The 68654-nt window shown below is 35.4% G+C and overlaps 4 protein-coding genes across 11 annotated transcripts; 3 read left to right on the top strand and 1 right to left on the bottom strand.

Moving 5' to 3' along the window:
- The first annotated feature begins 16391 nt into the window (after positions 1 to 16391).
- On the top strand, positions 16392 to 29868 carry LOC127150313 (uncharacterized). The gene is made up of 2 exons (XM_051087729.1): positions 16392 to 19429; positions 29778 to 29868. The coding sequence occupies exons 1-2, from the start codon at positions 16938 to 16940 to the stop codon at positions 29866 to 29868; spliced, it is 2583 nt and encodes an 860-aa protein (XP_050943686.1). The 5' UTR covers positions 16392 to 16937.
- On the top strand, positions 29449 to 37615 carry LOC103487645 (translation initiation factor IF-2, chloroplastic). 2 transcript variants are annotated; one of them, XM_008446048.3, is made up of 13 exons: positions 29449 to 29641; positions 29778 to 31444; positions 31860 to 31892; positions 32222 to 32335; positions 32565 to 32714; positions 32884 to 32982; positions 33065 to 33127; positions 33907 to 34062; positions 34238 to 34303; positions 34678 to 34914; positions 35605 to 35880; positions 36336 to 36524; positions 37086 to 37615. In XM_008446048.3, exons 2-13 carry the CDS (start codon positions 29915 to 29917, stop codon positions 37245 to 37247), a joined length of 3075 nt encoding a protein of 1024 aa, XP_008444270.2. In that variant the 5' UTR covers positions 29449 to 29641; positions 29778 to 29914; the 3' UTR covers positions 37248 to 37615. The 2 variants fall into 2 exon arrangements, with proteins under 2 accessions (XP_008444270.2, XP_008444271.2); XM_008446049.3 differs by having other exon boundaries at positions 29514 to 29684.
- A 1001-nt stretch (positions 37616 to 38616) lies between these two features.
- LOC103487646 (uncharacterized) lies at positions 38617 to 41531 on the top strand. The gene is made up of 3 exons (XM_008446050.3): positions 38617 to 39340; positions 40195 to 40440; positions 41217 to 41531. The coding sequence occupies exons 1-3, from the start codon at positions 38642 to 38644 to the stop codon at positions 41355 to 41357; spliced, it is 1086 nt and encodes a 361-aa protein (XP_008444272.2). The 5' UTR covers positions 38617 to 38641; the 3' UTR covers positions 41358 to 41531.
- A 1278-nt stretch (positions 41532 to 42809) lies between these two features.
- Positions 42810 to 48257, bottom strand: LOC103487647 (DNA repair protein recA homolog 1, chloroplastic). 7 transcript variants are annotated; one of them, XR_001762409.2, is made up of 14 exons: positions 47982 to 48257; positions 47493 to 47584; positions 47220 to 47295; positions 46336 to 46398; positions 46078 to 46207; positions 45880 to 45965; positions 45674 to 45799; positions 45242 to 45346; positions 45022 to 45078; positions 44239 to 44301; positions 44063 to 44139; positions 43776 to 43848; positions 43160 to 43554; positions 42810 to 43029 (listed from the first exon to the last, which is right to left on the bottom strand). XR_001762409.2 is itself a non-coding variant. In XM_008446051.3 (13 exons), exons 1-13 carry the CDS (start codon positions 48186 to 48188, stop codon positions 43456 to 43458), a joined length of 1254 nt encoding a protein of 417 aa, XP_008444273.1. In that variant the 5' UTR covers positions 48189 to 48257; the 3' UTR covers positions 42999 to 43455. The 7 variants fall into 7 exon arrangements, 6 of the variants coding, with proteins under 6 accessions (XP_008444273.1, XP_050944003.1, XP_008444274.1 ...); XM_008446051.3 differs by having other exon boundaries at positions 42999 to 43554; XM_051088046.1 differs by having other exon boundaries at positions 42999 to 43554; positions 44251 to 44301.
- Between the last annotated feature and the right edge of the window lie 20397 nt (positions 48258 to 68654).

Genomic DNA, 68654 nt, shown 5'->3' with positions numbered 1-68654 from the left:
AAACAGCTAGATGGCTCGACTAGAAGACTGGGTGGCTCGGCTAGATGGCAGAAACAGTTTGAGTGTGGCTCACGTTGAGGATGGCTCGACTTCTAGCAAACGTACGACGCACGGCTCACTCAGACGGCTCGACAACACGCTTGACGCAGACGGTTGGCTTGGGTGCGAGACAGTCCGAACGAGTGTGAAACTGACAACCCGCGACCAGTGAACCTCGTTGATGATTGCTGGACAGAGCGACGTGGCGAACGACAAAGGAGACACGGAGGAGAGCGCGACTGAAAGGTGGCTATCGGCTTGGTTCACGCGAACGAACGACGAGACACGATGGAGACGCTGACGACGGATGGCTTGGCTACGGATGACTTGCGACGGTGATGTTGACGGGGATGGAAACACCTAGAACAAATGGCTTGTGAAGGAGGAGTCGGTCGACGATGATTGTTTGACGGAGGAAATGTGAAGACGCGTGGCAGAGGTGAGCGGCGGCGCAAAGAGGGTGGCTAGGGTTTTTAAGATTTGTGAAAATAGGGTTTTGTGAGGGAGATGATGAATAGTTCCACACATCCCAATGCCCCATTTAATAGTAATAACTCATTTTACATTTCTTTTTCCTTTTTCTCTTCCCCAAAAATCTTCACACTCTCTGTTTTCATCTAAAACCCACCAAACCAATCACCTTTATCTTTCAAAAAATAAATATCATTACCTAATTATATTATCCACATAATATAATTATTTTAACTTCAAAATCAATTAATTATACAATCAAATATATAATTAATCAAATTTTCTCAAATACAAACAATTAAATAATATCTAATAAGTTCCAATTTCTACCAATAAAATATTTCAACAATTAAATAACACCCGAAAATCAAAATTTAACTTAAGATAATTACAACTAAATTACCTTAAATTTGGGTTGTTACAAAGACGATAAATTTTGAAATTTGAGGAGGGATCAATAAGTTATTGAAAAAAAAATCTCGCCAAGTAGAATTGCTTTATCAATGATTCGATGAATCTATCAACCATGTTCTGAGAAATATTTACCATTAGAAAAGAGGAAAAAACGAAGTCTTTTGTCTAAAGAAATGCCTAAAAAAAGGGCAGATGTATGAACCTTTTAACGAGATAGTGCTTTTTCAATTATCTCAAAATGGAATCTATTCCAAATATATATGTCATGGTTCCTTACTTCGACAAGGTACAAATATCTAAATTTGCTATTTTTAGATGCATTTTCAAACCAATTGCCAATACTAAGTAGCAGAAAAAATTTGTATCCATTTTTCATGATATTATGCATGGATCATATATATCATGGCGAATTCTTCAGAGAAAATTGATGTCTTCTACAATGGAATCTAATAAGTGAGATTTCAAGTAAGTGGTTACCTAATCTTCTTCTGTCCGTAGAAATGATTCATTGAAATAATGAGTCATTATCAATATTGACAAATCCAAGATCGCCAAATGTTCGAGAGTTCCTTTATTCAATCATTTTCCTCTGTTCAATCCTTTTCCAAATGTTAGAGTATGAAAGTTTCATCTATTTATTTCAACTAGTACTACAAGAAATTCACCTTTTGTCGATGACAAAAATCGTCGGCATATCTTCAAAAAACAGTCTACTTTTCTTTTGCCAACGATTTTCAGCTGTTGGCACAAACCGTCGGTGTAGGTCCGTTGGAAGAACCTACGCCAACGCAAAAAAAGAGATCGTCGGCAAATACTGGAATCGCCGACGAAATGGAACCAACGGGGCTATTCCGACACTAGAAATTAACCGTCGGCGAAAGGGGTATTCACCAACGGAAAAATATTTCGTCGGCATTTATTACGCCGACAGTGTAAGAATGTCATCGACATATCCTTGTATTGCCGACAACATTTATAGCCGACGGTGTCGATTTATTATGCCGATAGTTATAATTTTCGTCGGTAAATCCATGAAATGCCGACGGTTTAAAATAATGTCATGGGTAGAAGTTTTTTTTTTTTAATATATATTTTACATTTGTATTGGTTTTCCACAATTCTTTTGGTTTGTACCTAAACACAATTCAAACTATAGAAATATAAAATACTAAAATTCATTTAATGTTTCAACAAAAGTGACAATTGTTTCTTACACAATTAATATAAGCCAAAACAGTAAATTCGTCCAAAACAACAAAAATTACAACAATACATAAACTTCTAATTTGCTTGAAGTGATCCCCATTAAAAGGTGAACATGAAAAACAAATAAAAAGAAAACAATAGAAACATATTTAATAACTAAATATAATTTACACTTTACATATATATATATATATATATATATATATATATATATATATATATATATGTATATACAAAAACTTTACATACTTTAATTTCTTGAAAAACAAACTTAGAATAACAAGCTACATACTTTTCTCTACAACTAAAACAATAACAATTACATACTAATTAATAATCAAACTTTACATAACCAAAACAATAACAAAAACAACAATAACTTACAAAAAGAAAACTACATTTCATCCCACATCCAAAAAAACAAATATAAACTTCAAATCTAAACCTATGTTCATGAACCTTTCTCTACAACCAAAACATAACTACTTCATACTAAATAATCAAACTTTATGTAACCAAAACAATAACAAAAACAACCATCCTACATTTTCTCATCCCACATTCAAGAAAACAAATCTACATTTACATTTCACTACATTTTAGGCAAAATTGCATAATAAATCAGAACATCTCTTCTAAAAACATCTCAATTGCTACCATAACTGCAGGATAGCAACAAATTCAAAGAATGGTAAATCTAAGCAATCCCTAAAATGTTAATGTAGTTTCTACCATAACTGCAGGATAGCAACAAATGCTCAAACAAAGGTCATATGAATAAAATAATAGTGCATACCTATTTTGAAGTTCCTTCTTGTGACGCCATGAATTGCTTGATTAATTCTTTCAAACCGTCAACCTCTGCCTTCGTTGCCATAAGCTCTTCCACAAAATAATTAATAACCATAGTTGAATATAAAATTATAAAAAAAGCTAATAACAATTCATTCCAAACAATACATTATAACAAACTGTATCTTGAGGCATTTAAGCATTCATAGACATGATTTGGTCGAACAAATGAACCAAGAAACCACTATACATTTTAGGCTATAAGTATCAAAATTTCTCAAGATCTTAAATTTCGATGCAATTTTATTACAAGAAAATTCACTTTATACCACACATGCTTATTATATCCAAGTAGAAAAGTAACTAAAACATGATGATCATCAACTAGATTCAACAGTACTTAACCTTTTATGCAATATCTTTAAGAGCAAAAATCATTAATTTTGTATGTTGATTATGAGTAGTAATTATGTGAACTTATTTGCTAAATAAAATCATAATTCATTGGTTCTAAAATGTTTGCCCTAAAAATTAAAACAAAAATTTATAAATTCCATTTACACTAATCAATCCAAACAAAACCCTAAGTTGAAATTGAAACAATAACAGACCTAGGAAATACAGAATAATGAAAATGGATGATAAATTGACAAGAAAGTAAGAATGAAAAAGAAGGGAATTAAATTTGAACTTACGAAGAAGAATTGGAGAAAGAAGAAAAAAAGGAGGGCACTCCGATGACAGCGGCTAATGGAGATTTGCGACGGTTGGCGGCCGATTGAATCAGAATTGGGAAGAAGAAGCAGCGGCCGATGGAGGGTTTTGGTGGCAGAGAAGTCATCTACAGATGTTCTCGGCTGCGTCGGCGTATTTTGGGAGAAGAAAGACAGAATCGGGAAGAAAAGAAAAAACCCTACTTTTGTTTTAAAAGAATTGCCGACGGTAATTTTAATTCTGTCGTCGTTTGTCCATCTAAGTCAACGATCATAGTCCACCATCGGCATATGTCTACAAATGCCGACGGTAAAAAATATGTCGTCGGCAAAAACATATCTACGCCAACGCTATAATTTTTGCCGTCGGCGATTCCACTTATTGCCGACGTTAACACAATCCGTCGGCGTATACCACTTCTACCGACGAACTTTAAGGGCGTCGGCATGTTTGTCGTCGGCAAAGGTAAAATTTCTTGTAGTGTAGAAAATATTAACATGCATTGCACGTGTAAAGATTATGTTATTAACTTTTTATATTTAAATATTACTAAACAAAATAATATGTTACAAAATATATGTTACTAAGTAATTCGAATTACAAATTTTATAGGTACTAATACATTTTCATGATAAATGAGTTATGTTCCTTTTCACCACTAACAATAATTTAAAATAAGACTAAACAAAGTACTGCAATTTTAATTTAGAAGTAACATTAATATATAGAGAGATAAGTTACCTCTATAATCATAGGTCGCAAAGCATCTACTTATTCTTCATGTTCTTGATACAATGTAACAATTTTCTATGAATGTCGGAAAAAATCTTGACAAAATATAGTTTTAAATGTGATCTAAAAATAAGTTTTATAAAAATGACTTCACAAATTTAAAACAATAAAACAAACAATTCAAATCTTAAAATAAAATGTAACAAAGAGGAATAAGAAAATCCACCAAAAAAATGAAGAAGAAAGAAAAACCGTTATATAATTTCTTTCCAACTACGTAGAAATATTTATTAGAAAGACAAAACTATATAATAATAAATCATTTGAAAAGTTACCTTTTTACGATACACACATACACATATATTAAGAGTTTTCTCATTATTAAAAAAATTAAATGAATAAGTTTTTTGCACATCTCTTTTAACAACAACAACAATATTAACATTGTGTCATTTTTGTATTCTCTTACGTGTATATCTTCACGTCTTTCTCTCAAATCATAAGTATTAACATATTGTAACATACAAAATATATTGCAACACAAAAGTAAGACCAAAAACGATTGATGAGAGTTTGATTGATCATCATTATATAAATAATATTAGAAATTATTATAAGAAAAAAAAGACATGCCTTTGCCATAAAAGGGAAAACACATGCGGTAAGTAAATTATAATAGGGAAATCGATCCAACTAAAAAATATGAAAATCAATCCAAGTAGGGAGAAATTCAAATGTTCGTAAAAAAATAGTTGATGAGATGCCATTATATATTGTTGGAGAAAATAAAGTGTAACAACCCATAAATTTAGGGTATTACATTAAGTGGACTTCGAAGTTAAGAAATGTATTTGATTGTTTTGTGTTGGATTAATTAAATATACATACATGGGTGTATATATTTAATTAAAGATTATGGAGTTTGGTAGAAATTCTTATTAATTAAGACATGAGAGCCAAGTATCCCAAGTTGTTCAAAGATTAGAACTTTCGAGGACGAAAGTTTATTAAAGGAGAGAAGATTGTAACGCCCCAAAAATTAAGATAATTTTGGAGTTAATTTTGTTTAATTAGCTTTAATTTATTGGGCGTTATTTTGAATTCATTTAATGAAAATTATTTGATTTGTGTGGGAATTGAAATATTGATTAAATGGTAGGTTAAGAGGATTAAGTAAAGTTGTGGATTTTTAGTGTTGTTGAAGTTGAATTTAATTAAATAATTATGAATGTTATTTAATTAGATTATAGAGTGGAAAGTTTGTTGGAGATTTGATAATTATATGTATATGTGGAAATATATATATATATATATATATATATATATAATTATTATGTTAAAGAAAAAGATAATTATATTTGTTGAAATATAATTATTTAAGGAAAAGATAAATAATAATGAGTTATTGTAGAAGATAATTAATTATTTTGGAGAAAGATAAATAATAATTAATTATTGTGGAAGATAATTAATTATTTTTGGAGAAAGATAAATAATAATTAATTATTGTGGAAGATAATTAATTATTTTTTGAGAAAGATAAATAATAATTAATTATTGTGGAAGATAATTAATTATTTTTGGAGAAAGATAAATAACAATTAATTATTGTGGAAGATAATTAATTATTTTTTGAGAAAGATAAATAATAATTAATTATTGTGGAAGATAATTAATTATTTTAGATAAAGATAAATAATAATTAATTATTGTGGAAGATATGGTTGGGTTAAGATAATTCATGTTGGAAGTTATAAGTGATTTATTGAAAAAGATTTGATTGATTAAATTAATTGAGGATTTAAGTTAATTTGAGATTTTGGAGGGAAAAGTTGGTTTTGGTGGAATTAAATTTAATTGAGTATATATATATTTATTTAATATTTTGGAAAAGTGAAGTTAATTATATGATGAAATATAATTATGTTTGTTTGGAAAAGAAGATAATCCATTAGGAGAGAGATGGTTGATTTGATTGGACAAGAAGAAATATATATTTATAATGGTTTAAATAAATATATGTTTATTGTAGATTTTGGTGAGAGAAAAATAATATTATTATTATTATTATTAATGGTTATAAATGTCTAAGATTTTGTGCATTTAAGACATTTATTTAGGAAAAATAATGGAAATAAAGATATATATATATATATATATATATATATATATATATATATATATATATCCTAAAAGGAAAAGGAAATAATAATAATAAATATTATTGTTATTATTTGGGTCTATAAATACTATTGCAATGCTTAAGTTAGAAAGTAAAGGAAAAAGAAAAAGGCTCTTCATATTCTTCTATAAGATAACTCTCTGCTGTTGTCGTCTCACCAGTTGTAATTAAGATTGGTTTCTTTGGAAAGCTTGAATTTTTCCATCAAGGATAAGAGTATTTTTCAACCTCCATCTGAGTAACCTTGGTAAGCTAATAAAATAAAATTAATATTTTAATAATTTAATTTTGGATCTATTTGAGGTTTCTTTAAAAGTTCAATTGTTTAATTTTTTTTAAGATTTAAATCTTGGATTTTTTCCCAATCAAGGTTGAATTAGTTTCAACCTAATTTCATTAATTAAGATACTGAGTTTTCCTTTTATGATTAGAATCAAGTTAATTGGAGAATTTTTACTGTCTCCTATAGAGTACTTTGTTTGACTAAAATCTCAAGATAAGAGATTCTCCTATTAGACCTTCGAACTAAATTTAAGAGATCGCATGTAATTATGATTATGCATTGATGATAGCTAAAATGCATAACTTGATGCTATTGATAATGACTGTCATTGTATTGATGATTGATGTTGATGACTGATGTTATGTTAATGACTGGTAGTATGTTGTTGACGACTGTTGATGTTTATGTTTATGCATAATATATCAATCACATGATTAATGTAACGCCCCAAATTTCGAGGTAAGTTTTAACATTTTTATGTTAATTTTCGGGAATATAAAATTTTGGGTTCTAAATTTTGTTTGGTTTAGAAGAGAAAAGAAAAAGAAAATGAAGGGTATAAATTTTAATAATATGAAAGGATATAATATAATAATAATAATATGATATAAATTATATTGTATTATATTATTATTATTTAATATATATATATATATATATTTAAAAAAAAAAACCCTAGCAATACCCGCGCGCGCCACCCCCACCCCCCGACTTCTTCTTCACCTCCTTCACCCGGCGAGCATAGCCGCCCTCCACCCGACCTTCTCCTTCATCCGACCGGCCGTTTCTGTACGTCCCCGTCCTCATCCCGCGAACAGTCACCCGTCGACGAGCCCTCAAAACCCACCACCCGATCGTTCGCAAGAACCCCCCATCTCCGACTCTCTCCCTCTCCTTTTCGCTCGTTTCGTCGACCGTCGGCTATCTCTGCCCTCAGTTGATCGTCATCGACCGCCCCGACCTCGTCCGACCGCGTACGTCCAATCACCGCCGTCGCCGAGCCTTCTCCTTCCACCTTCAACTCGCTTCGCGCTGCACACCATACCCGAGCCAACCAAGTTGACCCGACCCGAGCCATCCTCTCTTTCTATCTGACCCGTGAACCGAGCCATAAACCGAGCTACAAACCAAACTGTTGAGTTGAGCCAAGTCGCAAGCCGCGAGCCGAGGACTGAGCCGAGCTGCGAGTTGAGAGCTGAGCTGAGCCGAGGACAGAGTCGAGCCGTAAGCCAAGGACTGAGTCGAGTCGAGTTGAGTCGTTTTTCCAAGCCAATCTTCCGGTTCACCGAGCCACCTAAGTTGTTCTATCAGTGCTGAGTCCTTGTGAGTTTTGGTAAGGACATTGTGAGGAATTTCTAACGTTTTCAATAGTCAATGTGAGTTTAAATGTCGGATTAAAATGTTGAACCAATTGGTGGGTTAACTGTTGATCCCCTGAAGGTGTTAGCAAGGTGACGCTCAGGTTCTGGGGTGTTACGACAAGTGTAGTTGGAACCAACTCTCCTCTATTTGGGTAAGCCGGTAGATGTTGTTTTGGAACGTTTTATAATGTGGATTTTTGGTGATGTCATTGTTAAACCCTTATGTTTGCGTTTAGGTGGATTCGTTGGACGTTGACTCGATCAAGGAGTATAGCCAAATTTCAGTTAAGGGATTTCTTACTACTAGACCTTCGATCGAAACTGGAAATGTAGCAACCTACATGGGAATTATACGATAGTAGCTGTATTGGATTGATTGATGCATATGTGCCTATGAAACATCCCTATTATGCACGCTTGACTGATTAAAGGTGACGTGATCGTTAGTTGTAGCCTATGTACTTATATACACTAATGAGTTGTTTCTACGGATAGGCATCGATGCCCAGATGTTCTGTGTATTGTAGTTATGTTGATAGACTATGTTGTTAACTGGAATAGTAATGTCGATAGATTTTTTTGAAAATCTTAATGTTATGTAAAGTTAAGGTCTGTTGTCGGGTTACTGGTCATGGAGTTATGTCATGGAGGGACTAAGAGTTCGGAAACCTCTTGTGTAAGTTGTGTATACGCCGCTGATTTGTGCTGTGGCTTGAATGTGACTGTTATGCATAATATGGATGTTATGCATAACATAGATTACCTGTAGATGCGCTAGGGTTTGAACTGAGACGAAGTATCGTCAGGTGATTTTACAAAGTGATGATTTGACTAGTTGACTGGATTTAAAGAAATGTCACGATGACGTGTGAATTAGATATTCATATAGCGACTGAGGAGACAGTTGTTTAAACCTAAACTGTCTGACTTGCTAAGCTTATAACTAAACCGTTAACTTGAACGTTATTGTGATGTGACTGTTGTAGATGGTTTAGTATAGACTGTGGGGTAACGATTAGCTTTATCTATGGGGTAGCGTACCTTACAGGCATGGTGTCCTTCGGGATTCCTCGACTGATATGTGTATCCTTCGGGATCACGAAACTGATATGTGCATCCTTCGGGATCACTAGACTGATATGTGTATCCTTTGGGATCACGAGACTGATATGTGCATCCTTCGGGATCACTAGATTGATATGTGCATCCTTCGAGATCACGAGACTGATATGTGCATCCGATGGGATCACTAGACTGATTGATGTGTGCGTTCTACGGAACCACTAAACTGTTTATGTAGGGTACCCCTTAATAGGAAGCTAACTGTTATTACCTTAACAGGCCTAGTAGTGGGTCCCTTACTGGGTATATTCTTATACTCACCCTTTTCTATTTAACTTTTCAGGTAAGGGTTTGGCGAGGGGCAAGAAGGATGTGTGAAGGCCATATGGACGCGTCTAGTTTCTTTATGCTTCCGGTGACGTATTTGGAAATTTCTATTTCTTTTGAGAATTTAATGGAGTCATGGTTAGTACATTTGATTGGTGGTTTTGTCTTGATGATTTTGTGAACTATATTTTGGAACTCTTGAGAACGTGATTTAAAGGAGGGCCTGAAACTGCTTTTGTGATATTTAAAATGTTTTTAATGAATTGTAACCGGTTTTTTTTTTAGCTTGTGTGTTTTGCTGTCGAGTCTTAGCAGTACGTGGTGACCTCAGCTTAGTCCGGAAGGTTGGATCGTTACAAGTAAGGACTTTAAGATTAATACTCATATTATGTTATGATGTTATGTTATGATATATGCTATGGATAGGGTATTCTGTTAACCTTATCTATTAGAGTTGTACCTACATGGGTGTACTTCGGGATCACCACCTTTTTAGGACTGCGTAGTCCGACGGGACCGCCAGTCTGGCATTGACATAGACATGATTTGAGTGATTCGACGGGATCGTTCGCAGCCCGATTGTCTTAGTGTTTCCTCCGGGTACACTACAAACCAGTTTGTCGTAGTTGTTCCTTTGGGATCACCGAAGACTAGTTATGTTCCTCCGGGATCACATGTTGCACGTGTTCGGGAACGTGCCAGTTCTGGGGTACCACTTTTCAGGACTCTAATAGGAAGTTAACAGACACCTAGCGTGACTAGTAGTAGGTCCCTTACTGAGTATATGTTTATACTCACTCTTTCTATGTTTAATATTTCAAGTAAAGGTAAAGGTAGAGGAAAGCTGGCGAGCGACAGAAAAGGATCCGGGACATGCCATATAGGGACTCAGTTTTGCTTCCGCGTCTTTGTATCAGTGTTTCAGCATTCCGTTTTTAATGAAAATTTAGTTTTCCCTCTTTTCACGAACGTGTCTATTGTTATTGTTTTTTGAGTAATGACCTCAGCTTAGTATAAAGAGTTTGGTCGTTACATAAATGTTACAAAGTCTTTTAGATCTCATAATGAATTAATATAAATTCATAAGTTTTAAAAATTAAACCATTGAAATAAATAGATAAAAACCTTTGGTAGGAAAAATTTTGAAAAGATAATGAATAGTTAATATTGATTTTATTCCTTATATTAATAAATAATAAATAAATTATGAAATAATATAGGTAATAAATGAAATTTACAAAATTCATTGAACATAAATGACTTCTTGTTTTTTTTTTTTTTAATTTAAACAATAACTAATATTTGTTTTAAAATATACGACAACGTTATAAATTTAAAATTTGACAAGGGGTATAAAATCGTTAAAAAATAATTCTCCTTTCGATCACTTTTAATATAGTAATGATTATGATAATGATAATTTAATTTATATTTATAATGATGAAATATTTGAAAAAACTTTGTAACCTTTTATCCCTCTCCTTCAATTATATATAAATATCTATCTTCTAACCATTTTTTTTTTAACAAACATTTGAATCTCTCTCAACTTCAACTATTTTCTTTACAAAACATTTGAATCTCTCTCAACTTATTAGGTTGTTTTTCTTCTTTGTTACTCATTAGATGTGTTTTCTCTTCTTCTTCTATTTTTTTTTTTTTTTTTTGGGGATAAAGAAGTAATTGTTTACTTATTTGTTTTTACACACAATGGCAAATCATGGATATTTAGGCATTTGTAAGTCTTCCCCATTTGTAAGGTCAACTTTTAAATATTTTAAAGTAGGCTCAGAATAAGTAGATTGTAAAATAGAATTTTGCTTTCGCAAGAATGCAAACGGTGAATCAATGTAGTATTTCACCTGACTTTTTAAATCATGGATCTCTTCCATTAGCACTTCCCTCTCACCTAAGTCATAGAAATTCCTGTAACTTTGCAATTCATCTAGAACTTTTTTAGCCTCCAACAAGTTATTATCCCCAGAAAAATATTAAGAAAGAAGATGGCTGATCACTTGACAACCAGAGAAAAATAAGAAAAATAGGGACCAACTCTACTCAATAACTAATTCTTTAGGACTTCATAAGCCAATTCCAGAATGGGAAAGCATCAAGAAAGAATATTAGGCTCGGACAATTACCTTGCTCATGCGGATGTAGTCCAAAGTGTAGTCTGTCAAGAGAGGAGAAAAATAAGATTCATTAGATTTAAAATAAAAAATAAATAAATTCAAAAAGCGCTTGAAGCACATGTTTCTCAAAGTAAACCACGGGAAGCAGAGATAGAAAAACAACCATCAAACTGCAAAAACAAAATGTCAATTACTACCATCATAATAAATACCAAAAGCAACTTGAACAACCAGTAAATTTTTGCATAAGCCCAACTAAGAATAATCCAAAGACCACAAATATTGACGTAGAGACCACTTCTAATCATAAATTTTGGAACATCTTTAGATTAGTAACCCATTATTGAAAGGTTGTATTTTGGAATTTTTTTAAAATAATGTCAAAAAATAAGGTAGAATGCAAACTATTAATAAAATATGCTAATTTGGGCGAAGTTGTGTATGGGGTACACGACTTTGCTTCAAAATCGTGTATCGACTTTGCTTGGAAGTCGTGTACGGAGTCTACGACTTCAATGCGTGGACCCCATATTTCTTTTTTTAAGGTATTTAATATATATATTAAATAAGAATTGTTACATATTAAATAAGCAACACTACACTTTCTTTTTTCTATCCAATATTATTAAAAAATACATTATTTATAAATTTCTTGTGCAATGCACATGTTATTAACTAGTTTAATGAAATGCATGTAAAAATATCTTTTTTTTTTCTTCTGGAAAAAAAATTAAGCACTTGCGTCTTAAAATAATAATAATATTCTCAATTTAATATCAATAACAACACACCTCATTGGCCTATTATTTTAAAGATTTCATTTCATCGATTTAATTAAAAATCAAACTTTAGAAGTCATAGAATTGAAAATGTTTTGTTACTCCCACGCATCTACCGTTGTAAAAGGACTATTGTTGATTACCATTCTTTACCAATATCTAACGCTTTATTCTTTCTTTTTTTCTTTTTTTTTTTTTTGTGTATTTTAATGTTTTGTTCTCATTAGCCAATTTTTAATGTTCAATGCTTCTCGAAGATCGATGATGGTACATTCAAGTTGTAAAGCATGCACATAACGTTATACGTAATATCTCAATTTTAACTTTGATAAAGTTGAATAGGAATTTTATCAAATGCAGCTCAACTCTACAGTTGTTTGTGGTGGCTTCCAGAAATTTATTATAAATTATTTTTCTTTCTTCAAGATCATATAGTCTTTTGTGTTTTGTATAAATTAAGATATGTCATTTTTGTTTAACCATTCAATCTTGTTTCTTTAAATAATAAACTATTTATTTTTGTAATATAATGTTTTAAATTTTTAAAAAAATAAAAATATAACCTAATGCAATAGTAGTTACTGAATGTTTTCTTTTGTGATGAATAAGTTACTTTATATATTTAATGATTAATAATGGCATTTCTTTTTAATTTATAATAATTTTAATGATTTTATATTTAGTTAAAATTAATAATATAATTTTTTTATGTTTTCAAAACCTAAAAATTTTCATAATTTATATAAATCTCTCCCAGAACATATATAAACACTCATTCTTGCATTTGTTTTTTCTTCTAATTTGTTTTTCTTAATCTATTAGTTTCTAAGTTGTTAGATTTAGAAGATTGCATCTCATGTTGGTAACACTACATTATGAATATTGTAAAGTCCTATAGTTTATAATTGAATGTTAATATATCTTGAAGGATATTTTAAGCATAAAAAGTAAACATTGATATTTTTATTAAAAAAAAAACTTCATGAATATTTGTTAAGTATTAATAAAAGAAAATAAAAACATTTATCCGACTTTTACTTTTCTTTTATAAAATAAATCGAAAACATCGATATAATTGGAATTAATTTTTAATGAATCTGATAGAAAAATAACAATTTTTTTTACTTTTCCAAAAGAAAAAAATAATTTATTGGAGTTATTAATTTTGTGCATCTATCAACTTATCAACAAACAATTATAAAAAAATTTGTGCATTTATCTACAAACAATTATATTAAACAATCTTACTCAAATTGTTTAAAATTATTAAACATGAGTGCATTTAAATACTAGTAGTAATCAAGTAAATATTGTACCATATAAAAAATTAAAGATTTATTTAGCACGAAAAGTAAAAACATTAAAAAAATTATTAAACTCATTTAAATTTTAAAATTTTATTATAGATGAAAATAAAAATTTGCTTGCTTAAATAATTTAAATTGGATATATTTTGTTAGTTTTAATGACAACATTTGGCAAACTAATAACAATAAGAAGAAGGAAAATTGTTTTAGATAAAAAAATTGAAAATATTTACAAATATAGTAAAATTTTACTTTGAGTGATAGATTGCGATTGTAATGCTTAATTTTGGAGTTAATTATTTTAGTTTTGTTTAATTAAATTTAATTTATTAGGTGTTGTTTTGAATTTATTTAATAATAATTATTTGATTTTGTGGGATTGAAATTAATTAAATATTTTTTGGATGAATATTTAATCAATTTAGAGGTTTTGGCTTGTGGTGTTGTTGAGATTAAATTAAATAATTATGGATGTTATTTAATTAATTTGTAAGGTAGAAACTTTGTTAGAGATTTGATAATTACATGTACACGTGAATATATATATATAATTATTATGGGAAAAGAAAAGATGATTATATTTGTTGAAACATAATTATTTAAGAAAAATGTAACGCCCAACATTTTTCGGTTTCCTTTGTTATTTTGGACCACTAATAATATTAATATTAAGTGTGGTTATGGGAATTTTAAACTTCTTGGAAGAACCTTGTCTTTTTAATTCTCGAGTAATTAAGGTTGAAAATCTTCATTTGGTTTATGATAATAAGTATTTTTTGGAAATAATTGGGGAAGTTTTATAAAACTAAGGTTGGTTGGTTAAGGGAGAAATGTGGGGACCAGTTGGGGGTTAATTGGTAAGTTCCAAAAGATTTGGAGATATGGTAGGTGGTTATTTCTAATTAATTAAAGGAATTGGAAAAAGAAAAAAAAAGATAAATTCTCTCTTTAAAGCAGCCTCGGGACGCGCATAAGAAAATCAAAAAAAAAAAAAAAAAAAAAAAAAGAAAAGAAGAAAGAAAGCATTTAAGCCGCCGCCGCCGCCGAAACCCTAGCCGCCTACCCACGCCACACGCCCAGCCGCGCCGGAGACATCAAACCAAGTCAAGCCACCGCACGCCGAGGATCAGCTACGCACGCCAGTCGTGTTTGCAGCCGGAACCAGCCGCGCCGCGTCGATCCGAGGAAGGGCAGTCAGCCGCGTCGCGACGCCCCGATCCAACGCTGAGGAGCCGCAGCCGATTCCTCAGCCAAGCCGTGTCCGCAACGCCGTCGTTCACACGCCCAGCCACGCCGCGCCGCTTAGATCCGACGCAGCGCAGCCGGAACGTTCGCCAGCCAGCCGTCGCGCCGACTGAAATCCAGCAGCTAAGCCTCGCGCGCCTCCAGCCGCCGAACCCGAACCCGGAACCGCCCCGCGCCCGCTCGCCCGAACCCGAAACCGAACCCGCGCCCGTGCCCACACGTGCCTAGCTCTCCCCGCGTGCAAGCCGCGCCGCGCCGCCTGCACTGCAAGCCGAGCCGCGCCTCCTTGCTGACGCGAGCCGAGCCGCATCCCCTCCCTGTTGCAAGCCGAGCCGCCCGCGTAGCTTCCTGTACCGAGCCGAGCCGGTCCTGTCTTCTTCCAGCCGAGCCGCCAGGACTAAATTGGCTCCATCCACCTAAATTTTGGTAATCCATTTAATTATTGTGGTTTTTCCGGTAAGACTCCATGCTCGGACGTTAGTTAAATTAAATTGGGTCTAAATTCAATTATTTTTCTCAAGGGACGTCTTGGACCAGGAAATTACTGTAGCGCGGGATTTCTTCAGTAGGGGCTCGAGCACTGCAACCTCCTTCTAGGGTAAGTTAAATTCAATTGAGTCTCGAACCGTTGGTCGTTGGCGACCTATTTACGAATTTTGACTTATTAAACAGTTAGGACTTCGTCGCTTGGAAAACGTACTGCCTCGCGGTTAGGACTCGACAAGTAGATCTCCAGGTAAGAGATTCTACTACTAGTTTCATGTTTGAAGTATGAGACTGCGTATGCCCTATGTTGCATATTGAGAATTTGACAGTATGATGCCTGAAATAAATGTTAGTATGATGCAAATGACGATATAGTTGTGCTATAGCCTGTTGTGCGTGGCAAGATTTATTATGGTTACGACGAATGTCGGGACGGAGAGTGTAGAAATGATTTATGTGACATGTTATATGCTGATGCCATGTGTATGTATACTGCAATTAGGGTACCTGTTAGCTTGATTCTGTTAGAGTCGTACCTGCATGGGTGTCCTTCGGGATCACCACCTATTGAGGACTGTGTGGTCCGACGGGACGCCAGTCTAGCATGATATAGACATGACTCGAGTGACTCGACGGGGTCCTCGCATCCCGACTGTCCTAGGTGTCCCCCGGGCACCGAAGACCAGAGTTACGTTCCTACGGGAGCGCATGATTGCACGTGTTCGGGAACGTGCCAGAGATTGGGTACCAGTTATCAGGACTCTAACAGGAAGTTAACAGGCACCTAGTGGGACTAGTAGTGGGTCCCTTACTGAGTATCTTTATACTCATTCTCTCCATTTCATGTTTTCAGGTAGAGGACGAGGCAAGGGCAAGGGCAAGCTGGCGAGCGACCCGAAGTGAGACCGAGGAGGGCCATAGGGACTACCGCTTCCGCTTATTTCTTATTTCAGATTTTAGCATTTGAGTTTGAGTACTTTTTATTTTTCACTATCTTTTATGTAGATAGGGCCCGAGTAGGATTTCAGAACGTTTTTACATTTTTGCATGACTACCTTGTTTATGTTTTTATAAATGAATTTCTTGAACCGTATGCTTTTAATAAAATTTTTAGACTTAAACCACTTGTTCTATATTTAGTAATGACTTCGATTCAGCATAAGGAGTTGGGTCGTTACAGTTGGTATCAGAGCACAGTGTTTTAGGTTCTGTAGACTGACCTACGATGTAAGTCATTTTTGTTTGGTTTTACTTCACCCTATGGCTATACGGTCCTTCGGCACTCGCCAGGTATGTCTAAAGCCTTGCTAATGTTAAGATTACAATTTTGCCTGAATAGTCTAAGACCTAGATATAGGGTGTTAAGTTCTTGTGGTGAAAAGTTTGTTGGTGAATTTTAGGGAGAATGCCGCCACGTAGAGGTACACGCCGAGGAGGTGGTAGGGGAGGCAGAGGAGCCGGTCGTGGCCAGCCGGAGGCGCCACCTGTTGCACCGGCAGTCGACCCAAACGCACCGGTCACCCAGGCGGATCTCGCCGCAATGGAGCAGCGTTATCAGGACATGCTGCAAGCTGCTTTGGCGCCTTTCCTTGCCGCCCAGCAGAACCAGGCCGCCCCTGTTCAGGCCGAGGCCGCCCCTGCTCAGGCCCAGGCCGCCCCTGTTCAGGCTCAGGCCGTCGCTCCTCCAGCCCCTGAGGAAGCTCAACCAGTACCAGTTCAACTGTCGGCCGAGGCGAAACACTTACGGGATTTCAGGAAGTATAATCCCAAGACCTTTGACGGATCCATGGACAACCCCACAAAGGCCCAAATGTGGTTGACGTCCATAGAGACCATTTTCCGGTACATGAAGTGCCCAGAAGACCAGAAGGTGCAGTGTGCAGTCTTCTTCTTGGAGGACAGGGGCACCGCCTGGTGGGAGACCGCGGAGAGAATGCTAGGGGGCGATGTAAGCAAAATAACATGGGAGCAGTTCAAGGAGAACTTCTATGCTAAGTTTTTCTCCGCCAATGTGAAGCACGCCAAGCTGCAAGAGTTCCTAAACTTGGAGCAAGGCGACATGACGGTGGAGCAGTACGACGCCGAGTTCGATATGCTGTCCCGCTTTGCTCCCGATATGGTAAGAGATGAGGCTGCCAGGACGGAGAAATTTGTTAGAGGACTCAGGCTAGACCTTCAGGGCATTGTCAGAGCCCTCCGCCCAGCCACGCATGCTGATGCACTACGTATAGCACTGGATTTGAGCCTGCCTGAGAGAGCCGATGCGTCTAAGGCTGCCGGCAGAGGGTCAGCCTTGGGACAGAAGAGAAAGGTTGAGACGCAGCCTGACGTAGCACCGCAGCGAACACTGAGGTCAGGAGGTGTCTTCCAGAGACACCGACGGGAGCTTGCAGCAGCCGGGAGGACTCTGAGAGAGCTACCCGCTTGTACTACCTGCGGGAGAGTCCACGGAGGTCGTTGCTTGGCTGGAAGTGGAGTCTGCTTTAGGTGCAGACAGCCGGGGCACACTGCTGATATGTGTCCTCGGAAACCCTTTGAGACGACACCGCCCCAGCCTTCTGCGGCCCAGCAGGGGAGAGTTTTCGCCACTACCCGGCAGGAGGCCGAGCGAGCTGGCACTGTGGTGACAGGTACGCTCCCAATTTTGGGGCACTATGCTTTTGTGCTATTTGACTCTGGGTCATCCCACTCGTTTATATCCTCCGTTTTCGTTCAGCATGTGGGTTTAGAGGTAGAGCCTTTGGGTAGTGTTTTGTCGGTTTCTACTCCATCTGGGGAGGTCCTGTTATCCAAAGAACAAATAAAGGCATGTCGGGTAGAGATAGCGAATCGTATGTTAGACGTGACCTTGCTAGTGTTAGACATGCAGGATTTTGATGTGATACTAGGCATGGATTGGCTATCAGCCAACCATGCAAATATAGACTGTTATGGCAAGGAAGTTGTCTTCAACCCTCCCTCCGAGGCTAGCTTCAAATTCAGGGGGGCAGGCATGGTATGTATACCCAAGGTCATCTCAGCCATGAAGGCTAGTAAACTACTCAGCCAGGGTACTTGGGGTATTTTGGCAAGCGTAGTGGATGTGAGAGAGCCGGAAGTTTCCCTATCTTCCGAACCAGTGGTAAGAGAGTACCCCGATGTTTTTCCAGACGAACTTCCAGGACTTCCGCCTCCCAGAGAAGTAGACTTCGCTATCGAGTTAGAGCCGGGCACTGCCCCAATCTCGAGGGCCCCTTACAGAATGGCTCCAGCCGAACTAAAGGAGTTGAAGGTCCAGTTACAGGAGTTGCTGGACAAAGGCTTCATCCGGCCCAGTGTGTCGCCTTGGGGAGCCCCAGTATTGTTCGTGAAGAAGAAGGATGGGTCAATGCGCCTTTGTATTGACTACCGAGAGCTGAACAAGGTGACAGTCAAAAACCGCTACCCCTTGCCCAGGATTGATGACCTGTTCGATCAGTTGCAGGGAGCCACCGTCTTCTCCAAGATCGACCTGCGATCAGGCTATCACCAGTTGAGGATTAGGGACGGTGACATCCCCAAGACGGCCTTTCGATCGAGGTACGGACATTACGAATTCGTTGTGATGTCTTTCGGCTTGACTAACGCTCCTGCAGTATTCATGGATCTGATGAACAGGGTGTTTAAGGAGTTTCTAGACTCGTTCGTCATAGTCTTCATTGACGACATCCTCATTTACTCAAAAACTGAGGCTGAGCACGAGGAGCACTTACACCAAGTTTTGGAGACCCTTCGAGCCAACAAGTTGTATGCCAAGTTCTCCAAGTGTGAATTCTGGTTAAGGAAGGTGACGTTTCTTGGCCACGTGGTTTCCAGTGAGGGAGTTTCAGTAGATCCCGCAAAGATTGAAGCGGTGACCAACTGGACCCGACCGTCCACGGTTAGTGAAATTCGAAGTTTTCTGGGCTTGGCAGGTTACTACAGGAGGTTCGTGGAAGACTTCTCACGTATAGCCAGCCCGTTGACCCAGTTGACCAAGAAGGGAACCCCTTTTGTCTGGAGCCCAGCTTGCGAGAGGAGCTTTCAGGAGCTCAAACAGAAGCTAGTGACTGCACCGGTCCTGACAGTGCCCGATGGTTCGGGAAACTTTGTAATCTATAGTGACGCCTCCAAGAAGGGACTAGGTTGTGTCCTGATGCAGCAGGGTAAGGTAGTTGCTTATGCCTCCCGCCAGTTGAAGATCCATGAGCAGAACTACCCTACCCATGACTTGGAGTTGGCAGCTGTAGTCTTTGCACTGAAGATATGGAGGCACTATCTGTACGGTGAGAAGATTCAGATTTACACCGATCATAAGAGCCTGAAGTACTTCTTCACCCAGAAGGAGTTGAACATGAGGCAGAGGAGGTGGCTTGAGTTGGTGAAAGACTACGACTGCGAGATCCTATACCACCCAGGTAAAGCGAATGTAGTGGCTGATGCGCTAAGTAGGAAAGTTGCACATTCAGCAGCGCTAATCACCAAGCAGACCCCCTTACTCAGGGACTTTGAGAGGGCAGAGATTGCAGTCTCAGTAGGTGAGGTTACCGCACAGTTGGCTCAGTTGACAGTTCAGCCAACCTTGAGGCAAAAGATCATTGCTGCTCAGCTGAATGACCCTTACTTGGCAGAGAAGCGTCGTGTGGTAGAGACAGAGCAAGGTGAAGACTTCTCCATATCCTCTGACGATGGCCTTATGTTTGAAGGACGCCTCTGTGTGCCGGAAGACAGCGCAGTTAAGACGGAGCTTTTGACTGAGGCTCACAGTTCCCCGTTTACCATGCACCCTGGGAGTACGAAGATGTACCAGGACTTAAGGAGTGTCTATTGGTGGAGGGGCATGAAGAGGGATGTGGCAGACTTTGTCAGTAGATGCTTGGTGTGCCAGCAGGTGAAGGCACCTAGGCAGCATCCAGCAGGGTTGTTGCAACCCTTGAGTGTGCCAGGGTGGAAGTGGGAGAGTGTGTCGATGGATTTTATTACGGGACTGCCCAAGACCCTAAGGGGCTACACGGTGATCTGGGTCGTGGTCGACAGACTCACGAAGTCGGTCCATTTCGTGCCAGGGAAATCCACTTACACTGCCAGTAAGTGGGGGCAGCTATATATGACAGAGATTGTGAGACTACATGGAGTACCCGTATCCATCATTTCAGACAGAGACGCCCGTTTCACATCGAAGTTCTGGAAAGGACTTCAACTTGCATTAGGTACAAGGTTGGACTTCAGCACGGCATTCCACCCTCAGACTGATGGTCAGACAGAGAGATTGAACCAGATTTTAGAAGACATGCTGCGAGCCTGCGTACTAGAATTTTCAGGAAGTTGGGACTCCCATCTGCATCTGATGGAGTTTGCCTATAACAACAGCTACCAGGCTACTATCGGTATGGCACCGTTCGAGGCTCTGTATGGCAAGTGCTGTAGATCCCCTGTCTGCTGGGGCGAGGTTGGAGAGCAGAGGATGCTAGGCCCCGAGTTAGTGCAGACGACCAACGCAGCCATACAGAAGATCCGAGCTCGTATGCTGACAGCCCAGAGCAGACAGAAGAGTTACGCTGATGTACGACGTAAGGACCTCGAGTTTAAAGTGGGAGATATGGTCTTTCTGAAGGTAGTGCCTATGAAGGGTGTTCTGAGGTTCGCGAAGAAGGGGAAGCTGAGCCCACGCTTCGTAGGGCCGTTCGAGATATTGGAGCGGATTGGCCCCGTGGCTTACCGCTTGGCGCTACCCCCATCGTTTGCTGCAGTGCACGACGTATTCCATATCTCCATGCTGAGGAAATATGTCGCAGACCCAACACATGTGGTGGACTTCGAGCCACTGCAGGTTAGCGAGAATCTGAGCTACGAGGAGCAGCCTGTCGAGGTCCTGGCAAGGGAGGTCAAGAAGCTTCGCAGTCGAGAAATCCCACTGGTCAAAATCCTTTGGCAAAACCATGGAGTGGAAGAGGCAACGTGGGAGAAAGAAGAGGACATGAGAGCCCAGCACCCCGAGCTGTTCGAGGATTAGAACTTTCGAGGACGAAAGTTTTTTTTTAGGAGGGAAGATTGTAACGCCCAACATTTTTCGGTTTCCTTTGTTATTTTGGACCACTAATAATATTAATATTAAGTGTGGTTATGGGAATTTTAAACTTCTTGGAAGAACCTTGTCTTTTTAATTCTCGAGTAATTAAGGTTGAAAATCTTCATTTGGTTTATGATAATAAGTATTTTTTGGAAATAATTGGGGAAGTTTTATAAAACTAAGGTTGGTTGGTTAAGGGAGAAATGTGGGGACCAGTTGGGGGTTAATTGGTAAGTTCCAAAAGATTTGGAGATATGGTAGGTGGTTATTTCTAATTAATTAAAGGAATTGGAAAAAGAAAAAAAAAGATAAATTCTCTCTTTAAAGCAGCCTCGGGACGCGCATAAGAAAATCAAAAAAAAAAAAAAAAAAAAAAAGAAAAGAAGAAAGAAAGCATTTAAGCCGCCGCCGCCGCCGAAACCCTAGCCGCCTACCCACGCCACACGCCCAGCCGCGCCGGAGACATCAAACCAAGTCAAGCCACCGCACGCCGAGGATCAGCTACGCACGCCAGTCGTGTTTGCAGCCGGAACCAGCCGCGCCGCGTCGATCCGAGGAAGGGCAGTCAGCCGCGTCGCGACGCCCCGATCCAACGCTGAGGAGCCGCAGCCGATTCCTCAGCCAAGCCGTGTCCGCAACGCCGTCGTTCACACGCCCAGCCACGCCGCGCCGCTTAGATCCGACGCAGCGCAGCCGGAACGTTCGCCAGCCAGCCGTCGCGCCGACTGAAATCCAGCAGCTAAGCCTCGCGCGCCTCCAGCCGCCGAACCCGAACCCGGAACCGCCCCGCGCCCCGCTCGCCCGAACCCGAAACCGAACCCGCGCCCGTGCCCACACGTGCCTAGCTCTCCCCGCGTGCAAGCCGCGCCGCGCCGCCTGCACTGCAAGCCGAGCCGCGCCTCCTTGCTGACGCGAGCCGAGCCGCATCCCCTCCCTGTTGCAAGCCGAGCCGCCCGCGTAGCTTCCTGTACCGAGCCGAGCCGGTCCTGTCTTCTTCCAGCCGAGCCGCCAGGACTAAATTGGCTCCATCCACCTAAATTTTGGTAATCCATTTAATTATTGTGGTTTTTCCGGTAAGACTCCATGCTCGGACGTTAGTTAAATTAAATTGGGTCTAAATTCAATTATTTTTCTCAAGGGACGTCTTGGACCAGGAAATTACTGTAGCGCGGGATTTCTTCAGTAGGGGCTCGAGCACTGCAACCTCCTTCTAGGGTAAGTTAAATTCAATTGAGTCTCGAACCGTTGGTCGTTGGCGACCTATTTACGAATTTTGACTTATTAAACAGTTAGGACTTCGTCGCTTGGAAAACGTACTGCCTCGCGGTTAGGACTCGACAAGTAGATCTCCAGGTAAGAGATTCTACTACTAGTTTCATGTTTGAAGTATGAGACTGCGTATGCCCTATGTTGCATATTGAGAATTTGACAGTATGATGCCTGAAATAAATGTTAGTATGATGCAAATGACGATATAGTTGTGCTATAGCCTGTTGTGCGTGGCAAGATTTATTATGGTTACGACGAATGTCGGGACGGAGAGTGTAGAAATGATTTATGTGACATGTTATATGCTGATGCCATGTGTATGTATACTGCAATTAGGGTACCTGTTAGCTTGATTCTGTTAGAGTCGTACCTGCATGGGTGTCCTTCGGGATCACCACCTATTGAGGACTGTGTGGTCCGACGGGACGCCAGTCTAGCATGATATAGACATGACTCGAGTGACTCGACGGGGTCCTCGCATCCCGACTGTCCTAGGTGTCCCCCGGGCACCGAAGACCAGAGTTACGTTCCTACGGGAGCGCATGATTGCACGTGTTCGGGAACGTGCCAGAGATTGGGTACCAGTTATCAGGACTCTAACAGGAAGTTAACAGGCACCTAGTGGGACTAGTAGTGGGTCCCTTACTGAGTATCTTTATACTCATTCTCTCCATTTCATGTTTTCAGGTAGAGGACGAGGCAAGGGCAAGGGCAAGCTGGCGAGCGACCCGAAGTGAGACCGAGGAGGGCCATAGGGACTACCGCTTCCGCTTATTTCTTATTTCAGATTTTAGCATTTGAGTTTGAGTACTTTTTATTTTTCACTATCTTTTATGTAGATAGGGCCCGAGTAGGATTTCAGAACGTTTTTACATTTTTGCATGACTACCTTGTTTATGTTTTTATAAATGAATTTCTTGAACCGTATGCTTTTAATAAAATTTTTAGACTTAAACCACTTGTTCTATATTTAGTAATGACTTCGATTCAGCATAAGGAGTTGGGTCGTTACAAAAAAGATAATTTGTATTTTAGATAAAAGATATTTATTTAGGGAGAAAAAGGAATATAAAAATATAATTATTTATAAAAAGATATTTATTTTTTAGAAAGATAAATAATAATTAATTATTGTGGAAGATAATTAATTATTTTGAAGAAAGATAAATAGTAATTAATTATTGAGGAAGATAATAAATTATTTTGAAGAAAATAAATAATAATTAATTATTGTGGAAGATAACTAATTATTTTGAAGAAATATAAATAATAATTAATTATTGTGGAAGATAATTAATTATTTTGGAGAAAGATAAATAATTATTGTTGGAATTTATGTCCTAAAACTCGTAGTTTGTAGTTTAAAACTATATTTTACTCAATAAAGTGGTTATTAAAGACTTATTAGTGAAAATAGAATATTATAATCTTAAAACCAATAAACTAAGGTCCAGAGATTATGTAGTGTAGACTTGAACTTTATATAGAGACTTAAATTTGGATCAAGTTCAAGTATATAACCCAGACGGTCTATAGTGAATGAAGAAGGTTGGACACCTTATTCTGGAATCGCTATGGATGCAACTCACTTTGTAGTTAGTACAAACGAAGTGATCTTAAATCGTTCACGTAGACACATGGAAGTGAGGGCATCCTATGTAAAGAGTTTACATAAGACTGGAACCATGAAATAGTCACTTTTAAGTTACAACACGGTTGACTATATAAATTGTTTATTTCAATTATGATGACCTAGGTAACTTAATCTTAATCTTGAGCTAACTATGAACTTCTGTTCAACCGGTATTATCCTTAGATCTGCATAGGTGAGGACAGCTCAATGATGCCGGCCCAATAAGCCTATCATTTCAGGGGTAAGACCGGATGGATGGCTAGAAACATAAGGTGTAAGATGGAATCCACACCTACCCGCTTTAGGGTTAGTAGATAGGTTGTTCTCTTAAGGACTGAATCCAAGTCTTGAATAAGGAATCCAACCCTCTCATTGGCCCGAGAGAGACTCGGTTTATAAGTTGGACCTTAAACTAAATGTTTAATAGTGGGTCAGTGGGACTTAAGGAATAAGATGTAGTCTCGAGAGTTAAACGGTATTCTAATCTAGTCGAGGTTACGAAACCTGTGAAGGATTAACTTACTGATCATGGTTATATCAAATGGACATAAATATATATATGGTGAGGGGAGTGCAGCTACGAGACGTTAGTGGAATGACTCGTTAGTTAACGAATGTTGATTAGCTTGGTCTAAAAGGGTTTAGCCAGTTAATCTCGGATCGTTGGAGCTCATGATCTATAGGTCCATTAGGTTCCCCTGCTAGCTCATATGGAATTAATTTAGAACAACTTGTTGAAATAATTTGCATTGTTAGAAGTAAGTAGAGAGAGAAAAATCGACGAATATACATGATATAGTCGTTGGTTATAGAGTTTTATAATTTAAATGTGATTTAAATATTAAAAATGTAAATATGAATTCATATTTGGAAGCTCATAATTGATGGAAAAGATCAAAGTTGTAAAAAGTAAAAGTGTTGACTTTTGACTTTGAAAGTCAAACTTTGACCGACTTTATATTCAAATATAATTTGAATTTCAGAAAAATGAATGCGGATTCATGCTCGGAAGGTCGAATTTAGTCAAGACGGACAAAATGGTAAAAAGTCAAAAAGTTGACTTTTGACTTTAAAAAGTCAAAGTTTGACTTTGATGGTCAAATGACCATTTTACCCATTGACCAAAGTTTGTTAGATAATCCCACTAACTCTTAGTGAGTTATGTGGAAGCATATGGTGATGACACCAAACCCACTAAGAGATAATGGAGTGGTGATTAATTCCACTAATTATTAGTGGAATGCTAGTTGTTGAGTTTTAATAAACAAATTACATACAATTTTGTAGGGGTGTAATTGGGTCGGGTTTTCTTCAAAATCGATTCAACCCGACCCGACCGGTCGGGTCTTTTTTTTTTTTTTTCCTCCTCCTCCTCCTCCTTATTGATGAAGCATAAAATAAAATAAATATGGGTATAATTTACATGAATGAAAAATTTATTTAGAAACCACTTCAATGAAAATAAATATGGGTCCAACATTATACACCAAAATAAACAATTAGCTCCTTGAAACAATTAGACACATAACTTTGTCCTAAACAAAGTTTATGGGCAAAATGCTTATTGAAGTCCACTTATTGATGAAGCATCTTTATCTCTTTTAGAAGAAGAAAAATAGAAGCACCCAATAAAGTGAAGGAATATCGAATTAAATATATAAATTCTCACAGTTCACACTAAAAATGAAAATGGAAACCATGAGAATAAATAATCAAAGGCAACGATAATGGTGACAACACAAGCTTGTCCATCTCCCAAATGATAATCAAAAGCTAAATAAAGTATAGTTAGTTCTTTAATTTATACCTAGGAGAGAAAAACATATATCTGCACTTGGATAAAAAGTAAAAATTGCACATAAAGTATATTACTTAAAAATGGAAAACAGAAAACAAAGGAAAATAAACTAAGAATCTTCTGAGGACACACATAGCGGGATTAAAGAGTTGATAGTAGAGAAGCTACTGGCCCTTCAAATCCTTACGCAAACAACAGAGTTTACAATTGTGAAGGTATGAATTAATGAACATCTTCACGAGACCACCTTGTTCGTATAACTCAAAGTGCTTCCATCACTGAGCTTCAAGACTTTAAAAAAACAAGATTCGATATTTAACAAGTTAACAATTTTAAAAAAATGTAAATAAAGATTTGAGAGTAGGGATTTAAACCATAGAGTCATTATTCAAATTCTCAAATGCAGCTTCCATTTCCTTTCCTATGTTTATAAATTCTAGATCAAAATGACAAAAAGTTAGCTTATATGGGATAATTGAAAATTTTAAATGCGTACTTCAAAAAGAATATTACCTTCATCAATTTCTTCAGCCCCGTCAATTTCTTCAGTCATGTCATCCAAAGGTTTAGACTGAATCCAATTCTGAGCACAAATGAGTGCCTCTGCAGTTTGAGGAGTTAGAACTTCAAAAAGAATCTAACACCCGTCCTCCATTGCTAAAGGCGGATTCAGAAGGCACAGTTGATATAGGAATATTGTAGATGTCCCTAGCTACTTGGCTAATGATCTTAAATCGAGAGGAATTCACCTTCCACCAAGTTAGCAAATCTAAATATTCATCGCCCATACAATCTATACAAGTCTCATCCAGATAACGAGTCACATCTGTTTTAGCATCATCTAGACATGTTTTGTTAATTTGTTTAAATCTATCATGAACAGTAGCACGTGCCTTATAAGATCCACTAGATGAGATAGAAGGTATTTCATTTTGACTTTGAAAGCCAAATCCTTCGATAGGTGTACATGATTGTGTTTGTGAATATTTTCCTTTTGACATTCTCATATAATAGTCATCACACAATCGACGAAATGCTTCTTCAACCTTATTCGTCCATATTTTTGCACAATCTTCCTCCAAAAATTCATTAAAACAATAATTCACATAAGCTAGCTTGTACGGTCAAGAACTACAGAAACATACAATATGCAAATTTCATATAAAACTTCTCATTACCGAATGAGAAGAATATGAGGTTTTCTCTAAAAAACACCTAAATGATTCACTCCCGATCTCTCTCTAAAAATTCTCTTTGCATAACCGAGTCCCACAACTTTGTTCTTGGTCCTGAGCATAGTAGATCAGCTTGGTGGTTGTCCTTGTTCGTGATATTTAGGCAAAGAAACGTTGGATTAAAGAAGAAGTTCAGAACTACAAAGGTAAGAACATCGTTTACCTTTTGGCTTTTTGTTTAAGTCCATCGCATAGTAGAGGCTTGTTAACTTCTAAATCGTTTAAATGCATATAGAGTAAAACATGATCCTTTAAATTCCGCTGCTGCATGTCTTTAGTGCTTTGTTGTTTTTCCCATCAACACGATCATGTAGGTAGTATTGACACAATGTGTAGCTTTTTCTAACGATGGAAAAAATGCTTCAAATTTAAATAATCGTGTTGATTATGATAAGCGATCATTTATATCAAATCTAAACGATCGTGTAGTTCTTTTTGAACAATAGGAAAATGGGTTTAAATCTAAACGATCGTGTTGACAATGCTAAATAATCGTGTTGACTATGATAAGTGATCGTTTAAATCATATCCACACGATTCTATAGTTCTTTGTAAATGATGGAAAAATAACTTTAAATCTAAACGATCGTGTTGACTATGATAAGCGATCATTTAAATCATATCCACACGATTATATAGTTCTTTTTAAACGATGTGAAAAGGACTTCAAATTTAAATAATTGTGTTGACAATATGCTAAACAGTTGTGTTGATCATGTCGACTAAGTAAGCAATCGTTTACATCATATCAAAGTGATATTTAAACGATCTTGATATTCTATAATACGAGTAAGAATAAAGAAATATAAGATGAAGAAAGAAAGAAAAATAAGATGAATAAAAATAGAATAAGGAAAATCTAAAAGAGAAACTGAATAAATCTAGAAAAGAAGATGAATAAATAACAAAGAAGAAGAAGAAAGAAAAGTGACGAATCGTTCGAAATATCAATGACAAATATGAAATTTATGAAAATATTTTACCAGCTTCATAGGCTTTTCGTTTTTGAAAAAACATACCGAGAACAAATGTGACAAATTATGTTATTTATTTATCATTTGTGAGTTCAACATTGAGACTAAAGGTGGATAGAAATTTTAACTATACTGAAAATAAATCAACAAACATTAAAAAAAATTAGTACCAAAGTGTCACCGGATGTGAAGATATATAATATTATCGATAACCATGATAATTTAAAATGCTAGACGTTTGTTTGATCATAAAATATGTATTTTTTTTTATGATTTGTTCCAAATATCTATAAGATAAACAAATACATCGACGTTCTTTCAAGATAAAGTGGTTAATGTTTTATACTTGGATTGTAGTCATGGTTTATATCATAAAAAACAATCAAATTTTAAAGATGGTGTTGTCAACGCGAGTATAAATTAAATTTCGTAGTATCAACTTCGAAATAAAAATTTCGATTTTAAGGATTTTGAACTGACGACTCAATCATAGCGTAGTTTATTCGAAACAACTTAGTTTTAAAGACAAATGAAAAGTAAGCTTAAGCTAATGTCATAACACATCATCGCAGTAAGGATGTCTCTCTCATCGTGTAATAATCAAAGCTCTATTGCAGTATTCATTTCAGTTGTAATTTTTCAAAAAACAAAGGTCGCTCAAATCAGTGATTAAAATGAAAACCACGGTAGGGCTTTGACTATTTTGGGATGGATGAAATGTTTCTAACTTGAGAAAGAAGTGATGAAGTGCACTATAACCTAAACAAAATGTTAGTTTAGAATATTTTAGGATTGAATCATGGAGTCATATGAACAATATGGTAAAAAAATTAATTTAGATCAAGACATTTACCATGTGTGACAATGGGAAATCGAAAAATACGAGAACCTTATCTCAAACGTTAATCGATAGGCTGGGAAAAAGCCACACACATTCAAAGCACTATCTCGCTAAAGCCCACCACCAAATTTCTACCGTCTTCCCCTTCACAACCATATGTTTTCAAAACATTCCTCATCCACTCCAACCTCTTAAACTCTCTTTCACTCACCACTCTCTTCTTCTGGTCTCTACAACTCTTCTAATTCCAACTCAAAGACGCTCTTCAATGTCAAGTGGCATGCTCCAACAGGTAGCTCATTCCCACTGCTGATTACCCATTTTCTCGTTGTTAGGTTTTACCCTTTTCATTTGCTTCCATCAGTTTTTTTATTGTTTTATTATATACTTCTGTAATGACTTGTGGGAATTCCGTTTTGTTGGGTCAGATTGAATTCTGGGTTTGAGAACAATCAAGATACTTGCAATTGTGCTGGACCGTTTGAGGAGAGAATTGGATACAGGGCAATTTTTGTTTGATGGGTTTGTTTGGAGTCATTGATTGATTAGGTGAGGCAAGTGCCTCATGCTAATTTTAGTTGGGAATATGCAAGGAACAGGAACAATGGCGTCTGTGGCTTCCCTGTTCAATTTGGCAGGTGTTGGAGTGGTAGGATCATCAGAGAAGCCTCGTTCACAATTTCGTGGAGTTTGTTTATCGAGAAGAGGTTTTAAAGGAAGTAATAGATGGTATTATGTATCATTTCCTCTTTGTAAATATTCAGCAACAACAACAACTGATTTTGTTGCCGACCAAGGCAATGCCATCTCTGTTGATTCTAATTCTTATAGAAGAAGTAAAGAAGACGATAACACAGATTTTCTTCTCAAGCCAGCCCCAAAGCCAGTATTGAAAGCTGCAGAGTCTAAGCCCCTTGTAGGTTTGAATAAAGTAACATGGGAATCTCCGAAGACTAATGGGAATTCCAGCAGTAACAGCAAATTGTTGGATAATGAAGAGGAAAGGAGCAAGGTGATTGAGTCTCTTGGAGAGGTACTGGAAAAGGCTGAAAAGCTAGAGACTCCGAAGTTGGGTAATAGGAAACCAGGAAGAGGTGTAGATACGCCAACAACATCAAGCTCGGGCTCTAATTCGAAGCCAGTAAACTCAATGGCGAATAGAAAATATAAAACTTTAAAAAGTGTTTGGCGAAAGGGAGACACGGTTGCATCGGTGCAGAAGACTGTAGCAGAGCCATCCAAGCCTAAAGGCGAAGTTGAAGCTAAACCAAGGGGAGCTAGCAGGGTAGAGCCTCAATCACGCGCTGCTTTTCGATCCCCTCAACCACCTGTTAAACCACAACCAAAATTACAAGAAAAGCCTTTGGCTGCAACCCCACCTATATTAAAGAAACCAGTTGTCTTGAAGGATGTAGGGGCAGCAACAGTGACAGCAGATGACGAAACTAATACAGCAGCAAAGACCAAAGAGAGAAAGCCAATTCTGATTGACAAATATGCTTCAAAGAAACCTGTAGTTGATCCTTTTATTTCTGAAGCCGTATTGGCACCAACAAAACCTGCAAAAGTCCCTCCTCCTGGAAAGTTCAAGGATGATTACCGCAAGAAGAGTGTTGCATCAGGAGGTCCACGAAGGAGAATGGTTGGTGATGATAAAGATGATGTTGAAATCCCTGATGATGTTTCCATTCCTAGTGTGAGTACAGCACGAAAAGGAAGGAAATGGAGCAAGGCAAGTCGGAAGGCAGCAAGAATCCAGGCTTCCAAAGATGCTGCCCCTGTGAAAGTTGAAATTCTAGAAGTTGAAGAAAGTGGTATGTTACTTGAGGAATTGGCATATAGTTTGGCCATCAGTGAAGGTGAAATCCTTGGGTATTTATATTCTAAGGGGATTAAGCCTGATGGTGTGCAAACTTTAGATAAAGATATTGTGAAGATGATATGCAAAGAGTATGATGTGGAGACCATAGACGTTGATCCGGTTAAAGTTGAAGAGTTGGCTAAAAAGAGTGATATTTTTGATGAAGAAGATCTGGATAAACTTCAAAGCAGGCCTCCAGTCATCACCATTATGGGACATGTTGACCATGGCAAGGTATCATGATGGTTTCTTTCTCCCTTTAGTCTTGATGGGTTTTAACTTTCCATTCTAAAATTTAAAAACTAAGGCTCCCGTTTGGTAACCATTTTGTTTTTGGTTTTCCAAAATTAAGTCTATTTCCTCCTTAGTTCTTACTATGCCTTGCATCTAGTTGAATTCTTCGCCAAATTTAAAAAACAAAAACAAGGTTTTAAAAGCTACTATTTTAAGTTTTCAAAAATTTTTAGTGTTAAATTTTTCGTAAAATAGTAGATAACAAATGAAGAAATTTGGAAGTGTAAGTAGTGTCTACGGATTTAATTTTCAAAACAAAAACTACCAACGAGGTCTAAGCTTTGACATTTTTTCTTCTTTTATTATATTTTTTATTTTAAATCTAATGAATCTTATTTTTCTCCTCTCTTGACAGACTACACTTTTGGACTACATCCGCAGGAGCAAGGTAATTGTCCTAGCGAAATATTCTTTCTTGATGCTTTCCCATTCTGGAATAGACTTATGAAGTCCTAAAGAATTAGTTATTGAGTAGAGTTGGTCCCTATTTTTCTTATTTTTCTCTTGTTGTCAAGTGATCAGCCATCTTCTTTCTTATTAGTCGTGGATAGTAACTTGTTGGGAGGTTTTGGGGGTAGGGAACGAGGATGACTACACTAAGAAAATTATCAATGTAAAGAATATATTAGCTAAATTCGTGACTTTTTCAATCTTTTGCTAATGAATTTGGTACTTTAGTTATGTCACCTCTAAAGTTCAAGTGCTACTCCTCCATAGGTAGCTGCATCAGAAGCTGGTGGGATTACTCAAGGAATTGGTGCTTATAGGGTGTTGGTTCCACTTGATGGCAAGTTGCAGCCGTGTGTGTTCCTTGATACTCCAGGGCATGAGGTATGTACTTGCACAATCCATACTTTACCAGTGTAATGTCTTTCTGAAGTGTGGCATTTCTGTTCTATTTTGTATTTTCTGCCTTTGTTATGTATTCGCTGTCATTAGATGAAATTTTAGGCAACTTGTTATGGGTTGCATTTTTTTGTGGCGTAATTTTCTCGGACAGGAACTTTGATATGTACATACCATCCCCATGTTAGATGATGTATAATGTCCATTCCTGTAGGCGTTTGGAGCCATGAGAGCTCGTGGTGCTCGGGTAACAGACATTGCCATCATTGTGGTGGCTGCTGATGATGGAATCCGGCCTCAGACAAACGAGGCTATAGCTCATGCCAAAGCAGCTGGAGTACCGATAGTGATTGCGATAAATAAGGCATGTCAACAGTAAAAACATCTCTTCTAATATCTCCACTCTACAATTGTATAGAAATGTTTATAGCCAAGAAAAAAAGGGTCCTGGTATAAGCATGTTGTATGCCCTAGCAAAAGCTTAGAAGTGAATTTTTTTTGACTGATTTCTTGTTTTCTCCATATTTTTCCAGATTGACAAAGATGGTGCTAATGCAGATAGAGTGATGCAAGAGCTTTCCTCTATTGGTTTAATGCCAGAAGACTGGGGCGGTGACATCCCTATGGTGCAGGTAAATATATCTCAAACAGATTTCTTTGCATATCTCAATGGTCTTATCTATTTGCAAATTTACCCTTAACATTTTCCAACAGATTAGTGCTCTTAAAGGGTTGAATGTGGATGATTTATTGGAAACAGTAATGCTTCTTGCTGAGGTAAGTGAAATGTTATTATTTATATGACTTTGGAGTTAGTATTTTAACATCTTGAAACAATCCGAATGTGATTGCTCTGGCTGTTCTCATCATGATTGATATCATGATATTTATAGGAAAGTTTAATTTCTTCCCAATTTCTCATAGACATGCTTTTCTGTGGTCATCTTTGTAGTATCATGCAGGTGTGATTAGTATAGATACAGGGTACAAAAATATGCTTGCATTTGTTTTTTTAACTTAAACTATGGGAATGATGTTAATTTTTTGCTTCATTTGGGAACATTTGTCATGCGGTTTTTTTCGGACAAGAATTTGTTGTGCGTTGTCTTGACTGACAATTTTGGTAATTACTGAGTTAACAGCTAAGAATTCAAATTTATGTCATTTTATGACTAGCAATTTTATGTTATTTTAGGTTTTTATTTTTCATGCAATATTGCCCCAATGAGTGGCAACATAAGATGAGAATTTGATATCATATTGTGCCTTGCTGATTGTATGGGGCCTAATAATAATTTGACAAGCTGATGATAAATTAAATTCCATTATCACTATGGCCGGGTACATTTTTTCTAGTTGAAGGCGCTATACTTTTTGCCCAGCCTTTGGTAGCTTACAGCTTCAATTCACCTCACCTCACCTCATCGTTTGATTAATTTTCTCGCAGCATTTGGAAAGGATGTGTTTAAATATATGTTTAGATTAATTTCCTGCTGTTTTTTTCCCTGCTCTCATAAACTTTTCCCCGTATGTTGTCTAATTTTGTCAATTTTCAGTTGCAAGAATTGAAGGCTAATCCCGATAGAAGTGCGAAAGGGACTGTCATTGAGGCAGGTCTTGACAAATCAAAAGGACCATTTGCTACATTTATTGTACAGAATGGAACCCTGAAAAGGGGAGACGTTGTAGTATGTGGAGAGGCCTTTGGGAAGGTAGGTGATTTCGAATTTTGAAATTCAAAACTGCTTTTTGTTTATACATTTTTTTTATTATGTGGCACAAAATTTTAAAGCGAATGCACATTCATTTAGTTATGTTTTTTGTTTTTTTGTTGTGATCGTCAATGTCAACCATTTCTGAGGAGTTAGTATGGCTATACCTATGTAGGTTAGAGCTTTATTTGATGACAGCGGGAAACGAGTTGACGAAGCTGGACCTTCTTTACCAGTACAGGTTTGTGGATTGTTACTGCTTGCTTTTCTATTTTCATTTTTTTTCCAATTTAGTGACTTCATGGAAATAAGTAAAAGAAGCTTACTTACCTCCATCTCTCAGGGAAGTACCATTCATTTTTCTCCTTTTCCCGGAAATAACAAGTTGATCTTTCCCACATTTACATTGACATAAAAACATTATGGTTGCATATATTTTGATTTGATTTATAACTGCAGGAATAATGGGTAGGAATTTAATTGTGGTTTTTGTTTATGTTAAACCATATTTAAGCCGCCATAAAGAGTATTAATCTATATATATTCCTTTATAAGAACTTCCTATTGAGCTAACAATCTAATTCAGTGGGTTCCTGGTATTCAATCTGTCTGCAGGTCATTGGGTTAAACATTGTGCCAATTGCCGGTGATGTATTTGAGGTTGTTGATTCCCTTGATACTGCTCGTGAAAAGGCAGAGTTACGTGCTGAGGCCTTGCGGTCGCAGCGAATATCGGATAAGGCTGGAGATGGGAAGGTTACCCTTTCTTCTTTAGCTTCAGCAGTTTCATCAGGAAAGCAGTCTGGGTTAGACTTACACCAACTGAACATAATTATGAAGGTCGATGTTCAGGTACATTGAGGATTCTTATACTCGTAATTATTTTCTGGTTTCTAGATTAATCTGTATTTAGTTTAAACATTTTTCTCTTGTTGGTTAAAATTAGCTCTATCTTGATGAATGAGCCTTTTGGATCTCTAGACTAAATGAGCTCTATCTTGATGAATGAGCCTTTTGGGTCTCTTGACTATCATTGGTAGAAAAGCTATTATGACTATGGAGTATGTTAGTTTAAGAACTTGATTAGTATTAGTGTAAACTGTTGTATAATTGCTTTCACAGCAATAGTTTCTGTGTTATTCAGAGATCAAAAGTTGTCAACATTAAGTTTTAAAACAATGTTCAATTTATAGACTACGGTGATGCATATCAAGGTTTCTGGAAATGCTTTGAAGGTGTCATAAAAACTAATATCAGAATATGAAGTTGTAAAAAACAAAAGAGCCAAATATGTCCACTGACAGGATATGTGCTTTCAGTTTGTTTCATGGCGTCTTTAATCTTGGGATCCTTGAGTTTCATTCAAGAGTAGTTAAAGCTGCTGTTGTAAGAATAATGCTAAAACTTCAGTTTTCTTGCACTTGTGGTATTTTATTCTGTTAGTTTGAAAGCATTGAATATCATAAGTATAATGAATCAGATTGAAGCTTTATTTATTTATTTATTTATTGTATTTATTTGTGTATTACTGATAATGTCCAGGGATCAATTGAGGCTATTAGACAAGCCCTTCAGGTGCTCCCGCAAGAAAATGTCTCTTTGAAGTTTCTTTTACAAGCAACTGGCGATGTGAGCTCCAGTGATATTGATCTTGCAGTTGCAAGCAAAGCCATAGTTTTAGGGTTTAATGTTAAAGCATCAGGTTCAGTCAAGAGTTATGCAGAAAATAAAGGTGTCGAGATCAGGCTGTATAGAGTTATCTATGAGCTTATTGATGATGTTCGGAATGCAATGGAAGGACTCCTAGAACCTGTAGAGGTCAGTACTTGAAAGTCTTGCATTTCCGAGCTTTATCGACATAATATCCTAGTTTGTGAAGCGATTTTCATTTTGTTTGTTATTTACAAGAGAGATTCATCCTCGGATCTGCCTTAATCCTTAAGATCTGCGACTTGGTTTGCTGCATCTTAAGGCCATTGCACGTTCACTTCAAAGCCATTTTCCATATTTGATGTTTAATGTGATTATTTGACAATGTATTTGTTTATCATTAGAAAAAATACATGAAAGCTCCTGAAATTGTCTTTTAACTTGCATACTCTTCCTGTCAGTCCATGTGATTACAGCACACTTATATTGTTTCGACTTATATCGACTCACTCTGTCCATTGTGTAATAAATGATGTCCTCTGATTTTTCTTTTTGGTCTTAGTTTCTTTCTAATTTCAATGGCTAAAGATGTATAGCTGAAAATTTTCATTTGTCTTTAATAGGAAAAAGTACCAATAGGGTCAGCAGAAGTCCGTGCAGTATTCAGTAGTGGCAGTGGTCTTGTTGCTGGATGCATGGTAGTAGAAGGAAAACTGGTAAAGGGCTGTGGCATTCGGGTTCTGCGAAAGGGTAAAACGGCATATACTGGCCAACTTGATTCACTGCGTCGGGTTAAAGAAATCGTGAAAGAGGTATGTAATAATCCGTGCACAAGTTTTTCTCAAATTGAGGGAGAGAAGGTTGTAAGAATTCCATCCCCGATCCAGTTATAAAGAACTCTCTGACTAAAAAAACTGAGAAGTGCAGCAAAAATGTTCAGATGAACTGCACCATATAAAAATTTATTTTTGTATCTCAGCAACACTACCCAGTTTACCCTTCAAAAATCGTACTTCACTTGGGCCAAGCTCTACTGCAGTCATTGATGTTTTATGTTTACCCATACATGATGTGATTATATCACCCAATGATGGTTAAAAGTCTAGTGTCATTAGGTTGAATGGTTTTCTTTTCCTTTTCTCATACTGTTTTTGGCTCGGATATTGACCTCTGAGCTAACTACCAACCGATCGCTGCTAAGTCATCACCATAACGCCTCATGTCAACTGCTTGTTTGACGTGCTGGGTTTTATTCAGAAAGATGTTTGTTATGAAATTGATTTATATTAGGTGTTTAAAGTGCAAGTTCATCTGATATTCCGCACTATGTTTTACCCCCACGAAGTTCACAAAGAGAATGCTCTTTTCTGCAGGTAAACGCTGGCTTAGAATGTGGAGTTGGAATGGAGGACTACGATGATTGGGAGGTGGGGGATGTACTAGAGGCATTCGATACAGTTCAAAAGAAGCGGACACTAGAAGAGGCCTCGGCTTCAATGGCAACTGCGTTGGAGAAAGCTGGAATTGACTTGTAAAGAACCCCAGTAAATTGCCAGACCAACCTAGACCATATAGCCTCTTTTGATAATGAAATGACAGTGCCTTCTGCAATGCTTTGGCTGCCATTTTTTGTCCAGCCAATGTTCAACGATTCTGAGGGCCTGTCATTGTTTTGTGAATCACTTGAGGAGCAGGGTAGCACCGAGAAACTGCGATTTTAACTACCAGCTGGTTGGGCTGTAAATAGTCAATACGTGTATTAGATCTCCGATTCTTGTTGTAAAGAGGAAAACTGTTCTTTGATTCTGAATGCTTGAGTGTTCAAACAGAGAACACTGCATGATAATGGAAGAAATTTCAACAAATTTTTAATGATGCTCTAAATTTGCATCATTTTACTCCAGGTTGAATTTGTAACCTTGAATGATTGCCATATTCACTCAAACACATTCTAACGGTGCAGACTGATTCTCTTTCAAGAAAATCTGCCTACAATATATACGTGCGTGGGTTTGTCTTTGAATATAATATAATGAATCAAATATTTATAAATATAAAATTTCAGAATCTATTTATGGTAGACATCGAGAAAAGTCTATCAATGTTTATGATATTTTGAAGTTGAAAATTGCATATTCTCAAATGGCTTCATTATATTAAGCACCTAATTCGTAAAAAAAGATTAGAACTCCAAATTTTTATCTATGTTAAACTATACAAAAAGTTTTTAGATTATAAATCTATGGTTGAACTTTCATGCTTTTGTGTTCGGTTGTTATTTAAAACTTCGAAAAATATATAATTAAGTTGTCATAATTTTTTAGAAGTATTATTGAGATTTGAATTTACATTTGACATATTTAATTTTTTTGAATAACAAACCTATTTTGATGTGTAATAAAAAAAATAAAAAAGATCTGGTTAAATTATAAATTTAGTCCTATAATTTGAATTAAGTAAGAATTTATTTCATATATTTTAAAAATCGGACATTACTTCTTATTTGTTTGATAAAACTTCACAAATAGTCTGTAACCCCTCTCTCAAATCATGATAACCAAATTTGCAATTTAGCCTCAAATTTCAATTTTACGTTTTCCAAATTAAATATAACAAAATTTATCACTAATAGAGTTCGTTAGCAAATATATTATTAATAGATTTTGGTATATTTATAGATAATATTGTTATACAACTAATTATTAAGTATTATCCATTTTTAAGTGACAAATTCTAGAAAAAATTAAAAAAAAAAAAATGAATCGATCTTTTATCCTCAAAAATTAATTTGTGATCAATTTAAAAATTTACTAAATCGATCGTTAAACAAGCAAATTCACCTCTTAAATCAAAATTTAAAGTTGTGTTACCGTTGATGATGTGTATATAAATTGGGGAGTGCGCCACTGCCACAATAGTCAGGAGGATAATGAGGCTTAGCATAGCTCGTGCATATCTTGTAGCTCCTCATCGCGCCAAGTCGATTCGACCCATTTGCTCTTCTTCTTCTCCAAACCCTCAAATTCCACTATTTCTAAGGCCACCCAACTACTCCGTCACACTCACAGATGTCCACAAGTGGCACAATTGGGCCAAAACCCTCAATTCTTCAGTTGGATCATCCTTCGTTCACACAGACAATGGTCCAGATTCCACCCTCTTACACAGAGAGCTCAAATGGCTGATACAAGATGCAGTTGACGATAAATCTCTAAGTTCTGAACTGGAAAATGAAATCGAGCAATATCCTGAACTGGGTCTTAGAAATGTAAGGTTGAAGGTGGGAATCGACGAGCTGTACAGGCTTTGGAAGCAGAGAATCCATGACAGGAGACCATTCCAATACATTGTTGGGTGCGAGCACTGGAGGGATTTGATTTTGAGTGTGGAAGAAGGAGTTTTGATTCCGAGGCCTGAGACAGAGGTTTTGGTGGATTTGGTGGAGAAAGTGGTTTCTGATAACGAAGCACTTAGAGAAGGATTATGGGTTGACTTGGGTACTGGGAGTGGTGCAATTGCTATTGGGATTTGTAGGATTTTGGAGGGTCGTGGTAGAGTTATAGCTACTGATTTAAGCACCATTGCACTTGCTGTTGCTGGCTATAATGTTCAGAGGTATGGGTTACAGGTTAGTTAATACTAATAAGATAGTGAATTGTTATGGATTGGACTTAAAGACTATGTTCGGTGAGAAGGACTTTCTTGTGTACGAAGGTTTGAGGATTTTATTGGTAATGGTTGTTTTTAGAGTTCGAAGTACTAACCATTGGTGAAAAGGATTCATTAGAAATCTAGGTATTTTAAGATCATTCAAATATATTGGCCACATTGCAGTTTTGTAATCTTAGATGTTGTTAGGTCATACGAGCACACAAGCATATATGTTGACTCACATCAAACATTTATCCTAAACCAAGAGGTCGAAAGTCCGATCACGCACTTCATATATTTGTTTTATATTCGTGAGTGTCTGGACCATTTTATATGCACTTCGACTAATCTCATGAAGCAACATGCCCAACTTTAAAACATTTGAGTGTTAAAGGAAATTTGTAGTATATGAAATCTTACATAGGTGGCCACCATAAATTGAATCAATGATCTATTAGTTCTTTATCAAGGTCATGTCCCGATTTACCAATAGACCAATCCATGATGATTCCAACTGCATATTATTGAACTAAAAAAATAGATCTTATCGCCATGATCATAAGCCAACGTATATAAAATATGTATCTTAAACCAAAAGGTCAAAACTCTTGGAGTGGGTTAAAACTCCTAGAGGTCAAAACTTTCAATCTGCATATTGTTGCACTAAAAAAAGGTGATATTGTTTCTGAAAGATTGCTCACTTTGAGGTGTACATCTAAATCTGTGATTAAGATCAACAACACTGATTTTGAGCCCCCATGAGAGTGTATTTAATCCAATCTTTTCATTTATGGCAGCCATTGATAACCTCTGCTTTCAATGTTCAATCAGGACTTGATCGAGTTAAGGCAAGGATCATGGTATGAGCCGTTACAGGACGTCCAAGGAAAGCTATCTGGGATTATTAGTAATCCTCCATACATTCCCAGTGATAATATTTTTGGCTTACAAGCTGAGGTTGGTAAACATGAACCTAGAGTTGCATTGGATGGAGGTACTAATGGCATGGATGAGCTTATACATCTATGTGATGAAGCTGCTGTAATGTTGAAACCTGGTGGTTTCTTTGCTTTTGAGGTAACCTTCTTTCCTAATTTGTGGAAGTTGATTTACATTCTTCGCTATTTTGCTCCATGAAGTTAAATGTTTTTTTGTGTAATGGAGAAACTCATCATTCTTTGTTGGACAAATAGCGTTAAGAAATCAACAAACAAATAAAGGAAGTAAAGTATCTCTTTACATAGATTTATGCAGTTCACAAATGATGTGTTAGTCACGTATACGGGTAGAGGGAGAGAGCAATTTATTATTAGAAAGAAAATATCAAATTATAGATAATAAATTATAGAAGTGTATGTACAACTAAAACGTTTATACATAGCACATCCTTTCCCTTCTCCCTTCTCCCTTCTCCTGTGTTTGGTAATTAGTGATAGATAACAAGTTTGAAGCATTATAACAAACTAGAAAATAGCCAAAATAATTTGACCTTTCATCTTGTGATCCCATCCCCAAAATTGTTGCTAAAAAAAGGAATTGAAAATCCAATTTGATCTGTTTCCTTTAAATCCTCAACTGTAATCGTCCTGGAAGAGAAAAAAGGGAAAATATTAAATTAAAAAAAAAAAAGAAAAGAAAAAAAGAAAAAGAAAAAAGACAGTAACTCTTGGTATTGGAAGCCCTGGATGTCTAAAATAAAATACTATGTACCTCAAACCCAAACTACTATAACCCACAAACTATAATAACCGTTGACCATAACAATTAACTCAACACCTTGAACGTTTTCAAAAAGTTCAAATGAGTAATTGCATTTTTTTTCCCTGTAACCTTGTCATTTCATCTTATTGCAGACAAACGGTGAAGATCAGTGCAAGCATCTAGTTAACTACATGGAAAATAATCACAAAGGGAAGTTTTGTAATCTGAAAATAGTTTCTGATTTTGCCAGCATTCCAAGATTTATAACTGGATTCCTCAATGGGGCCATATAAATTTTCTCTTGGATCTACTTGAAAGTTAGCAGGAAAATCTCAATCGAGCTCCCTCTCCAGATGTGAACAAGAAATGGGTTCAAATCAAATACAGCCCTCTTGATAGAGCTGGTTTTAGTCTATATTTCTTAATTTCTAAATCGTATGATAAGCATGGTGGTTTGATGAATTGAAGTCTTTGTGGGTATTTTCTCCTCCAATGCAAATTAGAAGCAAAGCTTCTGTGTGGTGTGTAGCATTCTAAGAAAAATTCGCATAATTGGTTGGGACGACTAAAAATATCCATATAATATTTAACGTTGATGAAAATTTCAAAAAAAAAAAAAAAAAAAAAAAAAAAATTAAAACAAATTTACATGTCTACACTAAGTGATATTATTTATTTTCTTTCTTTTTGCTTCATGGATTATGTTATAATGGTAATATTGATTCATATATTGTGACAAGTCGATGTTAACAAGTAAATAGAAATTTAATACTTTTAATTACACAAACTTTTAGGGTTGTGGAAAAATAGACAAAATTTTGCCCCCATCACTACATCTTAGAGGAGATCATAAGAACTTTGAAAGCAATTTCTTGTTTTAATATTGGTGTCTTTGGTAAGTTTGCATGCTTCTCAACAATTATTATGGGAATCAAATAAAATCGTTTAATCTTACTATATGAATTAATAGGAAAACGCATTTCAGAATTCAGATATATGGTCATTGAACAGTGAGCTTATTCCCTCCAAAATCTTTTATTCTAATACTTTCGTGACCTTATGAAACCTCAAATTTAGTTTTAATTTATCATATGCGTTGCATTACTTTTCCTAATTCTACGATAGAATTTTATATATGAGTTATACTGCGACTCACTCTAAAGCCTAATTATACACAAAAAAATCATAATTATAGTAATCATAATAATAATAAATAAATAAAATATTTAACAAATTATGACCGAACAAATGGTTAAGATTAAATAATTAAGTAATACGAGCTACATAAGGATTTAAATTACTCTAGCTTTCCAAGTCTAATAATGTCATTTTGATTCAGGTAGGAAAATTTTAAAAGCTGATCGACCTAAAAATGAATCGCATTTGGTTCTTTTCTCCGAAGCAAAATGTCTCATAACTATTTGATTTTTTTTAAAAAAATTAACTTTATAAATACTAAGCTTAAGTACTTTTTGTTTTATAAAAAATTAATCATTCAGTTGCTACCAATATTTTAAAAAACAAACCAAAGATTGAAAAATAGATAAAATTTATTCTCATTTATAACCTTTTGGTTTTAGTTTTTGATTGTCGTAAATTGTGTTAGTTTATCGTGGTTTTTATTTTTTCTAACTAAATAGACAAGAAATCTTAGCCAAATTTCAAAAACAAAAATAGGTTTCTAAAATCCAATTCTTTTAGTTTTCAAAACCCGACTTGATTTTTAAAATATTGATAAAAAATAGTTTAAAAAAAACACAACAGAAAACCTTATAGATGGAAATAGTGTTAATAAGCATAGCTTTGAAGTTATCAAACGAAATGAAGCTTAAAAAAACTAAAGACAAAATTGTTATCCAATGGGACCGAACTACTAACCCTTCATGTGAACTAATAATAATATGGAAGGTTTGTCTAACACAAGAAACCACATCTGCTCGAAATTCCTCCTATAATAAAATGTACCTGGGAAGCAATCATTTCATATGTTATATAATAAGTACAAATGTAAATATGATACCTGATAAGTTGCAGTAAAAATTACACATGTAACTTCGTATCAACTTCTCAAATTTTGGTTTCAAATTATACCAACCTCTAAGCGAGATCGAAGGGACTTCGATAATGTTTGAGGATGATCAAAATGCCGTCGTCAGAGATTGGAAGCAAAGCCAGTTCTTACTGTCTTTATCAAATGTAGCTTGCGCCTAACTAACAAAGAAGGCGCACTTGTTGGCTTCTAACAGCCCGCCTAAGGCGGATGTAGCACGAAAAACGGACCTATGTGAGGCTTAGGCTTATGAACCCACCCCCTTCCATAGAAGGAAAATGCTGCTTATGCTTGGAATCTCTGTTGTTATTGCTAAACCATACCAGAGCATTTATTGTTCATTATTCAAACTCCTCGAGTACTTCTTGATTCGGCAATGGCTTTCTAATAGATTGAAATCCCATTTGAACAGTTCCACTAGTCAGCATGGTCTGCAGAGTCTGCCATTCATAGAAAATTCAAAGGTTTTCGTGATAGATAAGTTGATTGGGTTTACTCATGATTTTAGACCATATTGCCAAATAATTTTTTTTCCGGTCAAAAGAATCTTATTACCATAGTAAATGCAACAAAAAAGAAAAAAGATCACACTTGACAAAGTAAAAATTGTTGCATCAACTATGAGTTCGGATAGTATGTCTGTCCAATCGCAAAAACAAACCTTCTCGATTTCATCTTGAAGAGCAGGAGTATCCTTTAAGTACTGCAGAGCTCTGTCTCTTCCCTGTCCCAACCTTTAGCAAACAAGGAAATAATAATAATGTTCAAAAGAAGAGCATAACAATAAGTTCGGCTTTAGTCTGACAGAAAACAATGCTCCAAAGTATGGAATGCCTATGAAGATAAGACAATCGAAACATAAGCAATAGATGATGAAATCGTTCTGTAAAATTTAAATCAAATCCAATGATTTTTTAAAAAACCGAGTAATATGAGCACAAGACAGACCTCTGGTCCCCGTAACTGTACCACGAGCCCTTTTTCACTACAATTTCCATAATTTCAGCACAATCTAAAATGCAACCCTGTGGAGAGAAAAGAGTAACGTATGACGTGAGAATAGACAATATTTTGCACCTGCAATGCAATTGAAAAATGCTTTCTCCAAGGGCCAGAATACGAACCAGTTTACTTACTCCCTCTCCAAAGATAATTTCAAACTCAGCTTGCTTGTATGGCCTCGACACCTATAGCAAACCCATTTTAGGATAAGATGTTGACGTTCTACAGAAAAAGATTGGAAACTCAAAATAGAGCATTTAATTGCAAGCGTGAAAATATTTTAAGAACTAAACCAAATGCATGCCTGACTTGAAAAGTTACAGGTCTCTAACATTTCTAGGGTTTATGTACAGATGACACAAATAGGGGGGGAACAAAGAGATCTGCCCCAATTTTTAAGAAAGAGGTTTTTTTTACCCTTTGCTGACGCCAAAATTGGGTGAAAATACCAAAAGCCTAAGGACCTTACAAGAAGAATACCCAAAGGTGATGATATCCCAACCTCCTTAAAGTTTCTACACCTATCTTAAATTCTATGATCTTTTTATATTCTAAAGAATCCAAATGATTTTCTTTCCTCTCAAGTTTCTATTTTTAGCTCGTAGATCCCTACAAAGCATCACCCCTTCCTTAATACTTTTCTATCTTAAATGATAACCTGCACAGAACAGCAAATAATCTTCGCACTCTACCAGGCCCTAGTTGCTATGAATCATCTTCCCAGCAAGAAAATCTGAAATTGGGAAGGGGATAAAAATCCTGACCAGTTTCATTATTTTATATTCGCAAATGAATATCATAGAACCTACTATCTATACAAAGCGAACGAGAAATCATAGGAAAGAAAAAGGTTCATATAAATCGACAAGATGATAAGCAAAAATTGATCGCCATTACAGTTTTACCTTGCTCTTTTGGACTCTAACACGAACTCGAATCCCAATTTCTTCATCTCCTTTAGCCTTAAGAAAGAAAAAAGCACACAAAATAAGGCTCAACTCAATTGGATTTTATGACATTAATGTAAGTTTTAATTGTTTCTCTACTTGGTTCAATCTGTCTTTAAAAGAAAGGGAATAACTATTAATTGGTCCAGGTAAACAAAATAACAGAGAGCATTCTTACAGACTTTAGCTTCCCAATAGGACGTATTTCAAGTCGAAGTGAGGCAAAGAACTTTAGTGCAATTCCTCCACTTGTCACTTCTGGATTCCCATAATACACACCAATCTAATAAAATTCAGAACAACTAGACCATTATGCTTCGAAATATTTTAAATACGGGGATATTGATAGACATATAGTACTAAAATAATTAGAGTAGAATTCTAACACATGGTGCAAATATATGACTATTTTTGTTCATTTACTTATGAGAAGAAATACAACAACTCGTTCATTGTTGTGAAGTTACAGATATATAGCATCATTTAAAAATTTAAATCCCTGTAGGGAAAATAACCAACACTAAACCCCTGACCATTACCATGCATAAAATATAACCAACTTTAAAGATGGGATAATTAATCCTATTTCTAGATGAAGAGTGGACATAACCTTATATCGTATTTGATTCAGAAATATGAGAGTGCAACCAGCTTTTGACGCATTTCCAGACATTTTGCGTAAAGCTTGACTCATGAGGCGTGCCTGCAGACCCATTTGCTGCATACCAATCTCGCCCTACAGTGCAAGGATATGAAATGTTAGATTATCAACCTCACAAGGATGCTTTGGAAACAAAAGAAGATGAGGAAAATTACTTCAATTTCAGCTCTTGGTGTAAGAGCAGAAACAGAATCAACACAAATGAGATCTACAGCACCGGATCTACACATGCGATCAGCAACTGACAAAACAATATTCATCCATCAACACACAAACATCACAAGCATCCCAATAGCCAAAAGCCATAACATTTTCATTCAAGCAAATCGTGAAGTCATAAGAGAATATATTACTCTCAAGAGCCATCTCTCCATGATCAGGTTGGCAGACAATCAAATTTTCTACATCTACTCCTACGGCTTTAGAATATGCTGGATCAAAGGCATGCTCTGCATCTACAAGCATCGCATTTCCTCCTAGTTTCTGCATGTCACAACTGAATAAGTATTGTTTTTCATAAAAAACAATATATTTCCAAGCGCCTCCCAAACTTCTCAGTAAATAAAAATAAACAGAAAATGAGAAGTATATATACGTATACATGCATGTACCTGTACTTCTGCAATTGCATGCAATGCTAGAGTGGTCTTTCCACTACTTTCTGGTCCAAATATCTGAAAAAAGAATGATAATAAGAAAGAAAATAAATAAACGCAAGTTTTCTAAAAATACAAACATGTTCAGGACAACTTTACACTCAAAAGTTCGCTCTTTCTGAACAAGTTGGTCTGATTCACAAAAGTACTATGTCTATTTGAACCTGCACAGCATCAACCCCCCTTCTGGTTCTTCCCATTTTTGAAGCTCAATTTTCATGTACATTTCTTGGCGGCATATCAAGTTTATTCTTAAAAGATATCATCACAACTTATGAGGGCACGTTTTTGGTATTTTCAATCATGATAGAGGTTCACCACAGTTTTTGTTTGTTTTGTGTAGACTGTAGAGCTAGAGAATACTCTCATTACAAGCAAGTTGACAATTTCCACCTATCAACTAAAACACTACATGACTTCGATATGCCCATCTACACAACTTGTTCAGAAAGTTCGCTCTTTCTGAATGAGTTGGTCTAATCACAAAAGTACTTTGTCTATTTGAACCTGCACACACATCAACCCCCCTTCCGGTTCTTCCCATTCTTGAACCTCAATTTTCATGTACATTTCTTGGGGGCACATCTGGTTTATTCTCACAAGATATCATCCCAACTTCTGAGGGCACATTTTTGGTATTTTCAACCATGTTAGAGGCTCACCAACAGTTTTCGTATGTTATATGTAGACTGTAGAGCTAGAGAATACTCTCACTACAAGCAAGTTGACAATTTCCACCTGTCAACTAAAATACCACACGACTTCCATATGCCCATCTACATGACTTGACAAAATTCCTTTACTTTAGTACCTCTTAACCCCAGAACAAGTAATCATACCTCGACAATTCTGCCTTTAGGAAGGCCACCACCTAAGGCACAGTCTAAAGTCAAACAGCCACTCGGGAAAGTTTCCCTGTACGGACAGAAAACAACAGACTTTTAAACTTGACAAGAAAATCTACGACATTGAACTTGCATTATGATGCTTTAAGAAATGCAAAAGTTCACAACGTAATTTGATTAGAAAAAACCAACCAGCGACTAACATAATAATTTCAAAGGTGAAAATTTAAAAATTTTACTTCATTCTCGAAAAAAAAAAAAACATACACTAATGCTCCGCCAGCACTTCCTAGTCTGGTAACACTTCCTTTCCCAAATGAGCCATTTATGTCATTCATTGCTGCCTCCAACGCTTTTTTCTGGGACAACAAATAACTGAGAAACAAATAACTACTAGTATAGCAAAATAATCAGAGCAAGCGATCATCGTCAAAATTAGATTTCTAAATGATTTATCACCACCCCTACGCCATACTGTGTTGTAATGGCATCAGGCATGCCCTACGATTCTGTTTTTCGTCCTTTAACAATTGAAAGCCCTAAACAAAGTTTTCTAGGGCTCCAACTTGATACACTCATTTAATTAGAAAAACTTGATCCACCCAATGAAAAGAACCCCACGGAACTGAATTTAGAAAGAAAGAAAGAAAAAAAGTATTACAGACATTTCCGGCCTAATATTTTTTTTCTTTTTAAAAAGCAAGGTAATACAAGCAGCAGAAAGAAAATATGGAGAAGAAAGAATGGCATTTGTACCCTATCGACGGAACGAGGGTCGAAGTCGCCGGAAAGAGCGCCATTAACGTTCACTTCGAACTCGCAGCGAAGCTCTCTGACTCGGTTACTTGCATTGGAGAGTGAAGAAGGCAACCATTGGCGGGGGCGGGAAGATGTTGCGCACGGCGGAAACAGAGTCCGGCAAGGGAGAGTCTTACAAGGCAGAGAATTCGAAACGAGAACCATAGGAAAGCGAGCGAAGCGAAACGATGAAAAGTAGGTGTGGAGTTGCGACTGAGGCTCCGAAGGTTTAATGGTGATAGTCAATTATGTATAATTTTATTTTTATGGTAAATATAATTACAAATTTTCGTATAACTCCACCATTCAATTCCATACGGAAACATTCATCCCATTGAATTCCATAACGTAACGTATAACATGATATGTCCTATAAATAAAGAAGTGTGGTGACTTTATAAGATACTCCACAATTGAGTTCGATTGTTTTCTCTTTTTCCTCTCTTCTCTATTATTCTCTTTGTTTGTTTCATTATTCTTTATTTCATAACACGTTATCAGCACGACACTCTACAATATTATCATTTGCAAAAGGTAGGTTATAATATTAGTTAGTTTTTTTGGTATTTTTGATTATTGCATGAAACAGTCTATTTATACATTATGCATAGTTTAAATGTTTGAGAATGTAATATTTTATACATATTGCATGTTGTAATTTTACATATTATGTTTACATGATTATTGTTTGTTAATATATATATATATATATATATATATATATATATAGTTCATAATAAGATTATGATTTAGTTCATCTTAATTTTTTTTATGACTTATGTGATTGTTTATGTTTGGTTTTTATATCAATTATTTTAAGATCTATGTATAGTTTATGGGTTATTTATAATTTGTGTTTATAATTTAGTTGTTAATTTCTATTAGTATAAGTTTTGTAATTGTTTTTATGATCTAAATGTTTTTATCAATTTACTTAAGTATGTTGTCTTAACATATTATGTATAAGTATGTTGTAAAATTAACATTTTTTGTGTGTATTGTTGTTAATTTTCCATAATATATATATGTAATTTTAATTATTGTACATTAACATGCATGTTTTGAATTATTATATATGGGTTCCATTGATTTTTGTATCATGTGCATAATATGATATTTATCTAAGTTGTCTTAGAATGCATGTTTGACATGTTTATTAAATTTCTAATATAAGTTAGTTTATTTGTTATTTGTTATAGTTTTACCATGTCAAGTCTTACAAAATTAGAATTTCTAGCTCTTGATATCAATGCTGAAATTCATTTGGATGCCATGAATATTGGAGAAACGATTAAAGAAGGAAACACGACTTCAAGTCAAAAAAAGGCGAAAGCCATGATTTTCCTTCGACATCATCTTCATGAGGGACTAAAGATTGAATATCTTACGATAAAAAATCCCTATGGCAAAGTTTAAAAGAAAGGTATGATCATCGAAAAAGTGTGATTCTTTCTGAAGCTCGATATGATTGGATGCACTTAAGGTTGCAAGATTTTAAATCAGTAAGTGATTATAATTCCACATTATTTAAAATTTGTTCAAAATTATTATTATGCGGAGAAAAAGTTACTGATGAAGATATGTTAGAAAAAATATTTTCAACATTTCATGTCTCGAATATGCTCATGCAGCAGCAATATCGAGAAAGATGTTTTAAAAAGTATTCTGAACTCATATCATGTCTTCTTGTGGCTGAACAAAATAATGAGTTATGAATGAAAAATCATGAATCTCGACCAATTGGAGCAACACTATTCCCTGAAGCGAATGTTGTATTTTTAAATAATATTAATGGTCGAGATCGAGGTCGTGGTCGTAATCGTGCCCGAGATCGTGACTGTGGTAGAGGAAGAAGTAATTATACTTTACGTGGTCATAATCATTTAGATTTCAAGAAAACCACAAATGATGATCATAGAAGGAAGACTCCACAAAATAAGAAAATTAAAAGTGGTAAAAATCAATGCTTCCGTTGTGGTATGAATGATTATTGGACTAGTACTTGTCGTACATCCAAGCACTTAGTCGACCTCTATCAAGCCTCATTGAAGGAAAAAGGGAAGAATGTGGAAGTAAACTTTGCCTATCAAGATGATGTATTTGACCCTTCCAACATGACTCATTTGAATGTGGCGGACTTCTTTGAGTCTTCTGAAGAGAAAAATGATGTTAATGAAGGAGTAGCAAATACTTCATTTAATTATGATAATGTCCAAAACTAATATTTGCATTATGTTTTCTCTATTTAACATTTACCAGTTTATTTACACTATTTACATTTCAAGGTTAGTTTTTTTTTCCTTTTTACCAAGAGACTTATTGTAATCGTTTTTTTTTTTTAACGAAGAGTTATGGACATTTCTCATATTTTGGCTGACTTAAAGATGAATAATGAAAACTTATGTTTGACAAATAGTGCAACTACGCACACAATACTTAAAAGTAAAAAATATTTTTCTATATTGACAATGCTTGAAGCAAATGTCAATACAATATCAAATTCTACAAACTTGATTAAAGGTTTTGGTAGAGCAAACCTTATTTTGCCTAGAGGAACAAAATTCATAATTAGTAATGCTTTGTTCTCTACTAAGTCAAAAAGAAACTTATTGAGTTTCAAAGTTATACGTCCAAATGGTTATCATGTTGAAACTAATAATAAAAATAATATAGAATATCTTTATATTACATTTATTGTTTCACATGAAAAGCGTATGTTGGAAACATTGTCTGCCTTTTCTTCTGGATTATATTATACTCATATACGAGTAATTGAAACATATGTCACCATGAACTCGAAGTTCATGAATTTAAATATGTTTACTGTTTGGCATGATCGATTGGGTCATCCCAGGTTAATAATGATGAGAAGAATTATTGAAAATTCTTATGGACATCCATTAAAGAACCAGAAGATTCTTCAATCCAATGAATTATCATGTATTGCTTGCTCTCAAGGAAAATTAATTATTAGGCCATCACCAGCCAAAGTGAGAGTTAAGTCACCTACATTTTTAGAACGAATTTATGGTGACATATGTGAACCAATCAATCCACCAAGTGGACCATTTAGATACTTCATGGTTTTAATTGACGCATCAAGTATGGTCACATGTGTGTTTATTATCAAGTCGAAACATTGCATTTGCACGATTACTTGCTCAAATAATCAAATTAAGAGCATAGTTTTCGAATTATACAATAAAAAACATTCGACTTGATAATGCTGATGAATTTACATCCCAAACATTTAATAATTATTGCATGTCAACTGGGATAAATATTGAACATCCTGTAGCTCATGTTCATACACAAAATGGTTTGGCAGAATAATTTATCAAGCGTTTACAATTGAATGACATACCATTACTTATGAGAGCAAAACTTCCATTATCTATATGGGATCATGTTATTCTGCATGCAGCGTCACTTATATGCATAAGACCGACATCTTATCATAAGTATTCTCCAACACAATTAGCTTATAGCCAGGTACCAAATATTTCTCATTTGCGAATTTTTGGTTGTGCAGTATATGTTCCAATTTCCCCACCACAACGTACTAAAATGGGACCTCAAAGAATGTTAAGAATATATGTCGACTTTGAATCTCCATCAATTATTAGATATCTTGAACCCTTGATGGGGGATGTATTTACTGCACGATTCGCTGATTGTCATTTTAATGAGACAAATTTTCCAACATTAGGGGGAGGAATTAAGAAGTTGAAAAATGAAATTGTCTGGAATGTATCGTTATTGTCTCATTTAGATCTTCGTACAAAGCAATGTGAACTAGAAGTTCAAAAGATAATTCATTTACAACGTAGAGCAAACCAAATGCCAGATGCATTTACAAATACTAAGAAAGTGACCAAGTCATATATTCCAGCTACAAATACTCTATCTAGAATTGAAATCCCAACTCAGCAAGTTGATACAATTAATGAATCAGCGCTGCGCCAAAAGCGTGGTTGACCGATGGGTTCAAAGGATAAAAATCCTCGAAAAAGAAAAGTAACCAGTAGTCGAAATGACTTAATTGACAATAGAAACATTCAAGAAAAAGTCATGGATACGACTTGTGGTAAAAATGTTGAAGAGACTCAAGTATATGAAGATAACAATGAGATCTCGATAAATTATACCATGATAGGAAAAAGGTGGAATAGAATTAATGTAGTTGTGGACAACATTTTTGCGTATAATGTTGCACATAATATCATTCATGAAAATGAGGATTATGAACCTAAATCTGTTGACGAATGTCATAATAGAAAGGATTGACCCAAGTGGAAAGAAGCCATTCAAGCAGAACTAAACTCACTCACGAAACGTGAAGTTTTTGGACCTGTAGTTCATACACCTAAAGGTGTAAAACCTGTGGGATTTAAATGAGTATTTGTGCGTAAACGAAATGAAAATAATGAGGTCACTAGATATAAAGCACGACTTATTGCACAAAGATTTTCTTAAAGACCAGGCATTGATTATGAGGAAATATATTCTTCTGTGGTGGATGCTATTACATTAAGATATTTAATTAGTCTGATTGTATGTGAAAATCTTGATATGCATCTTATGGATGTAGTTACAGCATACTTGTATGGATCTTTGAAAAATGAAATCTATATAAAAATCCCTGAAGGATTTAAGATACTCGAATCATATAATTCAAACTCTAGAGAATTATGTTCAATCAAATTACAAAGATCATTATATGGATTGAAACAATCATGACGAATGTGGTACAATCGCTTAAGTGAATGTTTTATTGAAAGAAGGTTATCAAAATAATTCAATTTGTCCATGTGTTTTTATTAAGAAATCACAGTCAGGATTTGCGATTATAGCTGTATATGTTGATGATTTAAATATAATTGGAACTCCCGAAGAGCTTTCAAAGGCAATAGAATATCTCAAAAAGGAATTTGAAATGAAAGATCTTGGTAAGACAAAATTTTGCCTTGGCTTCAAATCGAGCATTTAGCCAATGGAATTTTTATTCATCAATTGACATATACAGAAAATATTTTAAAAAAATTCTACATGGACAAAGCACACCCATTGAACATTCCAATGGTGGTTCGATCACTAGATATAAAAAAGGATATCTTTCGACCTCGAGAAGATAATGAAGAATTACTTGGTCCTGAAGTACCGTACCTTAGTGCAATAGGTACACTAATGTATCTTGCTAATAACACAGGACTAGATATAACATTTTTAGTAAATTTGTTAGCAAGATATAGTTCTTCTCCAACAAAAAGACATTGGAATGAAGTTAAGCATGTACTTCGTTATCTTCGAGAGACAATTGATATGAGTTTGTTTTATTCAAATAAATCAAACTTTGATCTAGTTGGTTATGCGGATGCTGGATATTTATTTGACCCACATAAAGCAAGATCTCAAACAAGTTATCTATTTACATGTGGAGGAACTGCTATATCTTGGCCGTCTGTAAAACAAACCATGACGGTCACTTCATCGAATCGTGCAAAAATTCTTGCAATTCATGAAGCTAGTAAAGAATGTGTATCGTTGAGGTCAATGACTCATCATATTCGAGAAACACGTGGTTTGTCTTTCAGTAAAGATTTACCAACAATATTATTTGAATATAATACCACATGACCTTGAAGAAAATTGTGACATCAGTGTTTAACTAATTTCTTCAAAAGACAACTTGACAGACTTATTCACAAAAGCATTACCCACATCAACATTTGAAAAGCTAGTGCACAACATTGGAATACGATGACTCAGAGAACTCAAGTGATGTATCCAAAAGGAGGTAGAAATATTGCCCGCAAGGAATAGGAATACTGCACTTTTTCCCCTTGACTATGATTTTTCTCATTGAGTTTTTCTAGCAAGGTTTTTAATGAGGCAGTTATTAATGTATAAAAATGATGTACTCTTTTTCCTTCACTAGGACTTTTTTCCATCGGGTTTTTTCCTAGTAAGGTTTTAACGAGGCATTTATTTTTATATAATATGGATGTCTAAGGGGGATATTGTTAATATAATGATACATTATAAATGTAGATATCCATAACATACATAGATTAAAATTTTCATATAACTCTCACATTTAATTCCATATTGTAACATTCATCCCATTGAATTCCATAATGTAACATATACCATGATATGTCTTATAAATAGAGGAGTGTGGTGCCTTTGTAAGACACACCACAATTGAGTTCAATTGTCTTCTCTTCTTCCTCTCTTCTCTATTCTTCTCTTTGTTTGTTTCATTATTCTTTATTTCATAACAATTTTCAATTTTGTGTATCGACTAATTTGCATGCTAACACTTCTTAAATTAGTTATTAAAATTATTTTCATTTTTTTATCGCTAGATCAATCTATGATGTAAAGTTACTTATGTTTTAAAAAATATATTGTTTTGTTTATAGGTTATAGGTTGCGTTTGGAAATACCTCATGTAAAATTAAAAAATATATATGATATTTGATGTATTTTGAAATTATAGGTTTCATAGGAGCTATCGAGACTATTGACAATATATTTTGTATCGTGTTGCGTTTGTGGATATTGACAAGGTTGTAAATCTTGTGATCATGGTAGGAAAACTTTGGAAAGCTCAACATAAAGTAGAGTATAGGTTGATGTTGAGACTATTTCTCATCTTATTTCTTACTCCTATTTCGGTGGTGAGTGGTGTAATAAGCAAAAACAAATGGTTAATCTCTTTTATACATATCCTAGTGCATTGGTTGTCAACCTCTCAACTTTCCTATTGAAAGATGAAATTTACGAGATGTGGAGTCTAGATTCAATCTATTGTGAGTTGCGTTGGGTGTGTCGAGACTATATAGGCCGTGTGTGTTTGGTTGGCTTGAAGTTTGTCACCATATGTCAGAAACGAAGATTCTTAAAGTTATGGCCAATGTGCTTAGATCTCAAAAACTTGTCTTCCATTCAGTTTGAATATCTTGGTTGAGTCTGATTGCTTGGAAGTCATGAATCTGTTGAATGTGGTGTTGTTGATTTGTCTTCAATCTCTTTTGTAATTGAGGAGGTTAAAGATGGTTTTGGGAGTTGTCTCATTCTCTCATGTTCATCGCAATCAAAATATATTGACCATTGCGTTGGGCGTAAGGTTTTGGGGGACCCATAGTCTTCTTCCTTGTCATTAGTGGTTTACATGGATTATAAGTCTCGCGTAGTTGGTTTGTTTTTGTTGCAGCATCGTTTATTATTATTATTTTAAAAAATATAATCGTATCGATTAAACATAAGCTTCCATAAATTAGTAAATTTAGACTCTTATACAATTTTCCTTTGAAAGTTGTCCATGCACTTATCCTAATCATAATTTGGTAAAACTATCAATTGAAGATCAGGTTTACACCCGTTTAAGAATTAATGCATTAATGTGTTGGAATTTATGTCCTAAAACTCATAGTTCGTAGTTTAAAATCATATTATATTCAATAAAGTTGTTATTGAAAAGTTATTAGTAAAATTGAATAGTATAACTTTGAATCCAATAAACTAAGGTCCCGGGGCTATCTTAAGTAAACTTGAATTTTATATAGAAACATAAACATGAATCGAGTTTGAGTAAATAGCTTAAACGGTCTATAGCATATGAATAAGGTTGGATGCCTTATTCTGGGGACATTATGGTTGTGGTCCGCTTTGTAGTTAGTACAAATAATGTGATAATCAATCGTTCATGTGGAGCCATGAAAGTTGAGGCATCTTATGTAAATAGTTTACATAAAATTAGAACCATGAAATAGTCACTTTTACGTTATAACATCGTTTACTATATAAAACTGACTATTTTGATTGTTGATGACCTAAGTAACTTAATCTTAATCATGTGTTAACTATGAACTTTTGTTCACACAAGATTATCCTTAGATTTTCATAGATAGGGGTAATTTATCAGTGATGACCAAATAAGTCTTCCATTTTATGGGTAAAACCGGATAGATAGTTGGAGACATAAGGTGCAAGACGAAATTCCTACCTGTTTTAAGGTTAATAGATATGTTGTTCTGTTAAGGATCGAATTCGGGTTTTGAATAAAGGGGCCCCAACCTCTTATTGGTCCGAGAGGGTTCCAGTTTATAGGTTGGACCTTAAACCAATTGTTCAATAATGGATCAGTTGGACTTAAGAAAAAGATGTAATCTCAGGAGTAAAACGGTATTTCGATCTAGTCGAGATTACTAACAACCTGTGATGGGTTAACTTACCAATCATGATTATATTAGATGGACACAAATATATCTATAGTGAGGAAAATGTAACTATGAACTTTAGGAAAATGACCCATTAGTTAACGATAGGGGTGTACATAAGCTGAGTTCGGCTGGGTTGGAGGAAAATTATAGACCAACCCAAAGCATTCGGGTTGGCAAAAAATGAACTCTATTGGTTCAATATATAAGGGTATGTTGGGTTTTATTTCCTAAGACTTGTAGATAGTAATATAATCAATTGACCATTATTCATAAAGTGTTATTATTATAATTTTAATAAGCGTTGTTGATCATATTATTAACTTTGTCTTAATAACCTAAATCACTAAACTAAAATCCTAAGCTGTTTGATGAGTCTTAAACAGTATGTAGAGATATACAAGGATCAATATTCAAAATCAGCTTAAAGGATCTATAGTATAGGGTTAAGGTTAGGTTCCTTATCATGGTAACACTATGGATACGACTGACTTTGTATTTGATACAAACGTATTGATCCAACGCGTTCATGTAGGCGATATGTGAGTGAGGATATCTTATGCAATGACTTTGCATAAGACTGGACCATGAAATAGTAACCACTAGATGTAACTCCGTTAACTAGTTGGACTTCTATTTCATTAGGGTGACCTAGGTAACTTAGTCTTAATCCTGAGTGTATTATGAACTCCTGTTCGCGAGTGATTGTCCTTTGATTTGTACAGGTAAGAGTGGCCAGATTATTGACTCAATATGCTTATCATTTTGGGACAAGATCGAGTGGGAAGCTGAAAAACATAATCACACAAGATGGAATTCACTCCTTCCCGACTTTAGGGTAAGTAGATAAGTATTCTCTTAAATGGTCTATTTGGGACTTGAATAAAGACCTTTATCCTCTCTATGGCACGAGAGAGGTTTCTGTTTAGTGGCTGGACCATAAACATATTGTTCATTAGAGGAGCACTGGTATTTAAGGACTAGAAGTAACCTGGGGTAAAACAGTAATTTGACCAAGTTGGTATTATGAACACTTATGAAGGACTAACTTACTGGTATTGGTCTATATCCGTAGACACAGAAATATATCTATAGTAAGAAGAGTTTAGCTGTGAGTTTTTAGTGGAGTATACACACAGTTAACAAATGTTGATTAATGTGGCTAATGAGTTTAGCTAATTAATCTCATGTCGTTGTAGCTTCTAATATGTAGGTCCATTAGGTCCTCTTTCTAGCTCGTAAAGGGTTATGAGATTTAATTGTATTGGTTGTAATTTGAAATGTTTAAATTTACTTTGGGAAATAATATAATGTATAGTGATACATTATAATATAAAGTTTATATTTTAATTAGACTTTAATATATAAATTTAGTTTTGGATATGATTCAAAATTAATTTATGAGACAACAAAATATTTGCATAAGGTCAAATATTAAATTATTGTGAATTAGATTCATATTAAAATTATAGGTTAAAATTTAATATGTATATGATACATATTAAAACTATAGGTTACGAGAGAAATTTATGTTTAAATATGATTTAAATTTGGATTAAATTAAATATAATATTTAATTTAGAAATTAATTAATTGGAGAATTAATTAATAGTTTAGTTTAATTTGATTAAATTAAATTAATTAAATTAAAATTATAGATTATGCGAGAGATATATATTCATTTAGATATGATTTAAATGAAATATTAATTAAATATGATTTAGTTAATTACTAACTTAATTAATTATTTATTTATTTTATATTAATATTAATTTATTAAATTAATAGGGAATGTCGGTGGTTTTTCTACGTTCCTATTTTTTCTCTCAACTTCCCACTTCTTCTGTCTGAAGAAGGAAATATCTGTGTAACAAAAAAGAGGGGTTGTTCTGTGAGTTGGAAATATCTGCGCAACAGAAAAGAGGGGTTGTTCTGTGAGTTGGGAAGAATAGTTATGTGATTTTGTAGACGCTCCAATTCTCTCTAAAAGAAAAGTCTCTCTAAAATTCCTTCTCCAACTTTGATTACCACAAACCAAATCTCAACCCAAAGAATATGATGGTTTCCAAGTGGTGGTGCTCCAGTTTGAAGTTTTGTAGATCTAGAGACATCAACGTGCTTAAGTTTAATGTTTACTGTTTCCTGTATTTCTTTGTAATTTAATTTTAGAATCATGCATAGCCTAATAAGTAAATTAGATTTTGTCAATGTACTGATATTTTTAGTAGGGGTGAGCATGGTGGACCAAAAAACTGAAACGAACGACCGAAACCGTATGAACCGATGTCGGGCGGGCGAAAAAAAACTATGGGCGGTCGGGTTTCGGTTATTACAGTTTGAAAATCGAGTCCAAGCGGTCAGTTCAATCTATGAGGTCGGTCGGTCTGGTGAACCGACCGAGCCGACTCCCCCTTAAAATATATATATATATATATATATATATATATATATAATTTTTTTGTAAATTTAGGTTATTTCATCTTGCGCTCACGCTTCAGAGTTCAGACTAAAGTCCCCGACTCCCCAGTACCCACGATTCCACATGCGGTCGCACAGTCTCTCAGTTGCCCGTCGAAATCGCATAGTCTCGCTGGCACAAATCTTTCATCTCTCCTTTTCCCTCTCAGTTGACCGTCGCAATCGCATAGTTTCCCTCATTTTTGTGAGGGGAAAAAACACTTACCAATTTTTGAAGTGATTTTTGCTTGTGTGTGAAAATAGATTTCTCTCTCTTTTTTTAACACTTTTTTGGATTCAGATTAATGGAAAATTAGAAGTGGGGTTTTTTATTACAAGAATATGGAAAAGAAAGAACACTTTTTTGGATTCAGATTAATGGAAAATTAGAAGTGGGGTTTTTGATTATCAAGAATATGGAAAAGAAAGAGACAGCAGACCCAAATTAGGGGACATTTTGAATTCAAATTATGTTTGGGTTTGATTTTAAATTGATTTTTTATTTGAACCCAAAAAAGATGATTAATTTTTACCCACAACACAACTTTCCATCATTAATTTTCTTCTTTTTTTCTTCAGAACAATTTTATTTGTTTCTTAAGTATCTTTAACCAAAACTTGTTTAAAGATATAATGATTTATTATATATATCAATAACATCAGTAACTTATTTAAAAGGTAAAGTTTCTAACTCATATTATACATTCAAAACTAAGAAGAAAATATACGATTTCATGAGCTATTGTCTTAGTTGAATTTTATTATGTTGATTAAATTCATCTTACAACATTTATATTGGATAATATTTCATTTATAATTTTGTGGTTTGTTTCATTTGATGAGTTTTGCTTGAATTTCGGTATCATGCAATAGTTATCTAGCTTGCTTTTGAATTTGATCATCATTTTTGCCTACCATATCTATATCTATCGATTTGTTATTTTTAAGCTTTGGGTTTCTTTTATTCTTTCCACACACACTAAAATGGAATATTTTTTTTACTCTCATTACAGTTAAATTAAATGGATTCAACGGATATGGAGTTAGAGTGTGATGAGAGTTGTGAAACTTCAAAAATCGTAAGGGACGAAGATACGGATGCCAAGCGTAAAACCATTGATGTTGATCTTGATTCATATGGGAGAAAAGATGTTCCAAATCCCCCGAAAATAAGGAAGAAGGTCAAACAATCAATGGTTTGGGACCACTTTGAGAGGCTTAAAGGTGATCCTAATGACCCTCGTGCTAAATGTAAATATTGTGGAGTTGTTTATGCATGTCATTCTAAACGTAATGGTACTGGAACTCTGAAGTATCATTTAGAAAATTGCAAAAAGTACCCTTACCAAAAAAAGATAGACTAAACTCAAATGACATTAGTTTTTAAACCTAAAGACAAAGTTGGAGATAATTCTTCACAACTTGTATGTGAGTCATTTAGTTTAGAGGGTTGTCGTGAAGCTTTAGTTGAGATGATAATAGTTGATGAATTACCCTTTAAGTTTGTGGACGGTAAGGGGTTTAAGAAGGATAAATTAACATGTGAAAATCATACGAGATTTGTTGTTCCATCTCGATTTACTGTGGCTAGAGATGTGCTTAAGTTGTATGTTAATGAGAAGAATCGTTTGAGAGACATGTTTGTAAAAAATAAGTATAGAGTTTCTCTCACCACTGATTGTTGGACATCGGGACAAAATATTAATTACATGGTCCTAACTGCCCATTTCATTGATTCTGATTGGAAATTACATAAGAGAATACTTAATTTTTGTCCAATTGAGAATCATAAAGGTGATACTATCGGTAAAACCATTGAAAAGAATTTGAAGGATTGGGGCATTGAGAGGGTAATGACTTTGACGGTTGATAATGCAAGTTCGAATGACACTGTTGTTGCTTATCTTTTAAAGAGACCCAATAAAGGATTATTGTTTGGTGGGGAATTTCTGCATGTTCGTTGTTGTGCCCATATATTGAATAAGAATAGACTTAGTTAGATTCATTTAGCCGGAATTTAGCTAAGTACAATCAAATCCTAAATTAATAGAACATTTTAGTGGAAGAAAAATGGTATATATGATATATCAATTTTTAGCTCTCATATCCCTAAGAGTTCACACATGAAATCCATACTCGCTTCGTGTCACCCTGGGTGCGGCCTCCCTTTGGAAAGTGTTTGTATGGATCAATAACAAGGTGAATAGGAAAAATGTTCATAGTAAGTGGGAGAAGGATGTGTGTCAATGTATCTTACGGTTTCCTCCATTAGGTTGCACTATGAGATTTCTATGATCCGCCTGTGTGTCGTCCTAGAGCAACCATCCCTTCGGAGGGCCTGATCATTTAAGTTCGAACATCACAAACTCCAGAAATGGATAGGGTTTCTTAGGTTAATCTTCAACAGTTGTCTTTTCTAACGGTAACCAATTGAAACGTACCTCTGGGATCTGAAAATGGTAAGGTCACACTTACGGGATGAATTAAGTTAGTTAATAAATCTTTGATCGAACAACGGTAGCTCAGAACTATAGGAATAAGAGTTATTCTGATATTAGTAATTAGCTGAGATTGTCTCAATTTAGGAGAGGAGTAGTTGATCACCCTTCGGTGATTGTTGCTCTAAACTTCTGAAGTAGTTGCAAAAACTAAATCATTTGTTTTATTAGGGTTTGATTATTTGTTTTTGCTAAATTGATTGGATTATTTTGTGTAATGAGTTAAGACAAAGATAACTAATACGATCAAATATTTGTTATTTCAACATGTCTTCTTCAATTATCGCACTACTTAAAAAAGAACTATTAACCGGTGAAAATTATGCGACGTGAAAATCGAAACTGAATATGATTCTAGTTATCGCTGATCTATGCTTCGTTTTAATGGAGGAATGTCCTCCTTTCCCTACTCAAAATGCATCCCAGAGTGTCAGGGATGCATATGACCGTTGGATAAAGGCAAATGACTAGGCCTGTGTCTACATCATGCCTAGTATGTCTGACATACTGAGTAAGAAACATGAGATCATGGTCACTGCACGTTAGATCATGGACTCCCTCAAAGAGATGTTTGGACAATTGTCCATTCAGATAAATAAGAGGCTATTAAATACATTTATAATGCATGTATGAAAAAGGGCCAATATGTTAGAGAACATGTTCTCGACATGATAGTCCACTTCAACGTAGCAGAAATGAATGGAGCAGTCTTTAATGAGAAGAGTCAAGAGTTCTTTATCTTGAAATCTCTTTTGAAGAGCTTTCTTCAATTTCGCAGTAATGCAAAATGAACAAGATAGAGTACAACATGACTACCCTCCTAAACGAGTTGCAAACTTTTCAGTCTCTTAAGGGACAGAAAGAAGCATAGGAAAATGTTGCCCATTCTAGGAGGTTTGCGCCTTCATCTTCTGGATCTAAGAAAATTCAGAAGAAGAAAGGAGGGAAGGGGGAGGGTCCTACTGCTGCTGCTAAGGGCAAAGGGAAGACTAAGGTAGCCATCAAGGGAAAATGTTTCCACTGTAATGTGGATGAACATTGGAAAAGAAACTACCCCAAGTAACTTGCTAAGAAGAAAGAAAAGGAAGGTAAAAATGATTTACTTGTCTTAGAAATATATTTAGTGGAAAATGACCAAAATATCTGGATACTTGATTCAGGAGCCATTGACCATGTTTGTTCTTCTTTACAGGAAATTAGTTTCTTCAAGCAGCTTGAGGAGGGTGAGATGACGCTCAAGGTTGAAACATGAGACATCATTTTAGCTCATGCAATGAGAGATGTCAAGTTGTTTTTTAGAAATAGATTCTTGTTTTTAGAAAACTTGTACATAGTTCCTAAAATTAAGAGGAACTTATTTTCTGTTTTTTCACTTGTTGAACACTCAGTTACTTTTTCCTTGAATGAAGAGTTCATTTCTAAGAATTATGTACATATTTGTTCGGCTAAGCTTGAAAAAAATTTACATATTAAGACCTAATGAAGCAAAAGGAGTTTTAAATCATGAGATGTTTAAAACTGCTAACACTCAAAATAAAAGGCAATGAATTTCTCCGAATAACAATACCTATCTTTGGCATTTAAGATTAGGTCACATTAATCTCGATCGAATCAAAAGATTGGTAAAGAATGGACTTCTAAACGAGTTAGAAGATGATTCATTACCACCATGTGAATCTAATCTTGAAGGAAAGATGACTAAAAGACCTTTTACTAGAAAGGTTATTGAGCCAAAGAGCCTCTAGAACTTATACATTCAAATCTTTGTGGTCCGATGAATGTAAAAGCTAAAGGAGATTTTAAATACTTCATCTTTTTTATAGATGATTATTCAAGGTATGGTTATTTAAATTTAATGGAGCATAAGTCTAGAGCTCTTGAAAAGTTCAAGGAGCATAATTCTAAAGTTGAAAATCTATTAAGTAGAAAGATTAAAATAGTTCGATCTGATCGAGGTGGAGAATACATAGATTTGAGATTCCAGGATATATGATAGAACATGGAATCCAATCCTAACTCTCAACACCTGGTACACCTCAACAAAATGGTGTATCAGAAAGGAGAAATAGAACCTTGTTAGACATGGTTCATTTAATGATGAGCTATGCTTAATTGCCTAGCTTGTTTTGGGGGTATGCAGTAGAGACTGTAATTCATATCTTGAACAATGTTTCCTCGAAGAGTGTTCTGAAACACCTTTCGAGTTATGAAGTGGACGTAAACCTAGTTTAAGTTACTTTAAAATATGGGGTTGTCCAACACACGTGTTAGTGACAAATCCCAAGAAGTTGTTTATTGGTTACCTTAAAGAAACGGGAGGTGGTCTATTCTTCGATCCATAAGAAAACAGAGTGTTTGTATCGACAAATGCTACTTTTTTGAAAGAAGACCACATGAGAGATCATAAACTACAAAAAAAATTAGTATTATATGAAGCTACTGATGAATCAACAGGGTTGTTGATGAAGTTGATCCCTTATCTAGAGTTAATGAAACCAACACATCAAGGCAGTCTCATCCTTCTCAATTGTTGAGAATGTCGCGACATAGTGGTTGAATTGTATCACAACCTAACCGTTACTTGGATTTAATTAAAACTTAGGTTTGTCATACTAGATGATGGTGTTGAGGATCCATTGTCCTATAAACAGGCAATGAATGATGTAGACAAGGACCAATGGGTAAAAGCCATGAACCTTGAAATGGAGTCTATGTACTTCAATTCAGTGTGGGAGCTTGTAGATCTACCTGAAGGGGTAAAACCTATAGGGTGCAAATAGATCTATAAGAGAAAGAGAGATTTAGCTGGGAAGGTACAAACCTTCAAAGCTAGGCTTGTTGCAAAAGGGTATACCCAAAGGGAAAAGGGTTGACTATGAGGAAACTTTTTCCCTTATTGCTATGTTTGTCTATAAGGATTCTTTTGTCTATAGCCACATTTTATGATTATGAAATATGGCAAATGGATGTCAAGACTGCTTTTTTAAATGGCAATCTTGAAGAGAGTATCTTTATGTCTCAGTCTGAGGGGTTCATAACCCAAAGTCAAGAGCAAAAAATTTGCAAGCTGAATCGATCCATTTATGGGTTGAAACAAGCATCCAGATCTTGGAAAATTAGGTTTGATACTGCGATCAAATCTTATGATTTTGACCAAAATATTGATGAACCTTGTGTATACAAGAAAATCAACAAAGGTATACAAGAAAATCAACAAAGGTAAAGTAGCTTTCTTAGTATTTTATGTGGACGATATCCTCTTCATTGGGACTGATGTAGGATACCTAACTAACATTAAAACTTGGCTGGCAGCCCAATTCCAAATGAAAGATTTGGGAGAAGCACAATATGTTCTTGGGATCCAAATCATAAGAGATCGTAAGAACAAAACGCTAGCATTATCTTAGGAAACCGATATCGACAAAATGTTGGTTCGATATCCGATGTAGAACTCTAAGAAGGATTTATTACCTTTTAGGCATGGGGTTCACTTGTTTAAGGAACAGTGTCCTAAGACACCTCAAGAAGTTGAGGATATGAGACGTATTCCTTATGCCTCAGCTGTGGGTAGCTTAATGTATGTTATGCTCTACACTAAGCTAGACATTTGTTATGCAGTGGGATTAGTCAATAGGTATCAGTCCAACCTAGGGTTTGACCACTGGACGCCGGTTAAAATTATTCTCAAGTATCTTAGAACAACGAGAGACTACATGCTTATGTATGGAGTTAAAGATTTGATCATTACAGGATACACCTACTCTGATTTTCAAACTGATAAGGATTCTAGGAAATCCATATCGGGATCAGAATTCATCATAAACGGGAGAGCTGTGGTATGACATAGCATCAAGTAAGGATGCATTGCAAACTCTACTAAGGAGGCTGAGTACGTCGCTGCTTGTAAAGCAGCAAAAGAAACAGTTTGGCTTAAGAAGTTCCTACATGATTTGAAAGTTGTTCCAAAAATGAACTTTTCATCACTCTATATTGTGATAAAGTGGGCCAGTAGCCAATTCTAAATAACCTTGCAGCCATAAACGAGGGAAACACATATAGAGGAAGTATCACCTGATACAGGAGATTGTACAACAAGGGGATGTGGTCGTCACCAAGATCGCTTAAGAGCACAACATTGCTAATCTGTTTACAAAGATTCTCACAGCTAAAGTGTTCGAAGGTCATTTAGAATGTCTAGGTCTACGAGATATGCACATTAGGTAATCTAGAGCAAGTGGAAGATGTGTAATGGGTATGAGGACCCTAGTTTATTGTATTTGTATATATACGTTTTTTGTAATATACTTATACATTTTACCATTTCTAATGTTTGAGGATTACTTTATTATGTACATCTCATAGTGACGAGAGTTTTAATCCAAGTGGGAGTTTGTTGAGTTTTATGTCCAAAAACTCTTAGATAGTAATATAATCAATTGACCGTTATTAATAAAGTGTTATTATTATAATTTCAATAAGTGTTATTGATTATATTATTAGCTTTGTCTTAATAACCTAAATCCACGAAACTAAAATCTTAAGCTGTTTGATGAGTCTTGAACAGTATGTAGAGACATACAGGGATCAATGTTCAAGATCAGCTTAAAGGGTCTATAGTATAGGGTTAAGACTGGGTTCCTTATCCTAGTAACACTATGGATACGACTCACTTTGTATTTGATACAAATATATTGATCCAACGCGTTTATGTAGGCGACATAGGAGTGAGGGTATCCTATGCAATGAGTTTGCATAAAATCGAACCACAAAATAGTAACCACTAGATGTAACTCCGTCAATTAGTTGGGCTTCTATTTCATTAGGATGACCTAGGCAACTTAGTCATAAACCTAAGTGTATTATGAACTCCTGTTCGCAAGGGATTGTCCTTTAATTTGTATGGGTGAGTGTTGCCAGATTGTCGACTCAATATGCTTATCATCTTGGGGACAAGACTGAGTGGAAAACTGGGAACATAATCATACAAGATGGAATTCACTCATTCCCGACTTTAGGGTAAGTAGATAAGTGTTATCTTAAATGGTGCATTCGGGACTTGAACAAAGGGTCTTACCCTCTCTATGGCACGAGAGAGGTTTCTGTTTAGTGGTTGGACCATAAACAGGTTGTTCATTAGAGGAGCACTGGTATTTAAGGACTAGAAGTAACTCGAGGGTAAAACAGTAATTTGACCAAGCTGGTGTTACAAACACTTGTGAAGGACTAACTTACTGATATTGGTCTATATCCATAGACATATAAATATATCTCTAGTGAGAAGAGTTCAACTGTGAGTCTTTAGTGGAGTGTACACATAGTTAATGAATATTGATTAATGTGGTTAATGAGTTTAACCAAATAATCTCATATTGTTATAGCTTCTAATCTGTAGGTCTATTAGGGTCCCCTTCCTAGCTCGTAAAGGGTAATGATATTTAATTGTATTGGTTGTAATTTGAAATGTTCAAATTTACTTTGGGAAATAATATAATTTATGGTGATATATTATAATATAAAGTTTATATTTTAATTACACTTTAATATATAAATTTAATTTTGGATATGATTCAAAATTAATTTATGAGAGAATAAAATATTTGAATAAGTTCAAATATTAATTTAATGTGAATTAGATTCATATTAAAACTATAGGTTAAAATTTAATGTGTATATGATACATATTAAAATTATAGGTTACGAGAGAAATTTATATTTGAATATGATTCAAATTTGGATTAAATTAAATATAAGATATTTAATTTAGAAATTAATTAATTGGAGAATTAATTAATAGTTTAGTTTAATTTGATTAAATTAAATTAAAACTATAGGTTATGCGAGAGATATTCATTTAAATATTATTTAAATGAAATACTAATTAAATATAATATAATATAATAAATTAATTATTTTAATATTAATATTAATTTATTAATTTAATAGGGAACATGGGTGGTTTTTCGACGTTCCCATTTTTCACTCAACTTCCCACTTTTTCTGTCTGAAGAAGAGGAAAATGTTTGCCTAACAGAAAAGAGGGGTTGTTCTGTGAGTTGGGAAGAACAGTTCTATGATTTTACAAATGCTCCAATTCTCTCTAAAAGAAAATTTTCTCTAAAAATTTCCTTCTTCAATTTTGGTTCCCACAAACCAAATCTCAACCTAGAGAATAGGACGGTTTCCAAGTGGTGGTGCTCTTATTTGGAGTTTTTTAGATCCAGAGAGACATCAACGTGCATAAGTTTACTGTTTCTTGTATTTCTCTGTAATTTAATTTTAGAAGCATGCTTAGCTTAATAAGTGAATTAGATTTTGCCAATGTACTGGTATTTTTAAGTTCCAATTAAAATTGGGTAATGGTTTTGTAATTCTATCGATGTGCAAGGGCTTTCATCCCTTCAGGGTCAACCCAACCCAACCAATCCCAAAAAAATTAGGTTGGGTTGACGGGTTAACTTTTTTCTTTTTTTTAATCTCTTCATAATTTACACTATAACAACTCGGGCTATTCTCGATGCATAAAAACGTCGAAATGGGTTTCAAAAATCCATATATGGATTAAAACAATCATCTAGATCCTGGAATATAAGGTTTGATACTACGATCAAATCTTATGATTTTGAACAAAATGTTGATGAACCTTGTGTTTACAAAGGGATCATCAATTCTACTATAGCATTCTTAGTTCTATATGTAGATGACATTCTACTCATTGGGAATGATGTAGGTCATCTAACTGATATTAAGAAATGGCTAGCTACGCAATTCCAAATGAAAGATTTGGGAAATGCTCAATACGTTCTTGGTATCTAAATAGTCTGGAACCGGAAAAACAAAACACTAGTCATGTCTCAAACATCTTATATAGACAAAATGTTATTAAGATATAAGATGCAGAATTCCAAAAAGGGTCTGTTGTCATACAAATATGGAATTCATTTATCAAAAGAATAATGTCCAAAGACACCTCAAGAAGTTGAGGATATGAGTAACATTCCCTATGCTTCTGCTGTTGGAACCCTGATGTATGCAATTTTATGTACTAGACCTGACATTTGCTATTCAATAGGAATGGTTAGTAGATATCAGTCCAATCCTGGACGTGATCATTGACAGCCGTTAAGAATATTCTAAAATATCTTAGAAGAACAAAATACTACATTGCTTGTGTATGATTCTAAGGATCTGATCCTTACTGGATACATTGACTCTGATTTTCAATCTGATAAAGATGCTAGAAAGTCTACATCGGGATCAGTTTTCACTCTGAATGGAGGAGCAGTAGTATGGAGAAGCATAAAACAATCCTGTATTGCTGATTCCACTATGGAAGCTGAATATGTAGCAGCCTGTGAAGCAGCAAAGGAAGCAGTACGGCTTAAAAAGTTCTTAACAGATTTGGAAGTCATTCTAAATATGCATCTGCCAATCACCTTATACTGTGACAATAG

Source organism: Cucumis melo, chromosome 7 (assembly GCF_025177605.1).
Source record: "Cucumis melo cultivar AY chromosome 7, USDA_Cmelo_AY_1.0, whole genome shotgun sequence".
Lineage (NCBI taxonomy): Eukaryota > Viridiplantae > Streptophyta > Magnoliopsida > Cucurbitales > Cucurbitaceae > Cucumis > Cucumis melo.
The sequence above is the reverse complement of the archived record's forward strand: the minus strand, read 5'-3'. Positions and strand labels throughout refer to the sequence as shown.

What these genes read in the sequence shown, in the direction of transcription:
- LOC103487645 (XM_008446048.3), top strand. Translation starts at nt 29,915, where the DNA reads ATGCTAATTTTAGTTGGGAATATGCAAGGAACAGGAACAATGGCGTCT. An exon ending in ACTACATCCGCAGGAGCAAG is followed by an intron (nt 31,893 to 32,221) that starts GTAATTGTCCTA and finishes ACTCCTCCATAG; the next exon opens with GTAGCTGCATCAGAAGCTGG. An exon ending in GACCTTCTTTACCAGTACAG is followed by an intron (nt 34,304 to 34,677) that starts GTTTGTGGATTG and finishes ATCTGTCTGCAG; the next exon opens with GTCATTGGGTTAAACATTGT.
- LOC103487646 (XM_008446050.3), top strand. Translation starts at nt 38,642, where the DNA reads ATGAGGCTTAGCATAGCTCGTGCATATCTTGTAGCTCCTCATCGCGCC. An exon ending in TTCAGAGGTATGGGTTACAG is followed by an intron (nt 39,341 to 40,194) that starts GTTAGTTAATAC and finishes ATGTTCAATCAG; the next exon opens with GACTTGATCGAGTTAAGGCA. An exon ending in GTGGTTTCTTTGCTTTTGAG is followed by an intron (nt 40,441 to 41,216) that starts GTAACCTTCTTT and finishes ATCTTATTGCAG; the next exon opens with ACAAACGGTGAAGATCAGTG.
- LOC103487647 (XM_051088045.1), bottom strand. Translation starts at nt 48,188, where the DNA reads ATGGTTCTCGTTTCGAATTCTCTGCCTTGTAAGACTCTCCCTTGCCGG. An exon ending in ATGCAATTGCAGAAGTACAG is followed by an intron (nt 46,208 to 46,335) that starts GTACATGCATGT and finishes TGTGACATGCAG; the next exon opens with AAACTAGGAGGAAATGCGAT. An exon ending in GAGAGGGAGTAAGTAAACTG is followed by an intron (nt 44,140 to 44,238) that starts GTTCGTATTCTG and finishes TTCTCTCCACAG; the next exon opens with GGTTGCATTTTAGATTGTGC.
- LOC127150313 (XM_051087729.1), top strand. Translation starts at nt 16,938, where the DNA reads ATGCCGCCACGTAGAGGTACACGCCGAGGAGGTGGTAGGGGAGGCAGA. An exon ending in AACTGGACCCGACCGTCCAC is followed by an intron (nt 19,430 to 29,777) that starts GGTTAGTGAAAT and finishes TTGTTGGGTCAG; the next exon opens with ATTGAATTCTGGGTTTGAGA.